A 71,406-nucleotide genomic window follows, 5' to 3' on the forward strand; every position below is an offset into this window, starting at 1 on the left:
ACATTCTGCTACAGGGGTCCTGAGATGCTGTCCGGGAAGACTCACGCCAGGCAGCACGACATTTACAGCAGGGGATGAACCACCACTCCGAATACGATCCAGGACCAGCCGCTCTGTCAAGTTTCTCGGCACACTACGGTCAGCTGAGGGCCACGAGACTCCTCTTGCTGTGCACCTCCACCCCTCACAGCCGGTTCTCCCACGACACTGAGGCAGGTGAGCACGTGGCAGGTCTCTCCACCTTTCGGAGGCAAAACGTCCCCACTCTCCATTCCGTTTGGCCCTCCTCGTGCCGTTACTTGCCAATTGGCTGCCTTCCTTGGGGAGAACCTCAGAAAACCGCCTTACAGCTTGCCCTGCCCTTGGTCCCTCTGGGCTCAGACTTCCAAGTTCAATCGCTGGCTGCCCCTGATTATGCCTCAAGGAGTCCCCAGGATGAGCACGGCTTTACTTGAGCACGGGGTTCTGGGCCAAACCTGCCCCAGACGGCAGCCTGGTACATCCCACCCAAGTGCCAAAGTTTGGCAGCCTACCGGGCCCTATTACAGACAGAGGCATTACTGGTTCCCAGCCCGAGCAAGAGGCACACAGTCCCCGTCCTGCCTTGGCCTAGCATAGCCACCGAGGCCTCGCTGTCGAACTGGAGTTTTTTGTTTTCAGATTACAGGAAGGTGTGGCTTCCCCCACACTCGGCCCCCTCCCCACTGACGTAGAGGCACAGATGGCCGCGCCCCCACTGCCGGCCCTCTAGCGGTTTGGGGGGCCCTCGGCATCAAGGGTACGGCGTGGAAAAGGAGCCAGTTCTTCGCCAATGGCGCTGTACGGAGCACAGCGCCCCCAGAAAGCCAGGGCATGTCCCCCAGCCTGTCCCTGATTGGGGCGGGCAGTCCCGGCAGAACGGCGACGGTATGCCCGGCTCTACAATAGGTCAGAAGAATGACACTCCTGAGGGGGCACCTGGGTGGCGCAGTCGGTTAAGCGTCCGACTTCAGCCAGGTCACGATCTCGCGGTCCAGGAGTTCGAGCCCCGCGTCGGGCTCTGGGCTGACGGCTCGGAGCCTGGAGCCTGTTTCCGATTCTGTGTCTCCCTCTCTCTCTGCCCCTCCCCCGTTCATGCTCTGTCTCTCTCTGTCCCAAAAATAAATAAAAAAAAAAAACGTTGAAAAAAAATTTAAAAAAAAAAAAAAGAAGAATGACACTCCTGAGGGGGCACCTGGGCGGCTCAGTCAGTTGACCGTCCAACTCTTGAGCTCAGCTCGGGTCTTGATCTCAGGGTCCTGAGTTCGCGTCCCACATTGGGTTCTGTGCGGTGCATGAAGCTTACTTAAACAACAAACAAACAACAACAAATAAAGAAAAGAGAAAAGAAAAAAAGAGAGACTCCCAAGACACACAGTGTTGACTCCTGGGTGGTACGCAATGGGTTAGCAGCCTGGTCTAGACAGTGGCCTCCCTGGGGCATCTCCATCTGGAAAACGATCGCCAGCTCATGCACGCTGACTGTGCCCATGCGTCTCTGCACACACACACCAACACATACCAGAAGCACCTTGTAGTAACCTTGCGGACTCCAGCTCCAAATGACATGCCTGTTCCAACGTGCCACTCGAGCCACCTCCACGCGTACCAGACACACCCGACACGACGAGTCCTCTAGACACGGCTGACCCACTAGCAGGTACGCTAGCGGAGTTGGCCCCTTACACCGGGTCCCAGGGCACGGCAGCCCCTCACCGCGGCTCCAGGCAAAGTGGTGGCACAGGATTGTCTCTTGCTGGTACATAACTGGCTCCCAGGAGAGGACCTGCGCCCCAGGGGAACAGACCCTATTCTTGAGCAGCCCCCACTAGAGACAGCAGGCACCCCACCACTATCTGGGTCACCTTCACTTTACTCTCGCTGGCCGTTCCTCTAGAAATGCTGCCGCCAACCTGTAACAACCTTCTTAAGCAGGTCTGGGCTCGTCTCTCTTGGCACACACACCAGACATCATGGATTGAGATCAAGGTGCCCGTTTCACTTACCAGGCTGTCCTGTCGTGAGTTCTAGAACGTGGCACCTTGTGGAATTTCTACCTTGCTCACCGGTCCCAAGCAGCCTGGCTTACGGAGAGGCAAAACGTTCTACTCAAAGACGTGCTTCTCGAGCTTTTAAACCAAGGGGGTCCCTCCGGTGGACAGAGAGTTTGCCCTAAGCTCTGGTCTTGCTCAAGTCCCAGCTCTCAGGGCTCCAAAACCCTCGCACCAGCTACCTGTCTCCTGCGATAGCTCCTTGTGAGTGTTCCAGGGATCTTCATCCTGCCAATAGCACAGAGGGCGTTATTCACATCTGTCACCAGGGGAGGCTCCCCTCGCCATTGAGATCTTCTGAGTTTTTTATTTCTATTTTCATTTTTTGAACTGGTGACCCAGTTGAGGGCTGATTGTGTAATATGACCCTCTTATAATAGAAAGCCAAGGGGACAACCCCACCAGATTCTTAGAGGTCATACAGATTTCAGTGGTCCCGGTTACGATGGCCCAGTACCAGCTGCAAAACTAAGGCCGATGATGCTGCCTCACATTTGTGTTATAATAGCTGATCAATTTAAACAAATTCATCAGGGGTGCCTGCGTGGCTCAGTCCGTTAAGCGTCTGACTTCGGCTCAGGTTACGATCTCGTGGTCTGTGAGTTCAAGCCCCGTGTTGGGCTCTGTGCTGACAGCTCAGAGCCTGGAGCCTGCTTCAGATCCTCTGTCTCCCTCTCTCTCTGCCCCTCTACTGATTGCGCTCTGTCTCTCTCTCCCTCTCTAGTGGGACTGTGTGGATCTCAGAGACAGGAAAAGAGGTCTTCTGCTTAGTGATGCCATTGGGAAGTGAAATCCACAAAGGAATCCTGGAATATAGCGGTTGTTATCATCGGCAGACGTGGGCCAAGCCTCCACCCTGCCCTAGGTGGAGGGGTGAATGACCTCGGGCTCCGAGGCAGCCACACTGCACCTGGGGTCAATATCCCCAAGAGGCCCCGCAAGCCCGTACATGCTCTCCTGGGTTGTGGCTCCTGCTCTCCCCTGCACAGCCCGGGTGGTAGGGTGGCAGGTGGGCCTCGGAGGGTAACGCGTCCCGGACTCTGGGCTGGAACAGAATCAGTGCCAGTGCTGCAGGCCCCGTCAGAAGGGCTTCAGCCAGTGGGCCGCCAGCCGTGGGTTCTGACCCTGAGCTCACCTCCCTCTCATTAACTGGGGCCGTGGAAACGGGTTGCTCCTCCTTATCCCCTGCCTCCGGTTATGCCCCGGGCAGAGGGCCCTCCCAGTGTAACCAAGTCAGCCCGTCTGGCTGGCAGGGGTGTGCTCTGACGATATGCCACAGTTTAATGGGGAAGTCTCCGGACTGTGAAGCCGCCATCCACAAACGTGGTGACAACTAGCCCATCAGTGTGTGCGGAATCCGTAAGCTCCGTGGATAGAGTCTCCACGAGACTCGGCCACAGACAAGGCGCACCCGCCACGAGCAGGTGGAACTGCCTACAATCCGCTCGCCGAGCGCCACCCTGAGCCCGGGCCCTCGCAGATGGACTCGGGACTTAACACCAGCCCGCTCCTGCCCCTCATGGGTCGCCCCCTGGGTGGGTCGCCCTCCGCCTGGCTGGCCCCTACCACCCCAAGTACGCCAGTGCCTCGGACAACGTCACCCCAGCCCGAGAGCATGATGGGGACGGTGCGCGGTGACCTCTCGGACACTGGGACTTTCCCCTCCCAGGTGTTCTCTGCACATGGGGTCGGGGGGAGGGCCAGTGCCCGTGGCACGGTAACCTGGAGGCCAAGTTGCACACATGCCTCCCCCTGACCGACCCTGACAACCGTGCAGAGTGTTATTTTTCTGGAATAGCTGGGCTTGCAGACCCTGCCTCTAGCAGAGGCCCGCAAACTGGGAGGAAGTCCCCTGCCCACTGGCTGGCACCCTGGGCAGCATTTCACCTTTGTGGCCAAACAGTGGACCGTAAACCACGGCAGCCACTCTGAGGGCACTTCCCGCATCACCCCGGCGTGACGGCCTGGGCCTCGTGAGGCAGGGGCCTCCTGTTGCCGCGTTCACTGCTCGGTGCACTGGGACACAGCTCCTGCTTTGCGCGCGACACGTCCGCGACAGGCCTTGCTCCCTGCTTCCCGCTACCACCGCCAGCACCCCAGGCACTGTCCGAAGGCTTCCAGCTCCACTCCACAAAGACCGGACCTCCCCCTGGGTACTCACTGTCCCCCGATGGCCACGCCTCGCTCACTCTAGAGTGGACCTGACTCGAGGCCCAGGAGCAAGTCCAGCAGACCGTGCCCACCCACAAGCCATCTGCAGGGATGGCCCCTGTTCCTGCAACTCTGTTACCTTGACTGTTCCAGCGCCCTTCGCCCTCTGGGCATCTCCCCCAAACATGTCCTGCTGGCTGACCAAAAGCCATTCTTATTCCCATCCTGTAAGGGACTGGCCAGCTCCACTGGCCCTGCAGGAACGGAGAACATCCTAGAGCAATTCCCAGCCGCTCTAATCAACCACACGCAGAGAGCACCAAGCTCCGAGTCTGAATCAGCAACAGCACCACCGGCTGGGCAAATGGTGATGGGGTCCACCTGGGCAGGTTCCCGGGGGCCGAGGGCACGGGGCCTCTCACAGGGACAGTGATAGGGTCCACCTGGACAGGTTCCCGGGGGCCTTGGGTGCGGGGCCTCGGGCGCCCCTCGCTTTGCTCAGAACAACTCACGACAGTACAGGCCAACCTCAAGGAGAGGCCTCCAGATATCAGGTCAGGTAGAATATAACTGAAATATCCAACAACCTCCGTCTCCCCGAGGTCCCTGATTTGTCGCAGGGCTCCCGCCATGCACCTGGGGGCAATGGCTGAGAACAGGACTGCAAACAGCAGCGAGCCTATGCACTCCAGGCTTCATCATGACGGCCTCGATTCAGCGTACGTTCTGGGGGCTGCAGAAAGCAGGACCTATGTCCTTTAACAGATCTGGTCCTTGCGGCACCTGGGCAGCTCAGTCCGTTGAGCGTCCGACTTCGGCTCAGGTCATGACCTCACAGTCCGTGAATTCGAGCCCAGTGTTGGGCTCTGTGCTGATCACACAGAGCCTGCTTCGGATCCTCTGTGTCCCCTCTCTCTGCCCCTCCCCCACTCTCTTTCTCAAAAATAAACAAACATTTAACAAACAAACGTATCTGCTCCTCCATCCCTCCATCGATGGCTACTGCTGAGGGCCGGGCATCCCAGGACAGACTGTCCAGAGTTCAGCTAAGCTGCTCTGTGGGATTCCCGCCTCTGCCCCTTCTCTCCATTCGGGCTCCGTAAAAAGGCAACATTGAGCGTTGGCAGGTGGATGGCTTGCCCAGGCTGGAGGTGGGGACAACACAGAGCCAGAGGGTCTCCAAGCTTCACCCAGGACTTTGTAAAGGTGCTTCAACGTTTGGCTACAACAGGGGAACACACTCTGCCCTGAAAACATTTGCTCTGTATCAGCCAAAGTCCTTACCCACAGGCAATCCCTCCTCTCTGACAGAATCAAACAGCTCCTTCCAGGTGGAGGCTGCGGGTAAACGAGACCCCCTTCCTCCTGGGAGGCTCAGCCCGGGCTTGGCATCTTCCCCGGAGGCCAGGCCGCCCCACACGTGGCGGTCCTGCTGGGCTGAGGCAGCGCCCCGCCCCCTCCCCTCTCCCCGCCCGAGATGAGTCTCGTCAACGCTCATCTGTCCCCGCAGGGACGTCCACCGGACTCCAAAATACAGGAGAGAAAGGACACGCCTATCCGTGGAGGCGGGATGATTGGAGGGCGAGTGAACCCTGGTCAGCTGCACTGGGGCCTGCCGCAGGAAGTGCCTCACAGATGTAGCTTGCTCACGTTGTTTGTAAATAAATGAGATACTATATATAGAAACACAAGGAAAATGCAGCGGGACAAAGTAAACGTTTCTCCTGGGGTTGCCATCGCAGGGGCGGGCGTCAGGGGCCATGGAGACCTGGAAGATGTTTTACTCTAATTTTATACCATTTTTAACAAATGCTTATTTTATTTCTGAGGGAGAGCATGAGCGGGGGAGGGACAGAGAAAGAGAGGGACAGAGGATCCAAGCAGGCTCTGCGCTGACAGCAGACAGCCCGATGCGGGGCTTGAGCCCACGAACCTTGAGATCATAATCTGAGCCTAAATCAGACGCTTAACCAAACTCAGCCACTCAGGCGCCCCAGTTTTATACCATTTCAAAAACTGGGATTATTGTTGGGTTTTAACTTCATTTGTATGACATATTTTCCTAATGGAACTAACAAAATTAGGATGTGGAGGAAGGGACTGTGTCTCTGTGTTGTTGTCTGTGTCCTGACCCCAGACCGCTGCCGTTTTCAGGTGACGGAAGCTTGATCATGACCAGCAGCACCCCACCCCCCAAAGTCTGGACTCTCAAGTTCAGGTTCCAATGTTGGCTCTGGGCTCTGCCAGTGGTGGGAGTGGTCCCCTTGGGGAAGTGATTTCCCAACCCCCCCTGGCCTTCAGCCTACCCCCCAGCCCCAGCCCCAGGGTAATTTATGGTAATTTTCTGACTCATAGTTATAACCTCCTAGGAATAGAAACTTGGAGAAAAGGCTCAGCCAACATTGGGACTAGTGTATCCCTCCTGCCTGGAGCCATGAAATCCTTGGGTGGTGCTCCAAGTGGGCCAGGGCCAGTCCGTTTGCATTTCAAAAGCTTTTAGAGTTTCACTGTTACAGACACCGAGGCTCAGACAGCAAAGTGTCCCATCAAGGCCACGCTCTGTCCTTAGGCAGGGCAGTTCGCTGGGCAAAGGCGAGGGGAGAGCCGGCCCTCTCTCCGCCAAGGGCACAGTCCTCAGTCTCCAAAATGCGTCTCCCTCTGGGAGCGCTACCTGTGCACCTGGGCAGCAATCAGCTCCGCAGGTGTCCTGGGCCCTCTCTTCCAGAGAGGTGGGGAAGGGGCAGAGGTCAAGGATCGTCAACTGTTTTGGGGGGTGATTTGGGGAGAAGATAGAGGACGTAAGCGTTTGTCTGTAAAGGCAGGAGGCCCGGCATCCCTCCGTGCGTTGCCGTGGAAACGCAGACAGGCAGCCGTCGCAGGGCCGGGGCCGGCTCCCCAGCTCTGCCCACACAGCGGCGAGGTCTGGCGGCAGCTTCAGCGTCCACTGTCCCGGGCTCCCTTCTGCGGCGACAGAACACAGGTGACACGGATTTTGGCGATACCTTTTAGTCTACCCAGTGCGTCAAACGTGTCGTTGCTTTGGCCCATGTTACGAATACAGACATCGCTGAGCTGCTCCACATTGTGTGTCTCGAGTGTTCGCAAAGCAGAGTGCGAACCCGCTCACGGCACATCCCAGCTTGGAGTCGCCACGTGTGGGTTGCCGGACAGAAACGCCCTCACGGCCTGCGGCAGGGGAGGGGCCTGGCCACAGGCCAGGGCTGCGTCTGTCGCGGGCCCGGGCCTGACCTCTGCTCTGGAAGAAACGGGGATGTGAGCGGAGGTGAGGACCGCTTGCTACGGGGCTTTGCCAGGGGGCCAGACCCCAGAGTCCCTCTGCGGAACAGCCCCCTCCGTCCCCGGATCCATCCTTTCCTACCACCAACTCCCGGAACACCCTTCTAGAACTTCTGCTCCTGTGCCAACCTGCTCGGGTCACGTATCCCGGCCCTTCTTACGCCTGCGCCTCGGGACCCCCTCTCTCTTCCACTCGCCCCTGCACGGGCGGCGGGGCTCCTCGGACTTCGGAGGTCTTCAACGGGACCGCGGGAGGCCAGAGAAGAAGGGAGAGCTTTCAAGGGCGGAAAGGCCGGCAGTGGCGCTGGGGGTCGTGTGGGGTGCTGGGGGGCCTCATAGGGTCTTTGTAGGGCTGCAGTGGCTTATGTGAAGCTTTGGGATCATTGTGGGGTGGTGTGTGGTGGCTTCAGGGCGGCATGGGGCAACACGGGGCTGCGTGGGGGGACCGAGGTAGCTTGTAGCTGGCGTGTCCGTCCCCCAGGGGAGGAGCGGAGACGTTAGTAGCTGTCGGGCGGCTCCGTCCCTCCCAGGCTGGCTCTCTGATGCCGAGCACACTCAGAGACCCTGCGCACGTCCTTCAAGGACACACAGCTTTGGGGATCGTTTCTGACCAGAACGGGGGTGCCTTTTACGACTGGAAGCACTCTGGACTCGTGGCCTGCTTCTTCCCTGTCGGGGGGCGGACAGCAGCTGGGCCCTCGAAGCAGGCCAGGAGGGCAGTGCTCCTGTGCCCCCGAGCTTCGCGGCCTGCAGCTCGAGGACCAGGCTTCCCGGGACTCTCTGGGGAGTCGAACGTGGCATTTCCAGTGGCTCTCAGCAGCCCCCAGGACAGTCCCACGCAGCTTCTCAGCTCCTCCATCTCCTCAGGGCTGCCCCCTCGGACACTTGACGTCTATCAGTTCAGCACAGACTTGGGTGAAAATAATTTCTTTCTCTTTCTTTGCTCGTCGGAGTCAACCTCACGAGGACGTCCCAGAACTTTTCACTTGCAAATTAATCCAGCCAGAAACAAAACAGAGCAAAACCCGACACAGTTTGAAAGGCAATACCTGACGTCCATTAAAACGTGGTTGCAAGTAACGCCCCGCCCTGCTAATCTCCAAAGTGAGATAAGCCTTCCACCGAAGACACTGCAGCCTCTGCGCTCCCCCGCCTCTCCTGGGACCTCAAGCGTGGGGACCGTCGCAACGGGGCCGTCCTGTTTACGTGGATTTACACACTACTAAATTACTAAAACCCTTGGGACTTGATCCGTCCGCCCAGGTTCAAGAGAAGGGGGCTCGGACGTACGGCACCCACCTAAATCCGAACCTTCTGGGGGCCGGGCAGGCACAGAGGCAGCTGCCTTACGAGAAGCTCGTTTCGTGGTCACACTTTGCCCGTTACGATTCGGAGGGTACAGATGAGGAAGCAGCAGTGGAGGGTTCCATGGCAGCTGAGCAAGGAGTGTGGGTCCCGGTCTGCTCTGGGCGCGGGTCTGGGCAGGGGGCGCGTATTTGTGCTGCACGGCAGGTGCTCACTGACGTTCTTTTTGCTTGATTCACTGGTGGCCGAGCCCCTCAAAACAGCACCCACTGGCAACGCACGTGGTCGGCAGAGCCTGCACTTGGCAGCCTGAAGTCCTGTCTTAAGCCGGACGCATGCGGGTGCGCTCGCCCTGCGCAGCCCTGCAGGGCCCAGAGCAGTTGAGGGATGGGTGGTCTGGCACCACTCTGGGATCATCGCTTCCCGAGAAGATAGTATTAAGGGAGGTGGGTCTTACAAAGTGCTAACCAGGAGCTTAACTGGGTGGGACCCTCAGCCTTTTCTATAAGACCTGGGGCGGGTGGGAGAGAGGGAGGCAGTTCTTACCGAGATCCCTCTGACCTGCTTCAGTCTCCAGCTTGGTCATGTCTTCAGACCGTGAGTCCTAGAGGGGGGGTCCTGGGGGTGGGGGTGGTGGCCGGAGAGGCCGGGCAGTGGGGTCCAGGCAGGTCTCAGGCGTTGCTCAGGCGTTGCTCACCGTGACGTCTGGTTTGGGGACCTGGGAGGAGAGACCAACACCCCGGACCAAACCCGGAAAGGCCCCCTCGAGGAGCACGGGCGACACCATTTTTCAGTCCACAAGTCCCCTCTGGTGGGGGCTGCTGGCTGGCACTGTGGGGCCTGAGGAGGACAGGAGGGAAGGGAGCCCGGCTTCCCCCGGGCCGTGTATTCTGCGGGCTTTTCTCCACAGCGGATTCTGTGTTGACCTAAATCCCGTCAGAGGGGAGCCCGCTCTGCCCGGCCCGGGGTTGGGGACCAGCAAGCTTCCCCAGGTCACAGGGGAAAAAAACCCGTGTTGACAGACAGAAATCCCCTGGGCTGGGCTTTTGCACAGAAAGTCTCCTTATCTTGTGGTTTTTGGCCTCTCTCCCCACTCGTGTGTCTTGGGCACAAGCAGAGGTAGTGGGCAGTCGGAGGCTGGGAGACCCAGTCGTGCCCATCCCGGAGCGGCCGAGCCCTCCGAGATGCCCCCGCAGCCCGCAGCCGGGGATGGGGGGGGGGGGGGGGGGGAGGTCAGCTCATGTGGGGAGAGCAGGTGCAGCCGTCGGTGCGGGAGCTCAGGGAGGGTCCCCAGCATGTCCGCCTGGGGCACCGGCCAGGGGCAGCAGCTCGGGACGACTGGGAGGCTTTTTCAGAGGCGCCGGAGTCCTGTGTCTGCAGGCAGACACCTCGTCTTGGGGAGGCTGCACGCTGACTTGGACGGGGAGCGAGTCTCAAAACGGACCTAAACGTGGGGTCAGACTAACACCTCCTCTTTCTGGGTGCGAATCTGTCCCAGCGCCCCAGGGAGGTCGGAGACGCAAAAGGACCAAGTTCAGCAAGACCCAGTACCAGGTGCTCATCGAGGCCTTCGAGAGGGACTCATACCCTGATATCACTGCCAGAGAAGAACTGGCTCGACGAACCCAGATCCCTGAGCCCAGAATCCAGGTGACTACAGACCGGTTGCTCCCTGACGGGAGGGCGAGGGGGGCAAGGAACCTTGTACTAAGCGCCTGTTCTAGCTCGGGCTTAACAACCCGCTTGGCGTTAAGCCTCTCGGTTCCCCTGTGAGTAGGCGTTAATTATGCCCTTTAGCTGGGCTGGGACAATGATGACGGAGGTTTGGTGACAGGTTACAGCTCTGGCAAGGGGTAGAGCCTGAACTGGTGATCTGAGAGTTGTATCTGCCAAACAGTTACCATGTTAGCAATGAAGAGAAATCTTCAAACATTTACTAATTAAAAAAAAAACATAATAAACCCATTACGTGTAAACCGAAACTTACTTTTCAAGATAAGCAACCATATTGTCACAGCCAGAAAATTTACTCAGATTGCCAGAGGAGGTGGGAAGAGCAGGGGTGGGGCTCCCCTCTGCCGAGGGCTCTGAGAAACCCTCGAGAAAGTGGGGTGTGAAGTAGGCAGAGGCGGATTACATCTGGGTGTTGTAAAGGAAAGCGTTGTGAGCTAACAGCGATCCCGAAAGGATGTCAGGGATCCTGGGGGGCCCGGGTCACGGGGTCGTCTGGGTCTCAGTGTTGGGGGCACCGGGCCCCGCCTCCAGGAAGGCTGCCGGGTGCAGCCTGGGTTTGAGGGCCGCTGTCCTGCATGAAACCCAAGTCGTCGAGAGTGGAGTGCAGATACGGAAGGTTGTTTGGGAAGCCCCCCCGGGTGATTCTGCTGTGTAGGCGCCTTTCAATCTGAGACCACCAGGGTCTCATCCCAGACTGTGATCAGGATCTCTGGGAGTGAACAGGTGTGCAGAAGTTTTTAAAACTGCCAGGTGACTCCAGCATGCCGACCCCTACCCTTTGACCCTTGCCCTCCCGTGTGCTGTGGGCCCAGCCCTCCCGGAGAGCCGACCATCTACTGAGTCTGGGTTCGAGTTGGGCCCTGGAGTTCCGAAATCGCCCCAGGTGGTTCGCGGGTGCAGCAGACTCAGGGTCACCCCACTGGCCTCCAGGGCCCACCACCCCCATTTCTTACCAGCCGCTTTCGAGGTCCTTGATGAGGGTGGTGGGACGGATCACAGGCTGCTGCATGAGAACGAACAATGCTTAAGGGTTTGCTATTTTTTTTCTAATGTTTGTTTATTTTGAAAGAGACAGAGCCTGACTGGGGGAGGGGCAGAGACAGAGAGACAGAATCCCAAGCAGGCTCCGCACTGACGCGGGCCTGATCCCACAGACCGTGACCTGAGCCGCAATCAAGAGTCGACACTCTACGACTGAGCCACCCAGGTGCCCCAAGGGTTTGCTAATTTTAAAAAATTTTGACCTAACCCCAGAGATAATTAAACCACAGCCCAGAGGGGAGAAGGGTTACCAAAAACACCCTACAGGGGCTGAGAGATAAGCCTTGGGGCTTCCTATTTCTAGAAGCGATAGATAGCCTGAGCCGTCAGTATCTGTCCTAGAAGCCCCCTGCTGGCCCAAACCTTACAAAGAGAACCAGGATACAGAAAAGCTTAGTGAAAGCCCCAAGCCTGTGACGTTAGATTTAGTGGCCTTTTATCGGCGGGCCTGGAAACCTCACTCAGGGAGGGGCAGACAGCCCTTCAGGACTAGATCACCTTCCCAGAACCCGTCAGCCCAAACAGCCCTCCATGCCAAGCACAACTTGACCTTCCCCAGGAGAAAGAATTGGCCACAGAAGTTCAGTGCTCGGGGTGAGGTGGGGGGGGTTCCAGGTTTCGGCTCAAGCGGCTCCCGGATCCGGAAGGAAAACCCTGGCGTTCTCGGTCCGGCTGGCGCCTGGGTGGCGAGTGAGTGAGTTCCCGGGGCCAAGAGTGCTGGGGCCAGGATTTGCAGAGGCTCTGGCTCCCATGGGCTGCACCAGCACCCTGCGGGCCGGCACCTGGGCCTGGCCCCGGGCCAGGGTGTGTGTGGGAGGGTGCCAGGTGGCAGTTCTGGGAACGGCCTGCTGGAGGATCGGGCTTTTGTCTTGCAGTTTGTGCGGAGGATTTTTTTTTTTTTTTTCTCCCCCTGGGGCAAGCAAATCCTGGGAGTTGTTTTGCCTATTTACGTCCCATCTTTCTGTGGGATCTTCAGGCCTCGCTTGGCGGCTGGGCCCCGAAAGAGGCCTCTGTTGTGTTTTCCAAGAGTGGAGGGGAGGCCTGGCTGACCGCTGCTGGGAGGGGCGTGGAACCACCTGACCCAGGTGACCCCCAGAGGAACCGGACACTGAACCTGGGCAGAAAGAGGCTTTACTCACGGGCGACCATCTTACTCCTTGTGTGGTGGAGAGGGGACCACCCAGACAGAGCAGGCGAAGGCTGCGGGGTGATCTTGGCGGGGTGCAGCCCCGTCGCGGGTTCAGCAGAGCCTCAGAGGCAGGCAGGGATGGGGAGCTGCCGGTGCAAGGTGTGGGTACTCGGACGCCAGCGCGGTCAGCCGGAGGGACACCTGTGTCCTGGTCTGGGGCCCAGGCTGGGCTGCTGGTCCCGAGCTGAAAGCGGGTCCTGGGTGGGCATGGTCGAAGCTGATGGCTGTAGGGGTTCTGTTGTGACCTGGTCGCAGGTGATCTGGCCCTTCACCGTTTTCCGATACATTAAAAGTTTTTTAGTGTTCATTTATTGTTGAGAGAGAGAGACAGGGTGAGTGGGGGAGGGGCAGAGAGAGAGGGAGACACAGAATCCGAAGCGGGCTCCAGGCTCCGAGCTGTCAGCACAGACAGCTGGGAGACCCAAGGCCAGCTGGGAGGCTCCAACCCACGATCTATGAGATCGTGACCTGAGCCAAAGTCGGACTCTTAACTGACTGAGCCACCCAGGCGCCCCTGTGATACAATATCATTAGCTATAGCCCCCCCGCTCTATGAGGCCTCCGGAACTCGTTCAGCTCAAGACTGCAAGCTCGTGCGCTCTGACCAGCACCCCCATGGTTATCGGATAATGGAGGATCGGGGAGAGGGCGCGGGAGCTAGAGTGTGAGTGTTGCCTGGTGGACCGTGGAGACCCCTGGACAACACCACACGCTCTGGTCTCGTCCCCATAAAGAATTCAAGGACAGACCAGACAGTGGTTGAACGGTGCTAGTAGGAAAGTTTGTTTAAGAGCAAACTCTGAGGGGCGCCTGGGTGGCGCAGTCGGCTAAGCGTCCGACTTCGGCTCAGATCGTGATATCGCGGTCCGTGAGTTCGAGCCCCGCGTCGGGCTCTGGGCTGACGGCTCGGAGCCTGGAGCCTGTTTCCGATTCTGTGTCTCCCTCTCTCTCTGCCCCTCCCCCGTTCATGCTCTGTCTCTCCCTGTCTCAAAAATAAATAAACGTTAAAAAAAAATTAAAAAAAAAGAGCGAACTCTGGAGATGTGAGCGAGCTCCAGGACCACGGAGTTTGGGGCTCTGTCTTATATTGATAGTTGTTAACCGGGGGTGGAATATTAATTACTAGGGGAGGGGACTAGGGTTTGGGGCCTTTTTTCCCTTATTTGGGCAGGGTCTCTGGCCTTTGTCGTGGGAGGGGCTGGTTTCTTCCAGCTTCCCTTGGCTTTGCCTTGGAATGCTCCCAGGACAGGTCTCTAACTGCCCCTCCACGGCGGGGACTCCCCTTTGCCAGCCTCCAGGCATCATGTTAAGGCCCAATAATAGCCGCCTACCCTAGCACGGGCAGGCGAGAGCCAGCGTTTCCCCGAGGCAGCCTCCCCGCAGCACTGGTGCGTCCATGAGTGTCCGTCAGTGTGCGCGTGTGCACGGGTACAAGGTGGGTGCTTTGGGGAGAGGTGCCTGGAAGCGAGGGAGGGCCACACAGGGAATGGTTTGATCAGCCGAGCCAAGGATTTTGCTTTCGTTCTAAACTCTGAAAGTTTCATTTGGTGGCCGGCTAACCTCGGCTACGCGGTGATGATGATTGTACTGGCTTTATTACAGTGTCTCCTCTTCGTCTCCCCTTCCTTGCCCATCCTTGCCCCTGCAGGTCTGGTTTCAGAACCGGAGGGCCCGAATCCCCAAGAGAAACCAGGGGAGGCCAGGCGTGGAGGCAGGTGCCCAGGCGCCGGGGTCCGGTCAGCACGGCGGGGGCGCCCCCCACTGCGCCTGCCAGCCAAGCTTTGTGGGGGCCCCGAGCGCCGCTGGCCACTTCTTGGCGTCGGAGGGCACTTCTGGCCAGGCCATCCCATCGGGGCACGCTGCTGTCGTGGACGAGAACGTGGCCTTGCATGACCTGGAGACTCCAGGCAGCGCACTGGGCGAGCCTTCCGGAGATTTCTCTCTCTCTCCCTTGGGCTTCAGCCCCGAAGCCGTGTGTCCGCTTCCTGCTTCCCTGCAGCCCCTCTCCCAGCCGGAAGAAACCGGAGCTCAGTGGGGGGACCTGGGACAGCTCCTGCCCTACGGGGACTGTGCCCTGCAGGGCTGGGAACAGCCTCCCGCCTCCAGTGAGCCGCAGCCGCAGCCGTGGTGGGGCTGGCGGCCTTCGCCCTCACTGGAGCCGGACGTGCTGCCCCCACAGCCCCAGCCCCCGGGGCCCTGGGAGCGGCCAGCATGGCCCCTGCCTCCCACGGAGCCCTGGCCCCAGCCCGCACCGGAGCAGGTGCCCATGGGCGTCGGGAGCAGTTTCCCCACCCCCCTGGGACACGGGATGCTTGAGGGAGGCCCCGGGGCCCCCACACACCCCGGCCCCCAATCCCGCAGCTGTGGGGCCATGCTGGGAGCTGCTGCTACAGCGAAACGTTGAAATGACTTCAGCTCCAATGGTAGGAGATAGTGAGTGAGCAGCGGTTCCCCTGCACGCTTAATGCTACGCGAAATTAAAAGGGAATGAAGGTTTGCGTCCTTTGCGAGGAGAGGTGTCCCGGACATACCTCTCGGGAGCGGGGTCTGTCATAAAGTGCAGAGGGACAGGCAAGCGGAGGATCCAGGGGGATGTTCTCAGATGGGAGGAAAGGGGGTTTTTTGTTTTTACCACCCATGCGACCTGCCTTCAAGTCATCGGTAGACCCAGAGCACTTACAATGTCCTGTAGACTCTTAGAGGGGGCTTGGGGACAGGGCGGGGCTGCCTTGTACAAGGGCCAATAAAGAACGAGGAGCACCTCGTCCCTCTTCGCATGCACTGCGTCTGCTTCCTTCCACCTGGCCTTGGCCTTCACGAGGGTCGCACACTCATTCCTCCCCCACCGCTCCCCCGTCCCCATGTCCAGCCAAGTGTGGCTTCCTCCTGGACACTGGACGTGTCCCTGGTGCTGGGCAAACAGACTTCTTGAGAACGAGCCCTATGGGTCTAGTGCAAAGTGCGGCATCAAGTGGCTGCATCTCAGCAGAGAGAAACAGGGAGGATGCCTGAGCTGCGTCCCTTCCCTCCGGTCCACAGTGTAGTCTGGGCCCCCCAACACCCACCCATCCGCACTGAGAAGGGGTGTGGGGAGGGTGCTCCCCCCGCCTGGACAGCCGGTGGTCCTGCCCTCAGGGATGGGGAAGTCATGAAGACCTCTCTTGGTCGCCGGAACCACACCTTCGAGGTTACACAGGAGGAAACACTAGTCGTGCCCAACTGACAAGCAGGGGCAGGTGTTAAGTCAGACGGATGCCAGAGATCGACCACCCTGCGGCCCTGAGAGAGCAGGAGCTGAGCCCCGCGGCCTGTCGGGCCCACACTTGATGTCCCTGAGGAAAGGCGGACACACAGATCTCCAGGGCTTCTGTGAGTGATGTTGCCGTGGCCTCTGTGTCACCACGTCCACCTGCTTGTCCTCCTTTGCCAGCTGAGGCCCGGGGGGCCTCCTGCTTCAGCCGAACACTCTAGAACCGGGTCTACGTCAGCACCCTGGGTCTCAAGCCAGGCCAACTCGGGTGTGTGGATACGTAGACATCTTTCTAGCCGGCAGTCCCGGTGTCCCCCATTACCCTTCCCCAGATGACAGTCCCAGCCGATGGGGCGTGACTCCGGCAGGCAGAGCCCCAGCTGCCTGGTACGATGTCGTCCCTGTCGGGGACCTGCCCTGCGTATCTGCTCGTGAAGAATGTTCTGGATTTCCCAGGGCTGGAGCCAGAAGGGACCAGAGCTGGGCTGCGTGGCAGGGGACCCAGCGGCCGTCCTGTTGGGATGGCGCGGATTGCTGACCTCAGGGTGGGTTCTCCCTCTGACGCCCTTTGTATCTAGAACAACCTGCAGCGTGCGAGTCCACACGGAATGATCCACAAATATTAGCTGGCCCTTTACCACGTGCCAGGCGTTGGTAGGGATGAGAGACAAGATGCCTGCCAACCGTTTCTTAAACACCCAGGGTGATGCCGGGCCCAGAAACTGCCCGTGCTGAGCAGCTCGGGGAGCGATGTTCCTTCTCTGAAGTGAGGCCTTGGCGATTCCTACCTTCCCGTAGCTGCGAAAGAGCCAAAGGAGTCAGCTGTCTCTTGCTTTCTCTCTGTCTTCTATTATTAGCAAGGAATCTGGCTTCACGGGAGGAAGGCCTTGAGAAGATTGGTATTTGTTAGGAAATGCTTGGGGGTATACGAGGGGAAGCCAGGCTCACGAGGCCCTAGGTCTCCTCGGATCACCGCTCAGCTGCCTGTCTCCCTCTCCACCCGGCCCAGGTGCATATCTGCCAGGCAGCTGGTCAGAGAGAGCCCGAGGAGCAGCGGGAGGAGTCTGAGGAAGGATCGGGGTTCGGTTCTGCCCCCACTCCTTCTAGGTGTAGAGTCTGGGCACTATTTCTTCTCTTACAACCTAGTCTCCTTAATCACAGGGGAGCATTTGAGAGCTCGTTTGGGCCAAGAGCGGTTCCAAGCATAAACATAAACGTGTAAGAGATGGGTCTGCCTTAGTTCAGGAGAGAGAGTCACCGCAGACGAGACTCAGAGGGCGAACGACAAACTGGGAGCAACGTGAGGATTTATTTATTTATTTTTTAAGGATTAAAAAAAAAATTTATTAGAAAAAAAATTTTTAATGTTTATTTTTGAGAGAGAAAGAGAGAGAGAGAGAAAAAAAACAAGCGGGGGAGGGCCAGATAGGGAGACACAGAATCCAAAGCAGGCTCCAGGCTCCGAGCCGTCAGCATAGAGCCGGATGCGGGGCTCAAACTCGTGAACTGCAAGGTCATGACCGGAGCTGAGGTCAGATGCTGAACCAACTGAGCCACCCAGGTGCCCCCAAACGAGCAATTATAATAGCAGAGAAACTAATAACACTAGATAAGGACGACTATCACCTCCCAAAATGAAAGTACCTATAGACGGGCAATGAACCTATTTTAAAAGTTATCATTCTAAAATTTAAAAAGTAATGCAACTTAAAATAGTGCCATGCTACTTTTTACACAGTATATTGGATTAAAAATGAAAATATTCGTCACACATAGTGCAATATTTGAGGAAATGCATAAGAGCTTGTAATAGTAAAAACTGAGGGGCACTGGGGTGGCTCAGTCGGTTGAGCGTCTGACTCTTGATTTCGGCTCAAATCATGATCCCAGGGTCATGGGATCAAGCCCTGTGACAAAGCTTCTCTTTCTTCCTCTCCCTCTGCCCCTCCCCCTCTTGTGCTATCCCTCTAAAAGAAAAAAAAGGAAAGAAAAAAGAAAGTTGGGAGAAATTTGCAAGGTTTAAGGACTGTAGAATGGATAATTACACAGATCTTCTAGAACATGAACTATTATGCACCCATTTCAAACAACGTCCTAAATGAATATTTAACAACATATAGTCTTGTTTTCAACATCTGGGCGAGAACCGTTCAGCTAATTAAATCCTCTACAGGAAAGAATCTGAGCAGATAATTAGCCAAATTCAACCTCCTTCCTTCTCTTTTTTATTAAATCTCTCCACCTAATTATAAATGCCTTTAAAGGCGCACCAGCACCATTCAGGTGAACCACTTGAAACTTCCGAAATGCTCCTGGTTCTGGTCCTGGCCCTGGTCTGGCCCACCACGTGCAGAATCATCCACCCCAGCTCGGCGTGTCCAGGGCCGAGAGGGGGGAAAAGACATTTGCTAAGCAATGCGGCCTTTGGGTTCAGTGGGCTGAGCATCAAGTCCTGGGGAGCCTCCCCCTCTCAGACCCCCAGGGAACGTGTCCCAGGCCCCAGGATGCATCCCCCCTCTGGGGTCTCCTTTACTCATTCGGCCTCGCAGCAGCCAGTGCCCCGGGCAGCCCCCCTTCCGGAAGGTGGGGGTGAGCAGAGGCAGGAGGTGGCAGGGGGCCTCACTCACGCCTGCGCACGGTCAGGTTCTGGAGGAGACTGGAGATGGGGCAGGGGACAGAAGCTGAGAACCGGCCCCAGGACACTGAGCGTGACTCCCGCGGGCGGTCCGGGGAGCACGGTGCCGGGAGGGGGCACCACCGCCCTGTGCTCCACCTGAAGCCTGCGTTTGCACGTCGGGTCTAACGGGTGCAGGTGCCCCCCTGCCACAGAGGAGAGTGTGGAAGGAGCAGGGGCCGTCGCTCTAGAAAGGCAGGGGGGACACCCGCGGTTTTGCCGGGGCTGAGAAGGCCGGTGCAGAACTGTCGGTGTGCGGACATCAGCAAACGGAAGGCGGCAGCGGGGCAGCCCCTGTGCCAGCGACAAACCGGGCTGACCCCAGCCCCCTCTACCTGCGCAACCCAGACTGCAAGTGTGAGTTGGCCTACCTCTCACCTGCCAGGGATCCAGGTTCCTCTGTGGCGTTGGGCTGTGGAGAAGCAGCTGGAGGGTCCTCCCTTGTCTTTTTAAATTTTTTTTAACGTTTATTTATTTTTGAGACAGAGAGAGACAGAGCATGAATGGGGGAGGGGCAGAGAGAGAGGGAGACACAGAATCGGAAGCAGGCTCCAGGCTCTGAGCTGTCAGCACAGAGCCCGACGCGGGGCTCGAACTCGCGGACCGTGAGATCATGACCCGAGCCAAAGTTGGACGCTCAACCGACTGAGCCACCCAGGCGCCCCATCTCCCTTCTTTTTAAATTCTTCTCTGCCTTTTCTCCTTTATTTATCTTCCAGAAAAGGGGGATTTTTCTTTCTCCCTTCTCTCCTAACCCGCGTGTCTTCTGAGTAAAGACAAACCCTCCCAGGATTCCAATCCCCATTGTCCCGCCTCGCCCACGGAGGTCTGGGGAGACAGGACCTGGGACGGGTGGTCAGAGTGGTGGATGGGTCGCTGCACTGTCCATCCTCCCCTGAGACCCGAGTCTCTGCCCGGCCTGTCCCAAAGGCCTTGGGATGCACGGGATGGGTGACAGGGCTCGCGTGCCGTCGCAGATTTTGAGGAGCTAAATCAATTTTGTGCCATTTTCACTGCAGGGGTCTCCGCGGAGGGGAGCACCCTGGGCAGGTGCCTGGGGACAACCCGCTGGCCCCATTTTACAAGGACTTAGAAAGTTTGGATAATATCACCAACAAAAAACAATTGTTGCTAATATAAACTCCACAACCATATCTTGCAAGTACTCGCATTACATTGTCCCTTCTTCTCGACACTTTGCTGCCCGTTCTCTCTGGAAATCCTCATCTTTGATATTGGGATTCCTGAAACTAATCTCCGATTTCCTTAACTTTTTCTTTCTGTGTAGCTTTACTCTCCTTTGTGACATTTCCTTGACTCTCTCTTCCAACCGTTCTATTGGCTTTTTTAATTACTCACATCCCGTTTTCTTTAGTTCTGAATGCTCCTTTTAAAGGCACCCATAGCCATATTCTTATTTCCTCTAGAGACACATGTATATGCATAATATCCTTGGAGATTATGTATTTGTGGATATAATGATAACTTTGAAGGTTTTTTTTCTATTTTATACATAGTTTTGTTCCTCCACGTTGATTGTTTTTGCTTGTTTTGGTCTTATTTTCCCTTTTAGAAGCGGGTCTGGTAATCCGTGGTTGTCTGCTCATGGTTAACGATATGGAATGGAAAAGCTTACTGGAAGCCCTATAAGTGGGTGTGGCTTGTTGACCTTGCCCTTCACTGTGAGATGATCTTGTCCTCATGCACCACTGCTGAAGTCAGTCCTCAGCCTAGAGCTCCTCTCCAGAGAACACATGGGGCTGTTGGCCGTCACGAAGCCCCGTGGGCTGGGGAAAGGGGCCTAGTGAGCCAGCTGCTTCTTAAACTTGGCTTGGTTCTCAGATGAAGTCACTTGGGGCTTAGAATTCAGCTTTCTGGGGTTGGCTAGGTCAATTATTGCTCTTGATTTTTCCAGCTTCCAAAGTTGGCTTCTGTCTTCTGGTTTGCTGTTGAGGACATGTTTTATTCTCCAAAGATGATGACCACAGTATCTCCAACCTCACGTGCTCTTCTCACCGTGATTTTGACACTTTGGTGGCTGAAAGTGTGTGGGTAGACTGATGGGTTCAGTCAGTCACAACTGCAACACCGAGACGATGTTTGAATTTGGGCGTCACTGGCCTCTGTGCTTTAGTTTTCTCATTTGAAATAGGAGGATAACGACAGGACTGTTGCTGTACAACATTCACAGAGCATCTTGAGTTACATCTGGTGCATGGTAAGCCCTCTGTTTTATTTTTTATTTTTATTAAAAAGGATTTTTTAAATGTTTTATTCATTTTAGAGAGAGAGAGAGCAAGCTGCAGAGGGGCACAGAGAGAGGGAGACACAGGATCTGAAGCAGGCTCCAGGCTCTGAGCTGTCAGCACAGAGCCCGACGTGGGGCTCGAACCCACAAACTGTGAGATCATGACCTGAGCTGAAGTTGGATGCTTAGCTGACTGAGCCACCCAGGTGCGCCAGCCCTCTGTTTTAACTATTGCTATGATGACGAAAGAATCTCGGTAACTTCATTCTTGCTTCCTTCTTGGCTCCTACTGTGGTAAGAGTGCAGTGTCTTACCTCCTACAGTATTTTACCTCTCCTCGTGAACAACTGTGCCAGAGGTCAGCTGGTTGATTTTACTTATCTCTTTGGTTCTCCCACAAAGAACCAATTTTAGGGGCACCTGGGTGGCTCGGTTAAGTGTCCGACTTCAGCTCAGGTCATGATCTCGCAGTCTGTGAGTTCGAGCCCCGCGTCCTGCTCTGTGCTGACAGCTCAGAGCCTGGAGCCTGCTTTGGATTCTGTGTCTCCCTCTCTATCTGTCCCTCCCCTACTTGCACTCTGTCTCTGTCTCTCAAAACTAAATAAAATGTTAAAAGAATCTATCTATATATAAAAGAACCAATTTTAGACTTTTTGGGGGCCCCTTTAGGTATATCTTATTTCCTTTTTAATCCACTTCTGCTATTATTTTTATTATGTTCTGCCTTCTGCTTTTTGGGGGAATATATTTTTTTTTGTTGGATATTTACACCTACATGGTGCTTTTAGTATGTAGCTCTAGCATACACTGAGATTCAAGGTCAGTATTTCCCAACTTCTATCATGATTTCTTCTTTAGTCCACGAGTTACTCAGAATTGTTGACTGGTTAATTTCTATGCAAATGGGCATTTTTCCCGCTTAATGCTATCTTCTTTTATTACTGTTTCCTATTTTATTTTATTTTTTTAATAAACATGTGTTCATTTTTGAGAGAGTGTGAGCATGGAAGGGGCAGAGAGAGAGGGGGACAGAGGATCCAAAGCAAGCTCTGCGCTGACAGCAGTGAGCCCGATGCGGGACTCGAACTCACGAACCATGAGATCATAACCTGAGCCGAAGTCGGGTGCTTGACCGACTCAGCCACCCAGGCACCCCGCTGGTTCCTATTTTAATTGAGTTATAGTCAAAGGATGCAGTCTAGGTGAACCAATTCTTTGAAATTTGTTGAAGCTAGCTTTATGGTCCAGGATATGGCCGATGTTTGTATGTTTTCCCTTAAATGTTTGGGAAATAATGTGTATTTTTTTTTTTAATGTTATTTTTGAGAGAGGGAGAGAGAGACTGAGTGTGAGCAGAGGGGAAGGGTCAGAGAGAGAGGGGAGGACACAGAATCTGAAGCAGGCTCCAGGCTCCAAACTGTCAACACAGAGCCCGATGCAGGGCTTGAACCCACAAGCCCTGAGACCATGACCTGAACCAAAGTCAGATGCTCAACTGACTGAGCCACCCAGGTGCCCCTTAATGTGCATTTTCTAATTTAAGGGTGCAGTGTTCTATATACATCTATACAGAGATCAGGTTTGTTGTTCAAATATTTACCAGTTTCTGTTACTCAATTCCTAAGTTGTTGAGAAATATCTTACCATGGTCATAGATTTTTCAGTTTCTCCTTGGATTTCTAGGAGTTTCTGCTTTATATTTTTTTGAGATTTTATGTGTTACTGGGCACAAACCTTCTAAAATTGTTATATTTTCCTGACAGTTTGAACTTTTAACTGCTATTGATATTTTTTGCCTTAAAATGATAGCACGTCTGATAGGAATGGTGGGGCCGGGTGTGTTGGGTGCGTCTGCCCATCTTCCACGTCTTCCCTTTGTGTGCCGCGGGCATATCTCTAAACAACACGTAACTGCACTTTGTGTCTTCAGGACATGTGGGGATATATCCGCGTTTATTTCTGCCATTCTATTTTGTGCTTCCTACTTACTCTGATGTTCCTCCTCCCTCCCTTTTGCTGCCTCCCTTTGTATTGTCCAACTTTTCCTCGAAATTCCATCCTCTCTCCCCACCAATTCAGAAGTTATACACACTGAGAATCCTTCTTACTTTCCACTAACCTTAAAAGCCGATTCGGACGATAGAAAGTGTTCTGCAGGCTCTACTTCGTTCCAATACGCAGAGGATTCGCCCTTCTGCCCCTCTTCTCAGATCTCTTCACAGGAAGGCAACGTTCGTCCGTTCAAAGCTTTGGCCTTAAACGGACATAAAATCACCAAAGGAAAACTACCGTTTGCTCAAACTCAGGTTCGATACTTAGGGCCCCTGACCTCAGAACCTGGGCTAGATTTGGACCCAGGCCGACTGCAGGGCACCCTGAACATCCCTAAACCTAAAACCAGCACCAGTTACGAGGTTTTTTGGCCTAGCTGACTGCGTCAAAACTGGACTCCAAACTCTCTTACAGCTCAACCTCCACACGCTTTCCTGAAAATCAACCAGCCTGACCCTGTTATTTGGAAAGATCAGGATGACACAGCTTTGGGGACTTTAGGGAAAAGCCTAATACGACCCCTGCCTTTGGACGTCCTTTCAATTCCCCTTTTCCCTCTTGGTATGTGAGAGGGAAGGGAATGCCCTTGGAGCGCTCACCCCAAAATCACGGGCACCACTGCTGTCCCGTAGGGCATTATAGCCAACAACTTGAACCTGTGGCTCAGGGATGCCCCCCCCCCCCCCCTTGCCTCCCAGCCATTCCTGCCACTGCCCTCTTGGTTGAGGCCACTGCGGAAATAGTCATGGGGTCCCCTCTAGCCATCCTTGTGCCCCATGCAGTGGAAGCCCTCCTGAACTCTCCCCACACTCAATACTCTTCAGCCAGTCGCCTCACTTACCACCCTCCTGCTAACTGCTCCTCATGTGACTCTTCCTTTTTGCAACAGCCTTCACCCCACTATTCCTCTCTCCTCCCTCATTGACAAGACCCTCACGACTGCTCGATGTTGACACATCACCTTTTGACGCCCTGTGACAAGTTACAGGAATTTCTCTGCAGATGAAATACAGACTTTTAATGGTTCACTGATGGTTCTTAGTTAAAGGATGAAAATGATAAATATCGTGCTGGGAGTGCTACTGGAACCCCTTCTGAAGTCACTAAGGGGGCACCTTTACCTCTGCCTACTTCAGCCAGACAGGCTGAGTTACATGCCGGACTCGAGCTGGATACCCTGGCCAAGGGTAAAACCACAGGCATTTATACCAAGAGCTGGTACCCCTTCCAGTAAGTAACTCAGGACTTTGAAATAGTATGGCAACAGCGAGGTTTACCTCCAATGGAGATAAAATTTTAAATGGCTGTATCTAAATATATCACGTGCCATATTTTTAAGGGCTGCTCTGGCCATTACCAAGGTTCCTGGGCATTCCAGACGTGAGTCCCTGGAGGCCAAAGGAAACCACCTCACTGACATTTCTGCCCCAAATGCTGTTCTCTCGGAGGCCAACAGCCAGACCTCTGCCCTGGTCCAAAGGGATGTTCTCTCAAATGATAATTTGGAAAAATTGACCAGAGACCCCAAAAATTGGCCCCAGAAAAGGAAAAACAGTATTAGAAATCTAGTCATTGTTGGTTTGATAGTAAGAGAGAACTCTGGTGTGGACCAAATAACAATCTGCCCACAGAAGTTCCAAAATCCCCACTGCTCACCACCGTACGTGCTTTCAACCACTGGTCTCCTGACACGGTGATGGCACTTGTGGACCAATACAGGTGCGGAAAAGATAACAGGGCCACAGAAAGTGCCTACTTCGCTCGTCCCACATCCAAGGTATAATCCAGGGAAAACCGCACTTCTCCCAGACTCTGAACCACCCAACGGACCATTAGAGGTTGGCAAATGGATCTCATACGGCTTCCCTACCTCAGGGAAAGAAATATGTTCTTGTCGTGGTCTGTATGTTTTGCCACCGGACCGAAGCTTCCTCTTGTAGACAGGCCAATGCTTCTTCTGTGGCTAAAATTCTGTTAAAGAAGATTACTCCTACCTGGGGGCCCCTCTCACACATCATGGTGGTCGGGAAACCCACTTCACCATTCAGGTGCTTTGTTAGTTAGGCGTGCACTGTTCGGCCGTGTGATGTTACCACACTTGCACTGTGCACACGCCACGCTCAGTCCTCAGAGTTGTCACACTCACTCGCGGCATCGTGAAGTCTCAGCTGGAAAAACTTGTGGAGACTGCCACTGGTCCTTCTAAATCTCAGATCCATTCTCCGGGGAACTCCCGGACCCTCACCCTTTGAGACAGTCACGGGACGTCCGGCCCGCTTGGCCCTGCCTCCTCGACCCACAGTCCGTAAAGGGAGGTTCCTTCCGTAGCATCAAGGCTCGCTGCTCCTATAAAAATAACCACGGTTTGGTAGAGCAAGCTTTGCGCGGCGTGCTCCCGGGACACGCCGTCCTGCATCACCCCTGGCAACCCAGAGACTTCGTCTGTCGGAAAAGATGCCTCCAGAAAGACTCTCTTCAACCTCGCCGGCAAGTGCGGCCACAGTCCAGGGAACGGACTCTCGGATCCACGGGACACGTGCAAAGACGACGCCTGACTGGCCCTGCCCGCCATCTGGTGTGGCCTGAAGGTACGGGCTTCCCGGAACTGAAGCTGACACTGACCAGCTTTCCCACAATGCTCCCGCCTTGCACTTTTCTTCCCCTTATTTGTGTTGGTCTCTGTCTTTTGTGTTACAGCCTTCTTCCCAACACTTGGCGATCCTCAAAAATTCATTCGAGTTTAAGACCGAGGCAGAGAACATCTGATTGGAAGCTTGGGTGGGGGCTGGTGTGAGGGGTTCTCCACTTCAGACACACACCTAAGCGTTGTTTCTCTTCTGCTGGGCACTTTCCTGGGAAGACCCTTCTGTGTCTCTGACTTCCCGAGAAAGGTTCAGTAGAGATGTGGGAGGCACACGGAGAGCTGCGGTCAGGTGTGGGGTGAGGGGACAGCCGCCTGGGGACAGGTAAGGGGCCGCCGTGGGTTGTGTGGTGGAGCTGCAGGGGAGAAAAGCTGTCATCCCCAAATGTGTCCTCTCTGGCATGTGTGTCTATTCCGGGCTGATTATTTTCATGAAACAGAAGGCTCAGGAAGAACCCTGACCTCCCCCAGGTGCCTGAAGAATGTAGGCAGAGAAGCCGCTTCGGGGGGCAGCTGTCGCCGTCAGTGACCCCAGTACCGCAGGAGGGGGACTGGGAGGCACCTGTCTGCCTGTTAACTCCTCCGTGTCCCACATCTGTCTACCAAACGTTTACTCTACCGTTTACCATCTTCCCTGTGAACCGTCTTCCTTCCTAACACCAGTTATTTCCAGGTCCCTTTGTATGGGAGAAGACACACACGTGGGGGGTAGGAAGGTCTAACTGGAACTGATTCACATCGGAAGGGAAAGAAAATTGTTAAGATTCTCCAGCTTTCCTACATTCGGTCTGGCCCCTGTTAGCTCGTGACAGAATCACACCGGTGTCAGTCGTCGAAGAAGTAACCTGCATCTCTTTCTCTGTCCCCAAAGCAGACCACACGTGTCCTGCAAGATGCTATGAAAACAGCAGCAGAGTGTGGGCACACACTGTGGGGTCTCTTACCGCATGGCCACAGCCCCCGAGTCCTGGCACCAGCACGCAGCATCTTGCAAGGACATCCAGTGTTCCCCAACCTGGTGTCCCCCTCTTCACGGCTAGTTGTCGAGACCGCGTCCTTCTGGAAATGGATTCCGAGTGAGGTTTGCCTGCAGGGGGCTTCTCGGGAGCCCTGGCAGGAGCCACATGTGGGAGGGAAGTGGGAGCCAGCGGAAAAGGCAGTGGCCATGGAGGCGTCATCTGATCCCCCGGGAGGTCTGAGGTTGAGGTGGCGCTGCAGAACTGCCCCTTTGTATCCCACGAGTGACAGTCACCAGGGTCAAAAGCTGGCGGGGGAGGGGGGGCAGTTCCGGGGGAGGGCTCTACTCCTCTCCGGGCCCTCGCAGGCAGCACAGCCGGCAGCTGGGGGGAGGAGAAGCCCAGTCCTGGGAGGGAGCTGGAGTGTGCCTGCGGAGGGCCAGGCCTCGGGCACCTGGCCAGCCCCCACTCCCGCAGGAAGCTGCTGTTCTGCCTTCAGAGTTCACGGTCACCTTGACAGTCTCGTATCCTTCATCTATTTAGTATGCAACCACACCTAATCGGTGGGGCCGGTTCTCTGCAGGCCGGTCCCCGCCCCCCGCGATCACGGGTCAGCGTCCGCGGGGCCAGTTCTCCTCCGGCTGGTGCACCCGTGATCACGTGTCAGCGACTGTGAGCCAGTTCTCCAGGGGCGTTCCCCCGGCGGTCACGGGTCAGCGTCCGGGGGAGACTCACTACCGCACAAGGACACGGCCGAATCACAGCTATTCGGAGTAGCGTATTGCGAGCTGCGCCGTACTTGCTGAAACCAGTGGCACCATCGGTCTGTGACATGAAGGAGGGGGCCCTTCTCTCTTGCCCGAACTCGAACTCCACCGTACGCACCTTTGGAACAGGGACGTGTGGAATGGAGAGACGGTCTTGCAGCAACCACTTGCTTGAAGCTGGTGTCCTCCCACCCCCAACAGACTGCATTCATCATCAGTTAATGCATAGATACTGTGGCCTCTCTCTATATCCAGGAGAGGTTAACGAACTCTCATTTAAACCACGATTTCATTTGTTGAGAGTTGCTCTTGACTGAATGCGTTATCTGCTCCAGCTGTCTGTGGCCAAGGACCACAGACACACCTAACAACAGGGATTGTCTCCCAGTCTGGAGTCTGGAAGCCTGAGATCCAGCACGGGCAGGGCTGGTTCCCCTGAAGCCTCTCCCCTGCCCTGGGAGATGGCCACTTCCTCCCTGTGTCCCTCTGTGCATGTCTGTGTCCTCACGTCTTCTTATGAGGACACGGTGTAGGACCCACACTCCCAAAGATCGGCTTTCAGACCTGTGTTCAGAGAGTTTTTTCTTTAAAAAGACCAGCATACTTTCCCTTATGGGTAGTTTGAATTTTGTGACTATATTTATACGTATTCGTTGTGCCCAGAGTTCGATTTTTGGCCCATGTTTAGCACATCAAGTGTCATCAGAATCGCCCAGAGGGCTTGTTAAAAACAGATCACTGAAGGGCGCCTGGGTGGCGCAGTCGGTTAAGCGTGCGACTTCAGCCAGGTCACGATCTCGCGGTCCGTGAGTTCGAGCCCCGCGTCGGGCTCTGGGCTGATGGCTCGGAGCCTGGAGCCTGGAGCCTGTTTCCGATTCTGTGTCTCCCTCTCTCTCTGCCCCTCCCCCGTTCATGCTCTGTCTCTCTCTGTCCCAAAAATAAATAAACGTTGAAAAAAAAATTAAAAAACAAAACAAAAAAAAAAAACAGATCACTGGGCTCCACCCCCGGAGTGTCTGACCCAGGGGGTCTGGTGGGGCCTGAGGATTTGCATTTCTGACATGCCCTCCCAACCCCCGCTGGGGTGCTCACCCATGTGTTCCAGACATGGTCCACCAGGTGGCGCAGTGGGAGCACCTCCAGACAGGCCATCACGGCCAGCGGGCCCTCCAGGTGGGCGGTTGGCCCCTGTGCACCAGGGACCCTCCGCACAGGCCACGGGTCCCCTCACCCCTGTAGGACTTTTACCCTAAATTGTTGCGACCCAGCTTCAGCTGTGGCATTTCAGACCTCAAAAGTAATAACGTTTTTTAAAAATTTTATTTATTTTTAATGTTTATTTTTGAGAGAGAAAGAGAGCACGAGCAGGAGAGGGGCAGAGAGACAGAGGGAGACACAGAATCCGAAGCAGGCTTCAGGCTCCGAGCGGTCAGCACAGAGCCTGAGGTAGGCCTCGAACCCACGAACCACGAGATCATGACCTGAGCTGAAGTCTGAGGCTTAACCGAATGAGCCACCCAGGTGCCCCAAGAGTAATAGCAATTTAAATGACACAAACTGGTAATGAATAAAGCAGTAAGGAGCTAGAAGTCTTTTTTAATACAGGACTTTTCATGCTGCACAATCAGCATATGCAAAATCGAGCTGAGGAGGATGAAGGGAAGGGTCTTCTGCTTTTACTGTCTTTTGTTCTTACATTTGGTTTGTCAGAGTCAATGGGATCCACTTACTTGTGAAGTTAATTTCCTAACCATCTGCTACCCTTCAGCCTAACTTGCAACGTGAGCTATTCCTGTTTAAACTGTGCGTGCAGTCAACAGCAAGGAAATCACAAGTGTTTGTATGACTCAGACAGTCAATCAAGGAAGTGATTAGTATTTGGGGTGAAGGGAAGCTAATTAAATATGTGCCTAATCATGTATATATGAGAGCAAAGTACTGTAATGAAATTGTCATTTTGAGTGGTATAAGTCAGCATGATGATTAAAAACAAAACTCATGAATAAATAAGATATTTATTAACTACAGGGAGACTGCAAGATCCAAGTCGTCAGAAAGTCGTACTCAGCCTGGTTATGTGCAGACTCTGACTTTGTGTTCAAGGGTCTTAAATGTTCAGTGCAAGCTATATCTAATTACACTATGAACTAGATCTATGATTTCTAGCAGTTTTCCAAATGATAGGAGAAAGTAATTATCAAGAATGCACCCTTGTGGAGGGGGAAAGAAAAAAACCCTGAATTCTATTAGAGGAAATAAAAGACATGGGAAGAATGTCAAGTTATTTTAGTACAAGCAGGTTTCTGAACACTTGATTAACAGAGGGTGTCAGAAATCTTTTTTCTTTTTCTGTATGCCTCCATTGTACTTCAAAGTAGCAAAGAATATTGCCTTTATCAAGGCCAAGATTTGCATGTTGCAAAGAGAAGAAAAGTAGTAAGTAGCTCATCTTTAATGATGATTCTTGACGCAGTTAGAGCCGGAAGAAGCAAGGGGTAAGTCAGTCTGCGCACACGAAGTGCCCCGGGCCCACCCCTCAGATGTGTGCACGTTTTAGGCCTCTGGTCGGGGGCGCCGAGGGATTGAAGGATAAGACAGTACAATCTGCTGGGAGGGGACTGTGAGATCCTCAGTCACAGGTCAGTTCAAGGTGAATTTCAGATGGAATCCTACAGTTTAATCGTCACATCTGGGGTGTGTTCTCCGTCCATTCTTCTTCCTTGTAAAGGAAAATCTGTGCTCACATGGTGTCTCAGTCAGCTTGGGCACTGGCACAAACACCACGGCCAGGCGGCCTAAACAGCAGACATTTCTTTCTCTCCATCCTGGAGGCTGGAAGGCTGAGATCAGCGCGTCAGCAGGCTCGATTCTTTCCGAGGCCTCTCTCCTGGCGCGTAGACACCATCCTCTCCCCACGTCTGCACGTGCTTGTCCCTCTCTGTGTGTCTGTGTCCTGATCTCCTCCGTTTATAAGGACACAAGTCACGTTGGATGATGGCTACCTTAATGACCTCATTTTACTCTAAAATATCAAGGCCGTCTGTGCATACACAGTCTCATTCTGGGGCACCGGGGATCAGAACTCTATCATGAATTTTGGGAGCCCTGAGCACAGAGTGTTACGGCGGCAGTTGGCTTCTGGACGGGAGACCCTAGAGAAGCCTTGTCAGAAGCGAGCCCATGGCTCAGCAACTCTACCGGGTGAGTCCCGCTCCAAAGGGTGCAGATTCCACCCGGTTCCTAACCACCGCGTGACGTGCCGTGGTTACTGAGGGCAATGGGGGTCTGGTGGTCAACTTCTACTTCCAACAAGCACGATGTCGATACATTTAAAATGAAATTTTAATTGCATAATTTCAGGCTGCAATTTAAAATGTTCAGCAGTAAGGGGCACCTGGGTGGCTCAGTCGGGTAAGCGTCCCACTCAATATGAGCTCAGGTCACGATCTTGCGGTCACGAGTTCGAGCCCCGAGCTGGGCTCACTGCTGAACGTGAAGCCTGTTTGGGATTCTCCGTCTTCCTCTCTCTCCTCTCTTTCTGCCCCTCCCCGGCGTATGCTCTCTTTCTCTCTCTCAAAATAAATAGATAAACTTAAAAAAAATTATAAAATGTTCAGCAATAACTAAATCACTCTGTGGACGAGGTACTAATGCCTCTCAGTCAAAAGCACAGTGTGTTTCCTGCAACATGAGAACGGCTGGCTTGTGGTAAACCCCGCGGAAGGCAGCGGGAGAGAACCATCGCCCGTGGTGCACGCGGAAACAGTGTCTCGCTGGCCACGACTCGGACAGTCACCCTGCCTGCCCCGTGCTTCTCTACTGAGCACTCCAAGCAGAGCAGGCGTGGATGCGCCGAGGCCCAGTGTAAGAAAACCGGCCTGCCTCTTGGTTCACGGGAGCGCCCAGCGCTCCTGCCTGAACACGGAGGGCCGCACACTTCCCGGGGAGGTGGGAGATGACGCACCAGAGGATGCACAGCCCATGTCCCCAGAGCGTCCCTCCTGTAGCTGGTGGCCAGAGACATGCACAGCCGTCCTCACACGGGGAGGGCTTTGGGGGCTGTGATTCTCCAAGTGTATCCTCAGACCAGCAGGGTCAGCATCCCCAGCGAGAGGGTTGGAAATGCAGATTCCTGGGCCCCACCCGGATCTGCTGAGCCACGACCTCCGAGTGTGTAGCCCAGAAACCAGTGTCTGAACTAGGTAAGGCTGCCAGGCACGGTGAATAAAATAAAGGCACACAGTTAAATTTGAATTTTAGAGAAACCCGATTTTTTCATGGGACATACTTATACTAAAATTGATTCATTGTTTCTCTGAAATACAGATTTCATTGGGCTTCTGCCTTTCCTCTGGCAGCTCAAACCCCAGGAGATTCCGATGCTAAAGTTTGGGAATCACTGGTATAGAGATTTGCCCTGATCTGGCACTTTCCATGATGAACTTCAACGGGTTTTCATCAGATTCCTCCTGACTTTTATCTTTCTCTGCTCCTTTTGTAACTAACGACTCCATGTTCTACAGACTTCTTTTCCTGAATCTGGGTCTAGCTTATCCAAGCCAAGCAGACACCCAGAATGTGGTCGTATTTTCGTTTTCACCACAAGGGACTTGGAATGTAGTCATTACTGGGGAGAAGGACGTGACCCCGGCAGCCGCGCCAGGCGGAACTGCCCTCGGCTCCTTCTCATCTCTGTCCTTACGCTTACAGGTCGCATTAAGATTTGTTCTGATATTTGCACGGTTACCTGACAGCCTTACCATTTGCTCCCACTGTAGATTCGAGGGCCTCCCCCGACCCCACCTCCTCCCCCCCAGGCTTCTCCAGAGACAGCAGGAACATCAGGTGCATAGTCCTCTCCCAGATCATTCTTGTCGAAACGCACCAGACAGTCCATGAAACAGCACGTTTCGGGAATACGGGAATGGCGGCCAAGCATCATACACTCACCCCCTTTATGTCCAAGTGACATTCGTCGTCACGGAGGTATGAAGCTCTTGGAGGAGCTGATGTGAACCTTGGAAGACATGAACCACACACAGGGCTGCGCTGATCCGTCCTGGCCCTCACGTGGGAGTGGGGTCAGAGGTCCGAGAACGGGGCCATGAGGCGTATTTGTAGAACTCTGGAAGGCAGACACATCACAGTTACTGACCACACAGCTTTGTTTCAGACAGCTGAAGAGCCTTCTGTCCCCACATCTGTCACCCTGGGTACCTGTCCCTCTTCCCTTCATGTCCGATTCTCTGTTCTCTCCCTCGTTTCCTCTGCCTTTTGCTCCTCAGTTGGGTCAGGGATGGTTTTTAAATGTCACCCTCCCCCCCGCCCAAACTGCACGGACCTACTACATGCTGTTGGTGGCTTGTGGCTAACCGGAAAGGGGTTAGACTGTGCACCCTCTGACCAGCACACCTGCCCGATCCACAAGTGCGTTCGTAAGACCCTCAGAAGTCATGTCCTTGTTCTGCATCTGGCTCGTGCCTCCACACGTGCATGTTACTAGGTCACAGCCATTAGATATAAAGGAAAAGAGAACCCCATGTTTTTTTTTCCTAAGTGTTTATTTATTTTTGAGAGCGGGTGAGCACACATGTGGGGGAGGGGCAGAGAGGAGAGAGTCCCAAGCAGGTTCCACGCCGTTAATGCAGAGCCCAACACGGGGCTTGAATCCATGAACTGTGAGATCGTGACCTGAGCCAAAGTTGGATGCTTAACCGACTGAGCCACCCAGGCGCCCCAAGAGAACACCATTCTTGAAAATCATTGTAGATGGAGCTCTGGTTTTGATTCTGGGTTGGACACCGAGCTGTATGGAGCTATTGATAGTTAAAAGGCAAATCCTTTAATACAGCACGTGCCGTTGTTTATGACAGACAGTAACTGACCAACCAGGGCTGGTGGAATGCAGGGTGTTTGTCGGCTGAGGGCCTAGGAAGGTCATATAATAATATTCGGCAAATGCGTTCAAGAAACGGAGGTCAATATGACACTCTTGGTGGTGACACATGTGATTACAGACAGAAAGTTGCAGCCCCAGCCCCCAGCGTTGATGGAAGCTTTTTAACATTGGGTTTTCTTTTCCTCGAGCAGATTTGCCCAACGAGTCAGTATAGCAAGAAAACAGTGCATTTTATACTTAGGAAGAGGGCATGTGGTAGTCGAGACACAGGCTGCTCACATGTTTCTATCAGGTGGGTTTGAACTGCGGCAGTGAGGTCGGGACAGCTTAGGCTGGTGACTGCCTGTGTGGCCTTAGTATCGACCGGAGTTGTAGTCACAAAAGATCATTCCAGGATCTGAACGACTGAGATTTCAGCCCTGTTGCCAAACAGGGGGCGATGTCCCTGTCATGACACGGACACTCGATGATCCCCGCTCTGGGGTCCTTCTCACATGGTCGACGCCATCGCTGTGCGCTGATTTCCACCACGTAGATTCAGCATCTGGACAAACAGGCGGACCTCTCCAGTGTGGCTGCAGATGGGGTGTGGGTGCGCAGAGCCAGGAGGCGCGGCCGGTGGGGTTGGCAAGGCAGGACAGACAGCACGGGCGGTGCTGCTGGGGCTTGATCCCAAGCAGTAACTCCAGTCGTTTACAAGGTTTTCATGTCATAGTTTTTAATGCACTGATGACTGATGGCAGGAGTTCTCAATTATTCACGAGACGGTTCCCGTAACTCCTGCTCAAGTTCCCCAAAACAGTCATGTGGGCATTAACTTCCAAATATTATTATGCTTTAAAATCGTATTACCTCAGAGTGGATGTGTGGTTGGAAAAAGAACATGTCACCCGCCTTCTGCCTGGCAGGCGTTCTGTGCTTGCCCTGGGGGCTGTAAACGCCCGTCTGGGCCCCCGCCTCCCGGAGCCCCCTGATCCTGCCCCAGCTCCGGCCCTGGGCCAGTCGGGAGCACGTGCACGCCGAGACCCGGGCCATGGAAACGTCCCAGGAGGACATCTGCAAAGACCTCTGTGTCGGCCACTGTGTTCAGATGAGTTGGCTGAGGAAAGCTGTGTTAGCTGAGGTTCTCCAGAGAAACAGAAGCAACACTGTGTGTATACGTAAAACGACAGGGAGTGAGGTGAGGAGGGAGAGAGAGAGTGGAAGAGATGTATTTGAGGAATTGGCTGGCAGGTCTAAGATCTGCGGGGCAGTGGCGGGCTGGAGACCCGGGGAAGACTGCTGCAATCTTGAGTCTGAAGGCAGAATTCCCTCTTCCTTGGGGAACTTTAGTCTTTAAGACTAAAACTGATCAGACGAGGCCCACCCACATTATGGAGGGCCATCTACTTTGAAGTCTGCTAGTTTTATTTATTTATTTATTTAATTTGTTATTATTTTATTTTAGAGAGAGAGAGTGTGAGCAGGGGAGAGGAAGGGAGAAGGGCAGAAGGAGAAAGAGAGAGAGAGAGAGAGAGAGAGAGAGAGAGAGAGAGAGAGAGAGAGAATTTCAAGCAGGCTCCATACTCAGCACACAGTCCTACTCAGGGCTCAATCCCACAACCTTGGGATCATGACCTGAACCAAAATCAAGAGTCAGACACTCGACTGAGCCACCTAGGCACCCCTGTACCAGAATTAATGCAAAATTTTCTAGGAACTTCTACAGTGTTTTCTTTGGACCCAACTTGTGAGCAGTTGCCAGTCAGTGCTTAGAATAGCGCACGAAACGACTGCTGTTTGGCTGTTTGCCACAAAAGGCACACGGCTTCGGGATGGGAGCCCAGGGGCGCCCGGGGGGCTCAGTCGGTTGAGCGTCCGCCTTCAGCTCAGGTCATGATCTCGCAGTCCGTGAGTTCGAGCCCCGCGTCAGGCTGCGTGCTGATGGCTCAGAGCCTGGAGCCTGTTTCGGATCCTGTGTCTCCCTCTCTCTCTGCCCCTCCCCTGCTTGCACTCGGTCTCTCTTTCTCTCAAAACTAAACATAGAAAAAAAAAAAAAAAAAGAATGGGAGCCCAAAGCCCAGGGTGTACTGGGAACCTCCTCAAGGATTACAAAGTGGCTGGTTCAGAGGCCCTGAAGAGAAATCTCCAGAAAGGGGGTGTGAACGAGGCCCACCTGCTGGTGTCTGTGGGGTCTGCAGTCACTTGGGGCCTCTCCTGTCAGGAGCCCAGCGGGTTTTCTCAGAGGCTTCTATTTCTAGCTCCCTTCACAAAGCGCATCTCGAGGCAGCACGATGAGCAGGAAGTGTAGCAAGTGGATGAGAGCTGCTGTGCGCTCCCCGCACCCTCCCCAACCGTGAGCCTGCTCCTTGAGCTCTCCCGGGGGGCTGGGGCCTCTCCTGGCCACGGGACGAGGTGGCCAGCTGGGGGCCAAGGGGACCAGACACCTTGCAAGAGCGCCTCCCCGGAGAGTAGGCTTCTCTGCAGTGACAGAGAAAACAAGAGGACACTAACCTGCTGTCTGTGACAGTTCCCGTGGCCTTCCCGCATCCCCCCCTGCCCCCGTCCCCCTCGCTGTGACTAGAGCCCCAGGTGAGGGCTTCCCTCAGCTCCTTAGTGGGTTCGAACCCCACATCAGGCTCTGTGCCGACAGCTCGGAGCCTGAAGCCTGTTTTGGATTCTGTGTCTCCCTCTCTCTGCCCCTTCTCTGCTCACACTCTGTCTCTGTCTATCAAAAAAATAAACATTGAAAAAAAGTTTTTAAAAAATCCATAAGGGGCCCCTGGGTGGCTCATTCGGTTTGAGCGTCCAATTTTGGCTCAGGTCATGATCTCATGGTCCGTGGGTTTGACCCCCACGTTGGACTCTGTGCTGACAGCTCAGAGCCTGGAACCTCTTTCAAAATCTGTGTCTCCCCCTCTCTCTGACCCTCCCCCCTTCATGCTCTTTCTCTCTCTCACAAAAATAAACATTAAAAAAATTAAAAAAAAGAAATGAATTTCTCTTATGAAGAAAATTTATTCAACCCACAGAAACTCCTGACTTCAGTTTCATCTTCTTCCATTAAATTCCAGAAAACTTAGTTTGACAACTTTACTTAAAAATTGCATGCATAATATTTTTTTAATGTTTATTTATTATGAGAGAGAGAGAGAAACAGAGAGAGAGAGAGTGCGAGCAGGGGAGGGGCAGAGAGAGAGGGAGACACAGAATCCGAAGCAGGCTCCAGGCTCCGAGCTGTCAGCACAGAGCCCGATGCAGGGCTCGAACTCACGAACCGTGAGATCACGACCTGAGCTGAAATCGGATGCTTAACCGACTGAGCCACCCAGGCGCCCCTACATGTATAATATAATGCCACGTTTGTAATTCTTTCCCCATCCTTTGGTTTACCTTTCGGCACATGTAGAAAGTTACTCTCTAGGTGCTGCCTAGTGTTGCTTTGAGCTGATTGGAGTCAGGATGATATTTATATTCTTTTTTTTTTTTTTTTCTGTATCACTTTTTTAAATAACAAGAATCAGTTACCATTTGGAAAAAATAATGTTTTAAAAAGCATATTCTCATGGGGCACCTGGGTGGCTCAGTCGGTTGAGCATTTGACTTCGGCTCAGGTCATGATCTCACGGTTCATGAATTCTAGCCCCACGTTGGTCTCTGTGCTGACAGCTGAGACTGGAACCTGCTTTGGATTGTGTGTCTCCCTCTCTCCCTGCCCCTCCCCTGCTCGTGCTCTGTCTCTCAAAAATAAACCTTGAAAAACAATTAAAAATAAATAAATAAATAAATAAAAAGCATACTCTCAACCATGTAACAATGTGCAAAAAAAAGGATCACAAAGCTGTGTATCATGACATTGTATAGGAGAAGGGCTGGGAAAGAGTACCTCAAAAGGTCCCTAGTGATTTGTGAGAATTGAGATTACAGAGGTTTTTTTCCATAGCTTTTTTTGGTATGTAAAATATTTAACATTAATATGTATTATTTCTCTGTATTACTCGGGGTTCTCCAGAGAAACAGGGTCAACAGGATATACAAATAGAGATTTATTATAAGGATTTGGCTCACGTGACTGTGGAGGCTGAGAAGTCCCCAGATCTGTGATTGGCACACTGGAGGCCCAGGAGCTGATGGTGCTGGTGCCCATCTGAGTCCACATCTGAAGGCAGAAGACCGTGTCCAGCTGGAGGACGGGCAGAGAGATGGAATTCTCCCTTCCTTGGCCCTGTGCTCTATTCGGGCCTCCGTCGACTGGATGCCCTCAGTGGGGAAGGCACTCTGCCTTATTAGTCTGTTGATTTAAACATTTATCTCACCCAGAAAAATGCCCAGAATCATGTTTAACCAAGTATGTGGACACTCCAGTGGAATTGACAGATAAAATTAACTATCACACTCCTTACAGTGAAAAAATAATAATAATTAAGGCCATTGAAGGCAGAGACGCAGGGTGATCTTTCAAAAGGAGCGTCCATTGGCTGCTTACTGGCTGGGTTCTGCACATGGTGCGGGCCTGTGGAGACCTTCCCCGGGACATCAGCAAATACTCTGAATGACCTCGCTCCTTTGTGCTGCACGGAGGGTATTGGGCATCAGAGGTGATGAGGGAGAGAGCTTTGGGCCCCCAGGAGCCACTGCTTTAATGACCGTAGCTCTGCTCACGGCGCGTCCTGTGAACCCAGTACTATGCCCGCATCTCATTCCTCCCCACCACGGCTGCAAGGAGGGTGGTCGTTCTTCTTTACAGACGGGGAAGGTGAAGGGCAGAGAGGCCATGTAACCCATCCAACACCACACAGCAGGCAAAGGACGGGGGATTTGAACCCAAGAGGCAAGTACGGATCGGCTGACCTCTTGCTCCCGGGTCAGCAGCTCCATTCCTCTGCTTCCCTGGGGTGCCAGGCAAGGGCAGGTGGACTTTTTTTTTTTTTTTTTTAAATCAGGGCATCTTTATTGCAACACGTATACAATCGCAATGCATTTTATATATACTTGAAGGGCTTGAAATCTTACTTCCCAGATCATTAACATAAAATTGACACTGAAGGCCCAGAAATTTGAGTTTAAGGTGTGACCCGTGGAGGAATGATTTACACATCCTGGGGCCACTGTCTTACGGAAGGGCTGTCTTTAAAGAGTATTCCAGGGGGGCGCCTGGGTGGCTCGGTTGGTTAAACGTCCAACTTTGGCTCAGGTCATGATCTCACAGTTCGTGAGTTCAAGCCCCACGTTGGGCTCTATGCTGATAGCTCAGAGCCTGGAGCCTGCTTTGGATTCTGTGTCTCCCTCTCTCTCTGCTCCTCTCCTGCTCGCATTCTGTCTCTCCCTCTCAAAAAAAAAATAAATAAATAAACATTAAAAAAAAACATAAAATAAAATAAAATAAAATAAAGAGTATTCCAGGGTGTCTCATCTTCTAGGACACTGCTGAGGAAGGCTATCTTAGGCACAATTCACATTTTTGGACGTTTCCTGAAACCAAATCATTTTATTAGATTTTGTAACACTACTGCTTTCTTTTATATGGGGACCCTTGGGGATTCCCCATGTTTGGAATTAAATTCAAGCCATCTATCTTTTCTCACCAGATGCCTTGCCATCGGGTCTGGTCTTGGTAATATTTCGAGGACCACAGACACCTGGGTTGAGTGGGACACATTTTATTTATTTATTTTTTTTTAATTTTTTTTTTTCAACGTTTATTTATTTTTGGGACAGAGAGAGACAGAGCATGAACGGGGGAGGGGCAGAGAGAGAGGGAGACACAGAATCGGAAACAGGCTCCAGGCTCTGAGCCATCAGCCCAGAGCCCGACGCGGGGCTCGAACTCACGGACCGCGAGATCATGACCTGGCTGAAGTCGGACGCTTAACCGACTGCGCCACCCAGGCGCCCCGGGACACATTTTAAAGAGTGCAGCAACATGGCTTTCGTTTTCCTGAGACTAGTACTTGTTATTCAGCCAATACAATTCCAGATTCCTAGACAGATGGAAAAGTCAATATTTTTTCTTGAACACATCCTAACTCCTAGACTTCTTCTTGAGTCTGTGTGTGAAGCTGGCCGTACACACACCTGCAGATGTAGTGGCTGTGCTGTACTTTTTTTTTTTTTTTTTAAAGTGCTGTACTTTTTACGACAACTTGCCTCCTGGAAAGGGCCCACTGTCCTGGTGGAAAACTTGCTTGTGACAAATGTTTTAGTTTTGAATTTTGGTGCTGAGAATTAATGGGTCACAATAAATATATGAGGGGATTCTTTGTGATTTTTTTCCTCAAGGCGAGTTTTCCTTTTGATATTATGAATTACTTAAAACATCAAGCACACACATGGACAAGTGTGTGCGCACACAGGGCAGTAAGAACAGGATGCGTCATCTTCTTCCTTTTTTTAGTGTTTATTTTTAAGAGAGAGAGAGAGAGAGAGAGAGCGCCAGCAGGGCAGGGGCAGAGAGCGAAGGAGACACAGAATCCGAAGCAGGCTCCAGGCTCTGAGCTGTCAGCACAGAGCCTGACACGGGGCTCGAACCCACGAACTGTGAGATCATGACCTGAGCTGAAGTCGGACGCTTCAGTGACTAAGCCACCCAGGCACCTCTGTGATATAGAATTTTCAGCATCTTTTCTGCCACAAAAGTACCAACTATTATTTAGTCCAGGAATTGTGGGAAATTTCCTAAAGGCAGAAATTTAAGCATTACTGTTTTTAGTTTCTCGGTGGTTACTTCTAAATTCCAAATTATATTGGGGAGCTGGGTGGCTCAGTGGTTAAGCGTCTGACTTAGGCTCAGGTCATAATCTCGCCCTTCATGAGTTCGAGCCTCGTGTCAGGCTCTGTGCTGACAGCTCAGAAGCTGGAACCTGCTTTGGATTCTGAATCTCCCTCTCTCTCTGCCCCTCCCCTGCTTGTGCTCTGTCTCTCTCTCTCTCTCTCAAAAATGAATAAACATTATGGGGCGCCTGGGTGGCGCAGTCAGTTAAGCGTCCGACTTCAGCCAGGTCACGATCTCGCGGTCCGTGAGTTCGAGCCCCGCGTCGGGCTCTGGGCTGATGGCTCAGAGCCTGGAGCCTGTTTCCGATTCTGTGTCTCCCTCTCTCTCTGCCCCTCCCCCGTTCATGCTCTGTCTCTCTCTGTCCCAAAAATAAATAAACATTCAAAAAAAATTAAAAAAAAATGAATAAACATTAAAAAAAATTTTTTAAGCAAAATTTCAAATTATAAAGTTTCTCCATTTTTCGACCTTGATTTGTTTTGTGATGACCTTCTGTTATGGAAGATGGAGGTTTAGCTAACATGTACTCCTCTCTCCTTCCTCTGGATTATTTTAGGTACATTATCACAGTCAGTGCTCTTATAGGTTCATATTTAGCTTTAAGTGGTTACTTGAACTTGAATTTCTTATTGGATCAACTTTAGATGGTAGGAATTGCTGAGACAAGCAGGTCTCCAAACCCTGCCTTTCCCTCCACCTTTCTCCCAGCCTTGTGTGTCCCACATTCTTCCAAATAGCATTTATTTTTTTAGTGATAGATTTTTTGCCCCATTTTTAACAGCTGGTATGGTTTACATACCATAAAACTCACCCACTTCCAGGGTACAACTCACTGATGTTTATAAATCTATAGCTGTGTAAGATCCACTAGCTCTGTTCCAGAACATTCTCAACATAAGTATGCACTTATTTTTATATTGTCAAAGTAAATGTCATTGAGTTTGGTCCCCTGGCCATATATGAATTTTCTGGGTTTCATCTAGAAGTCAGGTCAATACACCACATATAGCCATGATTACGACAGTATGGGGACGGGCCCGGTGCAGACTCATGACTGTTTACTTAATTCACTCAACAATAAATCATTACTGAGAATCCACTTGTGTCAGGTGCTGTTTTAAACACCAGCAACAAGATGGCGAGCACAGTGCACCTGGTGCCTGCCTGCCTGATGATTAAACTCTGGAAAAGCCATTGACACCATAAAGTACCGACCCACACATATGCATATCCATTAGCTTCCACCAGCGAATGGTGGCTTCAAACCACAACCACCTGATTACCATACATCTGATTACTGCGTCATCTGGACTGGCCATCCAGTCTGGGCCAGCTTGTTTGGTCCCTGTATGTGTGGTCAGTTAGAGGGTAGTGTGGAAGCCGGCTGAGGCAGGATGGCCTCCTGTCACACAGGGTCTCTTCCACCACATTCTGTTGGTCAAAGCAGCCATGAGCAAAGGGGGAACGTAGACCACCCCGCTGAAAGGGGGATCCTGGGTAGGAAGATTACCCGATCTGAAGCAGCCATGCTGGGAGAAAACTCAAGCCTCACAGAGAAGCCACGTGCAAGAGCTCCGCGCCTGGGTGAGCCTGCCTTTGGGTCATCCCAGGTTACGTGCCGGATAAGTTAGGAAAGAAGCCTCTGTCGTTTCGGTCCTCTTAGCTGGGGATTCCAGACTCCAGGGAGCAATCAAACCATCCTGTTGGGGTCTGGCTGAATTCCTGAGTGCAGAATCCAAGGGGCATAATAGAGAGGATGTTGTTTTATCACAGTAAGTTTTGCAGCAATCTAACTGGGTCAAGGAGGAAGATGGGGGAAGTACTGGGGTAACTCACGGAGAAGATGGTGCATGTTTGCAATGTTGTTCCTTTCAGTTAAAATTGTTTCCACGGGATGTCGAGAATGAATGTGAGAAATCAGGAGCCCATACTGTGCTTTGCATTAAGTGACACATGATTTGCATATTATCCGAAGTTGTGAATGGAGTGACTCTGCCCAGCTAGTGCTGAGTGGAAATGGTGGCCATGGAGCAAGCGTGGGGTACGCTGTCCCAGAGCAGTGGGTGTCCGAGGCCACTGGGCCTGGTCTGCCTCGGAGAGGACAATCACACTGGTTTCTAGATCAGAAAGCTCTGAGCTCAGGATAAAGAAAAGAGTCTTTTACGGGAAACTGTAGAACTTGATGTTTTTTTGTTTTTGTTTTTTTTTTCTGGAGTACTTATTCTTTGTTTGTTTTTCTAAATGAGTAAGGAAAAATTCTAAAGAATATTCATTGGATTTAATTTTGTTCTTTGGAAATCCAGGGATGAGCTTCTAGGGGAATGAAAGGCACATGCCTGAAAAGGCTTTTCTCTTGTTAAAAAATGTGATTAGAGGATTACCCAGAATGCTGTGTTTTGCATCTTCCCTGTGGCTTTCATTACAGCTGCTCCTTCCTCAGCAGGCTCCATAATTATACAAATGTCTTAGCCTTTCAAGTGTTCCATTATTCATTTGTGACTCACCGGGAGCACCTACGGCCTGTTCAGCTGCGGAGCCAGCTTGCTCAGTGCACCGGCTGTACATTCGTTTTTGACCTGGGAATTTGTGTTTCCGGGAAAGATGAAGTGGAAGATAGCATTTATGCCGTGGTTCTCCTCGCTTACACATGGGGGCCTTATTCTTTATCGCTCACATGCGTGAGCCTCCAGACTGCTCAATCCTTGGTTCCCTGGTTGCACTGGCTTGCAAATTGTAGACACTGTCACTGAAGCAATCTTGCCTACTTGAAATATCTCATTTACTGTCATTGCTTTGGGGGCAACCATTTCCCAGCCTCTGAGTCTCTTTGCCCACAGCACCACCTACGTCTTCTACTTATTGTATCCTACACGTTTCAGCAAAGCCATCTCAGAATCCTCATTTCCCACCATAAACGTTGCTTAGATAGAACTAAAATAGGTTAGACAGAACTTTTGGCTGTGTGCCCTTGGTGACATGTATAAGCGGGAATGAATAAAAATGATAGTCTTTTGACAAACAGCAGTTAATAACAACTTTTAAGTGGTGAATTAATCATTGGGTCATTTAATTGTCATGTAGAAGAGTTCAGAAATTGGAATGTCTATGAGGTAAGCAGACACATGTGTGTGGACGGGCTGGGGTGCACAAGACATCTACAGTTACACAGCATCTCATTAAAGTAAAGAAAACTCTACACATGCAGTTGTATGAAATAGTACAGAGACATCTTGAGCACCCATCACCCAATTTCCCCAGGGGGCAACATCATCCAAAAGTACAGGACAATGTTTTTTTTTTTTTTTTTTTTTTAATTTTTTTTTTCAACGTTTATTTATTTTTGGGACAGAGAGAGACAGAGCATGAACGGGGGAGGGGCAGAGAGAGAAGGAGACACAGAATCGGAAACAGGCTCCAGGCTCTGAGCCATCAGCCCAGAGCCCGACGCGGGGCTCGAACTCACGGACCGCGAGATCGTGACCTGGCTGAAGTCGGACGCTCAACCGACTGCGCCACCCAGGCGCCCCAGTACAGGACAATGTTAACCAGGACATTGACATTGATAGTCAGGACACAGCGTTTGCATCACCACAAGACCCTCTTGGGTCCTCCCCGTCCTCCCCACCCCATCCCTAACCTGGGCCATCACTCCTCTTCACCAGTCTTTTCTCTGTCTCTATAGTTTTGACATTTTAAGAATGATATATAAATGGAATCATAAGGTATTATTAAAAAGAGAAAACAGGCCCAAAATGGAATCACCAAACCAAGACTTAATACCTAACATAACAGGTTTCAGCCTCTCCCAGGGGTGTAATCTCGTGTCTGCTCGTGTCTTTTCCATTTTCTAATTACACCATGTTTCAACACATGAGACAGAGGAGTGCAGCACGTCCTAGATCCCAGAGAGCCTGCTACATAGATGACCATCTCACAGAAACTAAGAGCCATGGCAACTTTTCCTGTTGAAGCATTTCACAGTGTCCCAAGGCACTCACTTTAATAATCGCTGACATACAGCCAGTGAGAAAGTAGTTTTCTTTGTCAACAGAAGGTGGACTCTGAAATCTGGGGTCAGGATCCCTTGTAGCCAAGAAACAGAAGAAGCATCTGCCCTGGCCAAAATGTTCCCATGTCTCCCGTGCTGTAAATGGGCAGGGAAGCAGCTGGAAGGTGCAAGGGGCAGAGGGAGGAGGGAGGGGAGGGCAGCACCTAGAACCCCAGGTTTCTTCTCTTCCTTCTTGGCACTAAAATTTTCACTTCAATCCACAGTGGCTGCTCAAGCAAGATTTCGCTGGCTTCGGCCCCAAATCTGTAATTTCAGCAAGGGTCCAGGTCATTTGTCTCCTTCTATTTGGGAAACAGTGCCTTCTAGTGCTCCTGCGTGTCACTTACTCGTCTGTCACAGGGCGGATTCCCAGGGAGATGGGCTACCTGGTCTCTTGCCAGAGTGTGACTTGGTGCCATTTAGCACACGTGCTATGGTCCTCTGTGCCCACGGTTAGTGGCAGCCACCAAGTCCATCAGGCACCTCTTCTGAAGATGCTCTGTTGAACTATTGATGGGCATTCACAGAAGACGGGACCTGTGTGTGTTGTTAGTTGTACACGGCCCATCTGTCCCACAGCATCTAACTTTCTGCTTCCTACTTCCTTTCCAGTGTACACATATTTTATGAGCACAAATTCTCGGGGGGGGGGGGGAGGGACATAATGCAGGCTTTGTTTATTAATACTAGAAATTACAAGTTTCTAAAAAAGTAATTCTAAAATAATTCATGCAAGATATTCCCAAATATCCTAATCAGGAATCCTTCTGCCCTGCACCTTAGGAAAAGAGTCTCAAAAGAAAGAGGAATGGTTTCTCCAAATCCTAACTGGCCAAAAGCACCGATAAAACCCACTTCCCCTGGATTAATGCTATGCTGCGGTCCATTTCGATCAGTTGCAATCATGTCCACTTAGCAAAAATCTCAATAAAATTGTCTATGTCAATTACATGTTAAAACAACAACGTTTTGGTATATTGGGTTAAATAGAATACAGTATTAAATAAAAAAAATTTAAGTTTATGTATTTATTTTGAGAGAGAAAAAGTGAGTGGGGGAGGGGAGGAGAGAGGTGGGGGGAGAAAGAAAATCCCAAGCAGACTCCACGTTGTCAGTGCAGAACCCGATATGGGGCTCAATCCCGCGTGAAATCATGACCTGAGCCGAAATCAAGAGTTGGCTGCTTAACCCACTGAGCCCCCCCAGGTGTCTCTACGGTATTAAAACTAAGCCCACCTGTTTCTTTTTAGTTTCATAATGTAGTAACTAGAAAATCTAGAATTACGTCTGTGATTTGTTCCTCTTCTGCTCGATGTGGGGGCGCTCCTCACTTAGCTCTCTGCCAGAGGTCACCTCCGCCTGACTCCTGGGTTTTCCTACCTGCCAGATTTCCGTTCACAGCTCTGGCCTTATACGACTTCATGTTTGTCATTTTTTGTCTCTTCCCCTAAAGTTAAAGCGTGGGGAAGGCAAGGACTGAGACTGGCCTGTGGGCCCCCCACCCCCCAGACGCCCAATGAACATTCGTTGAGTGCATACAACTCTACCAGACAAAGCTGCAGTCAAGTTCATGATCCAAGGCTATATTTGTAAACAGCTGAACAGATAAGCTCTGGAATGCACATTTTTTTTTTCCTTCCTTTTTTCAAATCTCATGGCTTCACAGTCCTTCCAAGGCTTGTCGCTCTGACCCAGGCCCTCAGGGCTAATGATCTGCCTAAACCTATCTCCTTTTTTTCCCTTTATTTTTAAATGTTTATTTATTTTTAAGGGGGTGGGAGACAGAACTCGAGCTGGGGAGGGGCAGAGAGAGAGGGAGACACAGAATCCGAAGCGGGTTTCAGGCTCTGAGCTGTCAGCACAGAGCCCAGTGTGGCGCTCGAACCCATGAACCGCAAGATCATGATCTCAGCCCAAGTCTGAGGCTTAACCACCTGAGCTGAAGTCGGATGCTTAACTGACTGAGCCATCCAGGTACCCCTATTTATTTTTATTTTTTAATTTTTTAATGTTAATTGATTTTTGAAAGAGAGAGAGAGAGAGAGAGAGAGAGAGAGAGAGAGAGAGAGAATGAGAAGGGGAGGGACAGAGAGAGAGGGAGACACAGAATCCGAAGCAGGCTCCAGGTTCTGAGCTGTCAGCACAGAGCCAGATGCAGGGCTCGAACTCATGAACCACAAGATCATGACCTGAGCTGGAGTCAGACACTTAACTGACTGAGCCACCCAGGTGCCCCCAAACTTAATTTTCTAATAAACTTTCAACTTTACACATTTAGAGTTGAGACATCTGTAGTTTGTCAATTGGGCACATTTTAGGAGAGCTAAATGTATAATAAAATCATTTTGAAAGAACCATATCTGGAAGAACTGTTTTGTACCAATGTTGAGTATTAAAAATTCAGTGGGTGGAAATAAAAGCTTTTTAGACAAATACAAGGTGAGGAGAGTTCCAGAAACTATGGTCATTATTTAAAATAAGTTCCTTATTTCTGGTATTATTACTGATCCTGAAGCTTATCTTGATGAACTCATGAATCCATACTTTGTGTATACTCGCTCAGGCAGAATAGTTTGCAATATTGCTACTGGCGACTTGAAATGAATTAAACTATGATTTAGATAATTTACAATAAAATAAGTGACAGTTTTTTTCAAGGGGAATGAGGGCCTCTGTGTATTACTAAATCCTCCCTCCGGGATATCTAGTTCTGAAGGAGAGGCTTGTGCTGAGGGTGACCCAGAAAACAAAACGTGTAGGAACTTTCTTCCTTGGAGAAAACGGTTTCTGATGGAAAATGATATACAGGGAGGATCTTCGGGGTATTGACGGAGGGCTGATTCTGAATTTTCTGTCATTTTCATCAGTGTTAAAGTCTCGGCCCCTCTCTGATGCCAAAGAAGGTGAGTGCAGACAGTGTTCTCCTAGGAACTGGCTCCCTGGTAGGGCCTCTACTCCAGGATGGCATCTATAGTTAAACTCAAGTTAACCAAACTCTCAAGAGACTGATGTATAAACCAAAACACCAGTTTATTACTGTCCCAGTGAGTAAGGGACAGAAGTTCAGTTCTTCTCTTCAACACATGCTCCCTTCAGGACTGGAAGCCAGTTATTCTTAGGAGACTGTTTTGGGTAGCAGACAAATGCATGTAAGATGCTCGGATGGCATCTTGCCAGGTGGCAAGCAGCCTTAGGACGCAACTCTGAACCAGAAGCTGAGAGCCCTGCCCTGCGGAGGCGGATGCGTACGTCATTCCTGTGCCAGGCCCTCAAGTGCCTGCCGGCAGCGCGGCCTCGCTCCGTATGTGGTTGGCACTTGGGCAAGTTCTGACTTTGTTGGCCCTCCGTCCACAGTTCCGGTAGTTATTTCTCGTTGCCTAATCCTGGCTCTTCCGACAGGATGCAACATACATGTGATTTCAGCGTCCCTGAGTGACAGTCACCTTTGAGCCCAAGAAATCTGCTTCTCCTCGACGGGATTTATGCCGTTTGGACACACCTGGACATTCCCGAATGCCTACAGCTACGCGGTTACAGGTGATGGGTTAGGGTGGTTACAATGGCACTTTTAGAAGGAGACCTCATCTCTAAGTTGTGTGGACAATTTACCTTACGTAGCGATATCTTTACTTTTTGTATCACGGAAGCTAGCTGTCATCAGGGAATCTGCCAGTTTATTCTCGGTATACTGCTGATCTTTCTGCAGTTGTCTTTGGGGACATAATAGTATCAGTTTAAAAATCAATCCTCAGAGGGAATGTCTGTATTGAGCCGGGGCTAAATCAGGGAGGGGACAAGAGTGGGCACGGGGAGAAAGAGGAAGCCCATCACGGACGCACCTCACTGTGTGCACCTGGCCGTCGGCACACTTGGTAAAGTAGATCACACACCACGGGAAACGTTTCCCATCTGCGGAATGTCCGGGCCTGTTGCAAGTTAAGCTCATGCCCAGAGGCTGGGTCGGGCAGGGTGAAGCTTGCCGGCTTCCCGTGAGACCCGCACATCTCGGATTCCCACCAGCGTCCTTGGCCTGACACTAAACTCTACCTTGGCTTATGGGCTTATTCTGGGGGATCACCTCCGCACCAAGTCTGGGTCTCCTGTCATCGGGACGGTACAATAGGTACCATCATTATTCAGTGGCCTGTTCATGTCTCTGAGGCCGAAAGAATTCAGTATCATTTCAAGTATTCCATCCGTCTGCATCATCACGGATGCCCATTGTCTCTCAGGGACCCTTGTAAGAATACATCTTCCCTGGTGCTTTCCGTCAGCACCCGCAGGGCAAATTTCCTTTCTATTACACTTACAAATTTTTTGAAGTTTGTTTCTTTATTTGAGGGAGAGAGAGAGAGAGGGAGAGAGAGGGAGGGAGAGAGAGGGAGACAGAGGGAGACAGAGAGTGCGTGTGTGCGCATGAGCAGGGGAGAGGCAGAGAGAGGGACAGAAGGAGAGTCCCAAGCAGGCTCTGCACACTCAGCACAGAGACTGACGTGGGGCTCAAACTCACGAACTGTGAAATCATGTCCTGAGCTGAAATCAAGAGTGGGATGCTTAAGCGACTGAGCCATCCAGGTGCCCCTACACTTACAATTTTTTTTTAATGATTATTTTTTAAATTTACATCCAAGTTAGTTAACATATAGTGTAATAACAGTTTCAGGAACAGAATTTAGTGATTCATCACTTACATACAACACCCAGTGCTCATCCCAACAAGTGTCCTCCTTAGTGCCCATCCCCCCTCCCCCAGCATCCCCTCCAGCAACCCTCAGTTTGTTCTCTTACACTTACAATTTTTACCTCAAGTATGCCTCCTATAGGTGGCAAAATGCAGGATTTTTTTAAAATACTGCAATGGTTTGCCCTTTCTTCCCTTCTCTCCCTCCTTCCCTCCCTTCCTTCCTTTCTTTCCTCCTTCCTTCCCTCCTTCTTCCTTCCTTCTGCCCTCCCTCCCTCCTTCCCTCCCTTCCTTCCTTCCCTCCTTCTTCCTTCCTTCCTTCAGCCCTCCCTGCCTCCCTCCTTCTTTCACAGCAGAGTTCTGCTGATCTGGACTGGCTCACACAACAGCCTGTCTCCACTCACTGTGACTCTGTGCCACTGATACATGGCTTGCTTTCTGCCCTCCTGGCTTCTTTTGCAGAGTGTGAGCGGGTCACATGGCTCTCGCTGACCCACTGGTGACTTTCTTCAAGGGGTTCGGGGTAAAGAAATGCCGAACTCCCTGCCACATTCCTGGAGGAAGCCCACGCACTGTTGGAAACCCTTACTGTGACCCGCATCATCTACTTAGACTAGCGGAGGTCAGGAAAGTCTGGTCTGGAGAAGTGCCTGTCAGACCAGTGGTGACGATCGCCTCTGTCTCTAGTTCAGCAGGTGCCACTCTGAGAAGGGAGCACACTCCCCTCAGGGCCCTGGGGACACAGCTTTGCAAGGGTGTGAGGCTTGAAATAGAAGAAATACAAAATGCATCTTCTTCACCAAATCACTGCACTTTGACTCATTCCCTCAGCTTGCCTTTGGATCTCCAGTGGCACTACTTTGAAATGGATTCTAGAATGAGTGCGGCATGGAGGATGTCGTCAGGCGCAGATGGGGACCAGGTTGTCTCTGCATCCGTCCCTCACCCCACTCCCTGCCCGGGCCGCCCAGATGCACCCAGAATGCCTTACCTCCAAAATCAGCTCAGAAGGAGCGTATCTTTCTTCCAAATGTCAGCTGGAAGCTTGTGGACACAGCCTGGCTTGGACGAAGACCACTCACAGTGCGCGTGAGGGCAAGATTGCTCTTTGTTCCGAGCACCCTGGAAAGGGAAACGTGACTTGTCAAAATCAAGCCCCTTGAATTTAATGGCCATAAATTTCAAGTAATTAAGAACCTGACAAAAGCAGACAATTATGCTTCAAAATAATTAATTTTATAATTTTTGTTTCCAGGAAATTGACTGCTGTTTGGATATCTCGTGAATTTTGTCACCGTTGAACAAAAATAGCTTCCCTCTGTCAATGTCAGTTAATACCACCCTGTAAGAGAAAATCTCGCCACCATCACATGAGTGTTTATGACAAGACATTTTGATAGATTTGCATCACTCTTGAAAAAAATGAGGTGGCAGATGCCAAGCTGTTGTTGGGATTCCATAGAGAACAGAGTCCGAAGGGAGATTTGCCGGTGAGATCTTTTAAGGTGCCCTCTGGGGAGACACCTTTTAGGGGAGTGAGGGGAGAGTTGGCTGTGATGCTGGTGCAGCAGCAGCCTCAGTGAGCCCAGTTCTGAGCAGGGATGGCCTTTCTGAGACGACATGCCACGAGGTAAGGGATCTGCGGCTTGCACCTTCCAGGGAGGGGTGGTGGTGACCTCAGATGGGGAAGTGTCCTTTGCAGAGGGCAGTTCCTGAGGAGGGACCTGTCTGGGAGCCGTGGACAGCAGGGAGGTACTCTCAGCAGCTGGGGAGTGATGGCCAGATTGGGAGGGAGATTGGGCGGTACACCAGCGTCCACCAAAGCAGTTATTAAATTGCTTATTTTCTCTTCTTGAATATGGATAGTCATATGGAAAGGGAAGGTGGGAAACCCTGGGACAAGGAGGTCCACGCAGGGTTCTGGCAGAGCCCATCTTCCCGGTGAGGACTTCTGGGTGGCTCAGTGGGTTAAGCATCTGACTTCGGCTCAAGTCATGATCTCACTGTTCATGGGCTCGAATCCCATGTCAGGCTCTGTGCTGACAGCTCGGAACCTGGAGCCTGCTTTAGAGTCTGTGTCTCCCGCTTTCTCTGTTCCTCCCCCACTCACACTCTCAAAATGAATAAACGTTAAAAAAAATTTTTTTTACAGAGAAAAATGTTTATTCAGGTCCTTTGCTCATTTTTTAATTGGATTTTTTTCTACTGGGTTGTATGGTTCTTCATACATTTTGTATATTAAATCCTTGTATGATTTGCAACTATTTTCTCCCATTCAATAGGTTGCCTTTTCATTTTTTTGACAGTTTCCTTTGCTGTGCTGAAGATCTGTAGTTTGCTATAATCCCACTCTTTACAAAATTTTGCTTTTGTTACCTTTGTTTTTGGTGTCATGAAGGAAAAAATTTTAATTAAGAACAAAACAGACACAAACCATGAGAGACTCTTAAAGATAGAGAACAAACTGAGGGTTGATGGGAGGGAGGAGGGTGGGGGGGGGTGGGATGGATGGGGGGGGATAGGTACTAAGGAGGGCACTTGTTGAGATGAGCACTGGGTGTTGTATGTAGGTGATGAATCACTGAATTCTACTCCTGAAACCAGTTATCACACTGTATGCCAACTAAATGGAATTTAAATAAAAATTTGAAAAAAAAAAAAAAAGAACAGAACAGATTCATTTCAAAAAGTGAATCACTATTAACGTTTGTCTTTTCTCTTTAGGTCAACAGCAAAAATATATTGGTCTTTCAAACCCTTTAACGTGCTGAATAAATCCTGTAAAATAACATAATTTAATCAATGCCTCTAATTTTTTTTAATGGTCATCATTTATATTACTTTACACACAAGGAATAACTTTAATTATAAATTCTTATAATATTCAAGCCCATTGCTCAATGTACGAATATCTTATAAGAAACTGTATTTCTTACTTTTTCCTAACGCTTAGCTGAAGTGATGTCAGTAAATACTGTTTTCTCTAAACGCGCATGCCCCCCATTAAATTTATGGGAGAACTTTCTAGAAGCTGACATCTGTTACCCCAGACAACACGACCCCGAAGTTGTTGCGTCTCTTGTCCCAGGCCCCGCCTCTCTGTTGTCTTGTATCCCTGGCTGGGCTCGCCTCTGGGAGAAATTCCTCCAACACTGATCTTTTAAATTAAGAAAATAATAGGGAGCCAAAGGCTCTGTCTGTGAAGCTTGGGGACTCGTGGAAGAGTGGGTGGGAGCTCCACACTCAGGCAGCACAGTGGTCCAGGTTCACCAAAACTCGGGCGTTGCTCTGAGAACCAGGCCACCTCCTTTCTCTAAAGCAGGGTGGCCACGTGCCCGCCTCCTGCGACCTGGGTGGTGAGCCCGTGGACGGGCCTGGAAAGGCCTGGGTGGGTGCACAGAGAGCTCATGACCAACCCATCAGGTCATCATTTTTCGGCCCAGGCAGCTCCTGCCATGCCGGAGGGCCGGAGCTACAGATTTTCCTTCTGGAGAAGCCAGAATCCGGACGTTTTTAATGTGAACATCTCTCAAATTTTACACGTTAGAACTATTTACATTTTCTTTGAAAGCACGGTGTGGGCCAAAAAAAAAAGCCTGAGGCTACTTTTGGGCCTCAGGCTTCAACATACGCGCTCCTGGTAGCCTCTGGTTGGCAGCGTAATCGACACGGCACAGAAGGAAGGGCGCCCCGCCTGGGCGGCACCACCCACCCGCCAGACGCGGGACAGACGCGGGACAGGCGCGAACCCTGGTGGGCTGGAAAAATGACAGAGAGGGACACCAGCCGTGCTACTGGGCACACTCCTCACGGGATGGGCTTCTTCACGTGGCTTCAGAGAAACAGGTGGTTGAGGCAGAGGGGTGGTTCGTACAACCCCAACCTGTGCAAGTGTAAACCAGGGAAGGTCCGTGAGGCCCCTGCGTCGAACAACTGCTTCGCGGGCTTGCACAGGCCTCAGAGGTTCCTGTTGCGGGTTCCACGGGGACAGGAGAAAGCAGGCAAGCAGGCGGATGGCCTCCTGTTTACATGCGCGCAAAATATTTTCCCCATCGTTCCCGGGCTCGGGTGACGAAACTTTTACCAATAGAGACCCTCCCAGACGGGGACGCTCACGGACAGGGACCCTCGCAGAGGGGACCCCTCTCCCCACGCGGGCGTCTGGAGCCTCGAGGGCCCGCCCGGCAACCTCACTTCCGGTCCGGGGCCCGCGGGCGGCCAGGCGCGGGGAATGTCGGGAGGCGGCAAACAAGACTCGGTGAAGAGTGGACTCTCCTCCCCTGGCACCCCCAACACCTACCCTGTCTCAGCGCTTGCACCGATTGGAAACCTCCGAACTGCTCGAAGTGTGACCTGTTACCCTGACCGGCAAAACGTCGGGCTGGGGCCGGCGGCCTTTCGTCCTCCTCCTCCCGAGAAACGTGCCTGCCGGTCAAGCCCACGGCGGGCTTCCTCTCGCCCTGGAAGAGCCGCCCCGCATCGGCGCCGCGGAAGCTCCGATTGCCTGTCCGGGCAGCGCTGACGCCGGGCGACATTTCCCTGGGTGAGAGTCGCACGCTCGGCCCGTCGGGGAAACGAGCGCGTTCGTGCTTAATTGCCACCCAAGCGCCTGAGCTCTTTTGCTCCGGAAGGACAGCGCGAAGATCCTCCGATGAGACGAACGCTTGCACGCCGCCTTGCTGTGCAGACTTGTGTTACATGCACTTGGGGAGCCTCCCTTTACAAGGGCATTCGGCGTAACGGGGCACTCGCCACTGAAGCTGACGTACGAGCCCGGCTCTGGGACGCAGTCTGTCAGCTGGGTCGTCCCCCCGAAGGGCCAGAGCGAGGCAGGAACTCTCCCCTTCACATCACCGAGCAAACCGGTGGGCTGCGGTCCCCTGAGTCCTGTTGGGGAAATGCATTCGAAAGGACCAGTGAGTTTAAATAGCCAAGGAAGTAAAAACATTCTTATTTTCTTCATCTCTTTACAAGATTTCAGGTGCTACAATGACTGATTTGCGACTCGAGCCTGTGATTACATTTTTGTGCACCATAAGCTGATGGGGGCATTATGCAAAGGGCATTTTTGTTGCTGGGGCGGGTTTCAAAAGCCAGGCACGTAGACCGTACCAGAGTGTTTTAGCAGATACTTTTAATGAGGTTGCATCAACACTAAAACCATTTTCAAAGCCAAGAACAAATCAATGTATAATATGATCCAGATGGTTCTCAGATACAGGCTTCCAAGGACTCTGGGCCCCATACTCCTGTAATAAAAAGAATATAAATTCTACATTTATTTTTTAATGTTTATTTTATTTTATTTTATTTTTGACAGAGAGAGAGACAAAGCATGAGTGGGGGAGGGTCAGAGAGAGAGACACACACAGAATCTGAAACAGGCTCCAGGCTCTGAGCTGTCAGCACAGAGCCCGACGCCGGGCTCGAACTCACAGACTGTGAGATCATGACCTGAGCTGAAGTCGGACGCTCAACCGACTGAGCCACCCAGGCGCCCCTAAATTCTACACTTTTTATGGGAAGATTTGAACCTACAGATATAACAAGAGTGGATGATTTCAAGAACTGGTTTAAAAGATTACAGCCTTGGGGCATCTGGGTGGCTCAGTTGGTTGAGTGTCAGACTTCCCCTCAGGTCATGATCTTGGGGTTCATGGGTTCAAGCCCCGCATCCGGCTCTGTGCTGACAGCTCAGAGCCTGCTTCGGGTTCTGTGTCTCCCTCTCTCTCTCTCTGCCCCTCCCCGCTCAGACTCTGTCTCTCTTTCTCTCAAAAATAAGCATTAAAAAAAATTTAAAAACACACGGATGGCGTTTTTATTTTTATTTTATTTTATTTTTTTTAATTTTTTTTTTTTCAACGTTTATTTATTTTTGGGACAGAGAGAGACAGAGCATGAACGGGGGAGGGGCAGAGAGAGAGGGAGACACAGAATCGGAAACAGGCTCCAGGCTCTGAGCCATCAGCCCAGAGCCCGACGCGGGGCTCGAACTCACAGACCGCGAGATCGTGACCCGGCTGAAGTTGGACGCTTAACCGACTGCGCCACCCAGGCGCCCCGCGTTTTTAAAACGTATGTTGAATAACGTAGACAAATTCGAAAGTATCAAATCGAGCCGAGCAAAGAGGAGCAGGCAAACGCAGCAACCGTAAAGGCTGACCTAATTACTGGGGCTGAACTTAGTTTGTATCCTTCTGGTAAGCATTCAGGCCAGAAGTGTTATAAGCCACACTGTTCTCATTACCAAATGACAAAAAACACGTAATTTGCCTCAGAAGAGATGAAGTTGTCGCCATCACTAAATTCTAAAAGTTACGTGAAGAGACAACCGGTCAACTGAACAAATAAATTTTAAAAATTCAACCTGCTGGCCTAGAAATTGGTTGGCTTTTAGACTAAAGTAACCCAAGTGTCATATCGGGGAGCTTACCTTGGCGTCCATGTGTCTGATGGGGACACAGACTCTGGGCTCGGAGGCTCAGAACACAAGGGGTCTGGGGGCACTCAGGCCTCTGTGCGCTGGGGCATATGTGGGACCAGTAACACGTGGTGTAAATTTCCCAGTGAAAACCTCGTTCTGAAGTGCTACAGCATACGGCAGGATTTCCTGATTTTTCAAGGCCGAACAACGCTGTGCTGCACGAAGATCCCACATCATCTCCATCCTCTTACCTGTCCGTGGACACGAGGTGACTTCCCATCCGGCTCTTGGCTCTCGGGGCTGAGCCCTCTCTTCTCTGCCTTCTGTGGACAGGGCTGCAGCTCAGGCGGGTGTCACTGCTTCTGCACGTCACCGTCACCGTCACCGTCACCGTAGCAACAGGTCAGTGAGTGTGCAGAGGAGCTCCGGATCTCAGCGTTCCTGAGCCGCCTCCAGCTCCTTCTAGGCCTTTCAGAGCCAGGGCGGCCGGGGCTCAGACATGTCCCAGACGCGCCACACCGGCCGTGGCACTGGAAACTCTGCTCCGACGCGGGCCACGCTTCTCGCTTTGGCGTCTCCAGCATAGGCCCAAACGTGCACATCGGGACTTTCCAGATTGGGAAACCTGATGGCTTTGCCGCTTCAGCAAAAAGGGAATGTAAATATTTTCTCTTGCATCCTGGGAGGATGAGAAAATAAAGTCTTTGCCACCACCCAGAAGAATGGAAGTGGATTTCATAGGTCACAGAAAGGCTTTTACAATTAGGGAGAATTCGAGTTTCAGTTGGTGCGGTAGAAGGCCCGGAGGGAACCAAGAAGGAAGGAAACATGTTCCGGAAACAGAGGCTTCGCGAAGGCATGGCGGCCTCAGCCATCCCGGCCTCGCAAATGTCCCAGGACACCCACAAACCCGAGGGAAGGGAGCTGAGGCTCCGGAGACGCAGTGAGGGGACCGTGTGGAAGCCCACGCTTCCCGCCCCACCCAGAATCAAGCGGGGCCTCCCTGTGGGCAGCACAGTGCTCTTGGGGGGGCCCGGCCTTCCCCGAGACTCCTTCACCCAGGCCTCACTCACTCACTATCCTGTGCCTCTGCCTCAGGACCCTCTCATATGCTGTTCCCTCTGATCTGTTCGACATCAACGGGGGCCAGTGCCGACACCAGCTTCAGAAACACACTAGCAGAGAGAGGCCCTTGGTGACCAGCTGGGCCCTTAGTCGCTATCACTTTTTTCTGCTCTATTTTTCTTTGCTATCATCCCTGACATTATTTATTATAGATTGTTAAAAGAGAATACAGGGCCAAAAAATCCTTTTCTGTTTAACTTTGCGATTTCCGCAGTGCCTGAAGGGTGCCTGATGTAGAGTAGATCTCGCTTCATACCTGCTTTACCGAGACAAGGCCTTTACCCTTCCCTCCCCCCTCCCCCATCGCCGCCAGATGTGGGCCCGGCAAATACAAGGGGGCGCAGTGCTTGGAGGCGGCAGCAGAGGGCGCTGTGTGAACCCAAAACTGCTCTAAAAAATAGTTTATTAATTACGGAACAAAACAGAAAGGAGGATGACCACATGCCGGACACAACTGAGAGTCTGGACGGACTGCGGGTTCGTGAAAAGCAAGGGGTGCCTGCTGTTGGGCCACGCTCAGCCTCTGTCTCCGGGCGCAGACCCGCAGGAAATCCTCGCGGAAGGTGGGGTGCCGGTGCCCAGGGCGGCCGAGAAGCAGGTGCCAGCCTCGGGGAGACGGGGGACGCTCCGGGCATCACCCACCTCCTGGCCCGGGTGCTCTGTCAGGAGAGATCCAGCACGTTCGAGGCGGCTGCCTTGGGCACCTTGCAAGGCCTGTGTGGGGCCGTGGGCGCAGGGAGCGGGCGGCGCAGGCTTCCGCACAGCTTAGCGTCTTAGAGTCATTTCCTAACGTCTTATTCGGTTTTTATTTATTTTATTAATTTAAAAAAATTTTTTAACGTTTATTAATTTTTGAGACAGAGAGAGAGAGAGCATGAATGGGGGAGGGTCAGAGAGAGAGAGGGCACACCGAATCTGAAACAGGCTTGAGCTGTCAGCACAGAGCCCGACGCGGGGCTCCAACTCACAGACCGCGAGATCATGACCTGAGCTGAAGTCGGATGCTTAACCGACTGAGCCACCCAGGTGCCCCTCCATTCGGTTTTTAAAACTTCTCTTTTTATGGCTGCCTCTCTCGGGGGTAAAGTGAAGGCATGTGTGTTTGGGACGAGGTTTTTGCAAAAGCTTCGCTTTCGAGGATCTCAGGACGACTTTGTGTGTTTTTTTTCCAAACGAGAGTGATGGGGTATTAGGGTTCTCAGAGAAACAGAACCAACAGGATGTGTGTGCGGAGAGTTATTATAAGGACATGGCTCGGGCGATTATGGAGTCTGGCAAGTCTCCATCTGCACTGGGGGCCGGCAGGCTGGACTCCCAGGAGAGCTGGTGGTGCCAGTGACGTGGAAGGCCATCTACTAGAAAATTCCCTCTTACTCGGGGGAGGCTGGTCTTTTTGTTCTATTCAGGCCTTCAACTGATTAGATAAGGCCCACCCATGTTAAGGAGGCTTTCTTCACCTATAAATTTAAATGTTAATCTCATCCAAAAACACCCTCACAGAAATACCCAGGGTAATGTTTGCCCCAATATCTAGGCACCCTTTGGCCCAGCCAAGTTGACACACAAAATTAGCCATCACACTCCTTCCCTCCCTCATTCCCCCCTCCCTCCCTCCCTTCCCACCTTCCCGCTTTCTTTCTTTTTTTTTTAAACTTAAAAAAAAATGTTCATTCATTTACTTTGGGAGAGAGAGCGAGCAGGGGAGGGGTAGAGAGAGAGAGGGAGGCAGAGAAGCTCAAGCAGGCTCTGCACTGTCTGTGCAGAGAGTGATGTGGGGGTCAAATTCACAAACTGTGAGGTCATGACCTAAGCCGAAATCAAGAGTTGGATGCTTAACGTAGCCACCCAGGTGCCCCTTCCCTCCTTCTTTCATGCAACCCTCCCTTCTTCCTTCTTTGTTGTCTCCACACATTTCTTCAGTGCTTTTAAATCATAGTCTACTTTTCTCTACTAAGTTGTATCCTGAATTTTATTCAATTTAAACTCACATAACATAACAGGATGTAGATCAGTACTTGGATATATTTTCTTAATAAATAATTTGAGGCCAGGAAGGCATATATATATTTAACTTGTTTCCTTCACCAATTGCACGGTACTGAAAAAAAGTTTTCCTTATCTTCAGCCTGGATGCTGCTTTAATGTGAAATCCATTTCTTTTCCATTTGATTTTGGTCCATCTATTGATCAAAGTTAAATAAACACTTTTAGTATCTGCGATGTAGCTTCTTTTATTAAAAATTTTTTAGGGGTGCCTGGGTGGCTCAGTCGGTTAAGCGTCCGACTTCAGCTCAGGTCACGATCTCACGGTCCGTGAGTTGAAGCCCCACGTCAGGCTCTGGGCTGATGGCTCAGAGCCTGGAGCCTGCTTCCGATTCTGTGTCTCCCTCTCTCTCTGCCCCTCCCCCGTTCATGCTCTGTTTCTCTCTGTCTCAAAAATACATAAACGTTAAAAAAATTTTTTTAATGTTTATTTTTGAGAACAGAGAGAGAGCACAAGTGGGGGAGGGACAGAGAGAGAGGGAGACACAGAATCGGAAGCAGGCTCCAGGCTCTGAGCCGTCAGCACAGAGCCCGACGAGGGGCTTGAACCCACGAACTGCGAGATCATGACCCGAGGTAAAGTCGGATGCTTAACCGACTGATGTGATACAGTTTTCAATCTATGTGACTGTATGATATTTCCCACATACTAAACTGTCCCAACCCATCTAATTTAGGTACATTTTAGAATTTTCCATATAAAGTGTCACACTTGAATTTCATTTATGATTATGAAATATTATAATATTTAACCACACAATCTAGAGGGTAAGGACTGGGCTATAAAGCTATGCTTATAAAAGTACACAGATTCAGAGTCATTTTTAGAAGATATTTTGCATGGAAAACAAAACAATAAACCCCAGCCAAAGCACACGTGTGCTCGCACACACTTCTGCTTCCGTTCTCTGTCCCCGGGAGCTGGCTGAGGCAGGACAGGTCATGTCCACTCAGATGCCTGTGGCGTCCAGGCGGGTAACCCAACTAGACCAAGTGTTAGCCGGCAGTTACGGGCGCCGTGTGAGCTGTGGGGTGCGCGCTGCACCTAAAACCTTAGCAGTTGTATCTTTCCTTCTGCCACGGGAAGAGGCCCCAGCATGAACAGCTCAGGGACACACAGCGTGTACAAAATGGAGCGACTTTGGGAGTTGAGAGGGAATTCTGAGAAGCGTGAAGATTTTAAAAACGAACACTATCACCGTTACACAAAACCAGAAGGGCCCTTCACTTTATAACTTTTTTGTTTTAATGTTTATTATTTATTTTTGAGACAGAGAGAGACAGAACACGAGCAGGGGAGGGGCAGAGAGAGAGGGAGACACAGAATCTGGAGCAGGTTCCAGGCTCCGAGCTGTCAGCACAGAGCCCGACGCGGGGCTCGAGCTCGTGAACTGTGTGATCATGACCTGAGCCGAAGTCAGATGCCTAACCGACCGAGCCACCCAGGCGCCCGAGAAGGCCGCTTCACTTTAAGAGGCATCTGGCAGTCCCAGAAGATTTAGAGGTTATGTAGTCTAATCAACGATGAGTAGCAAATGAATTGAAAATATAGCTGCATTAAGTCCTTCGCTACGAGGTACAGCTAGGGTGAACTGATTATCTCCAGCAGTGTGGAAAGAAATCAAGTTTGCACGTCTGTGTCGCTCAGGCTTTTTGCTCTAATCGAAGGTCAGCGTCTTCTCCCACCCTGCGGACCCTCTCCCCCAGCCACACTGGGTCCTCTCTCCCAGAGCACCAGCCCACAGATTTAGTGTCTGTCATTCTGGCTTCCATTTAATTTGTTTCTAGAAAAGTCCAGATACAATTGTATTTGCAAACTGCGGAGGAGGGGGAAAGCATCATATGTCTTGTATTGTTCACAGAAACTAGACAGGTTTTATTTCAGGCCATAAGTCATTGGAGAACACAAAGAGAACTTTGACCTTAAGCCGTTTGGTCTGGTTTTAAGGGGAGGAGCTCTTGTGCTTTCTTTGAAGGGGTTTTTAAACTTTGGGCTTGTTTTGTTCCAGAGGAAAACTCATTTTGGATGGCAAAATATTTACTTTATTTGGTATTGAGAATAAGACATCTCCGGGCTTGAATCTCCATTTGAACACTTACTACCTCTATCACCTTGAGCTCGCGACTTCTCACCAAGCTTCTGTGTCTCCACCTAGAAAATAAGCGTGTTGATATCTGGTTTGGCTTCCTTAGCTCTGCCTACATTTCCACAAGTAGACTTGTCATTACTGTACCCATGCTCAGCCTTCACTGGCCATTGGAATCGCCTGGAAAGCCTGGCCCCTCCCCCAAGCACGGGAATGTGAACGCTCCCTGGTGACTCTAATAGACGGCCATGGTCAAGAGCCACTGTGTTCAAGTCTTTAGATTTGAACCATCAGATGTAAATTCTATTTTCTGCTGGGATCCTGGATGTAGACATTAATATTTTTAATTCCTCAATTCATTCCCACTAAACCTTCATTGAGTGCTTACCATTAGCAGGCTCTGTGGTAGGCTGTAGGGATACATAAATTCTAAGAAATTCTGTTTTTAAGAATTTTAACTAATGTGTAGAAGATGCATTTAGAACTTATATTCAAACAGCATAGATCTTGCCATAAAGGATTCACATTGTTAGCTATAATCCTATCTGTTGTTATATAATGGTCTGAAAATATCTCATAGACAATAAGACAAAAAAAAAAAGGCGGGGGAAGGTATACAGATCGGAAGGAAGAAATACAACTGTGTCTGTTCACGATGACATGGTTGTCTATGTAGAAAATTCTAAAGAATTGACCAAGAAAAACGACAAACTTCTGGAGCTGTTGGGTGATTAAACAAGGCTGCAAGATTGCAGGATACAAGGATGCTGTATAAGATTCAATGCTCTCCCATATGCCAACAACGAACCATTGGAATTTGAAGTTAAAAACACAAAACCGGGACGCCTGGGTGGCTCAGTCGGTTGAGCGTCCGACTTCAGCTCAGGTCATGATCTCGCAGCCGGTGAGTTCAGGTCCCGCATCGGGCTCTGTGCTGACAGCTCAGAGCCTGGGGCCTGCTTCGGATTCTGGGCTTCCCTCTCTCTCTGCTCCTCCCCCACTCACACTCTCTCTTTCTCTCTCTCTCTGTCTCTCAAAGATGAATAAATGTTAAATTTTTTTTTAAAAACCCCACAAAACCATTTTTAGAAAAGAAAATGGTAATTATGCGAGTGATGGGTATATTATTTAGCTTGTGATGATTACTTCATAATGTAAACATGTCAGAACATCAAGTTGTTTACCTTAAATATATAGTTTTTTTCAATTATACCTCACCAAAGCTGGGAGGAGGTGAACCACAACACCATTAACATCAGCACTGAAAAAAGTGAAATACTTAGATACAAATCTAACAAAATCTGTACAAGGTCTATGCAAGAAAAACTACAAATCTCCAGTGGAAGAAACCAAAGGAAATTTAAATAAATGGAAAGATAATCCATGTTGGTGAACAAGAACATTCAATATCGGAAAGATGTCAGTTCTTCCCAAGTTGATCTACGGATGCAATGCATTCTCAATAAAAATTCCAGCAAGCTACCTTGTAGTCATCCACAAACTGGTCCTAACGTTTATTTTATTTTATTTTTTTATTTTAGAGAAAGAGTGCTCGAGCTGGGGAGAGGGGCAGAGGGAGGGAGGGAGAGAGAATCTTAAGCAGGCTCCATGCTCCGCATGGCACTGGATGTGGGGTTTGATGCAGGCTCAGTGCAGGGCTTCACGTGGGACTTGACCTGGGGTCATGACCTGAGCCCAAATCGAGAGTCCGAGGCTCCACCGACTGAGCCACCCAACCGACTGAGCTCCTGATTCTAAAGTTTATATGAAGAGACAAAAAGACCCGGAATAGCCAAAACAGTATTAAAGAAGAAAAACAAAGTCAGAAGGCTGAAATCACCCCAATTTCAAGTGTTACCATAAGGCTGCAGGAATGAAGACAGTGTGGTCTTTGTGAGACACATAGATCAGTGGAACAGAAAAAGAGACCAGAAATAGACCCTCACAGACAGAGTCATTTGACCTGGGACAAGGGAGCAAAGGCAATTCAGTGGAGAAGAGGAAAAAAGAGTCTTTTTAACAAATGGTACTCAAACAACTGGAGAACCACATTAAAAAAAAAAAAAAGAACCTAGGGGCACCTGGGTGGCTCACTCGGTTAAACAGCCAACTTCAGCTCAGGTTATGATCTCACGGTTCGCGGGTTCAAGCCCTGCATCAGGCTCCGTGCTTGCTGACAGCTCGGAGCCTGGAGCCTGCTTCCGATTCTGTGTCTCCCTTTCTCTCTGCCCCTCCCACACTCATGCTCTGTTTCTCCTCTCTCTCAAAAATAAACATTAAAACAAAATTTAAACCCTTAAAAAAATTGAACCTAGACACAGACATTATAACAAACGGTACGGGAACAACTGGACGTCCAGACGCAAAACAAATGTAGACACAGATCTTACCCCCTTCACAAAACTAACTCAAGGTGGATTGCAGACCTAAATGTAACACACAGAACTGTAAGACTTGGAAAAGAAACCATACGAGAAAATCTTGGGGACCCATGGATTTGGTGATGAGTTTTAAGACATTAAAAGCACGATCCATGAAGGAAAAATTTGGTAAGAAGGACTTAAGAAAACAAACCTTCCAAAGAGCCCAAATGTCCATCAAAAGATGAATGGATAAAGAAGATGTGGTTTAGGGGTGCCTGGGTGGCTCAGTCGGTTGAGTGTCCGACTTTGGCTCAGGTCATGATCTCACGGCTCGTGAGTTTGAGCCCCATGTTGGGCTCTGTGCTGACAGCTCAGAGCCTGGAGCCTGCTTCCGTTTCTGTGTCTCCCTCTCTTTCCACCCCTAACCCACTCGCATTCTGTCTCTGTCTCTCTCAAAAATAAATAAACATTAAAAAAATTAAAAAAAAATTTTTAATGTTTATTTATTTTTGAGACAGAGAGAGACAGAGCATGAACGGGGGAGGGGCAGAGAGAGAGGGAGACACAGAATCGGAAGCAGGCTCCAGGCTCTGAGCCATCAGCCCAGAGCCCGACGTGGGGATTGAACTCACAGACCGCGAGATCATGACCTGAGCTGAAGTCGGACGCTTAACTGACTGAGCCACCCAGGCACCCCTTTTTAAAAAAATTTTTTTTTAACTTTTATTTTTTTTTTGAGACAGAGAGAGACAGAGCTAAAAAAATTTTTTTAAAGAAGATGTGGTTTATATATCCAATGGAGTATTACTCGGCAATCAAAAAGAAAGAAATCTTGCCATTTGCAACTACGTGGATGGAACTGGAGGGTATGATGCTAAGTGAAATTAGCCAGAGAAAGACAAATATCATATGAATTCACTTATATGAGGACCTCAAGATAAAAAACAGATGAACATAAGGGAAGGGAATATATAAAAACAGGGAGGGAGACAAAACATAAAAGACTCTTAAATATAGAGAACAGGGTCGCTGGAGGGGTTGTGGGAAGGGGATAGGCTAAATGGGTAAGGGGCATTAAGGAATCTACTCCTGAAATTGTTGCACCATATGCTAAGTAACTTGGATGTAAATTAAAAAATAAATAAATAATTTTAAAAAACCCTTCTGATCTGTGAAAGACACAGTTAAGAGGACATGGAGGAACCTTAAATGCATATTACTAAGTGAAAGAAACCACTCTTTTTAAAAAATGTTTATTTTTGAGAGAGAGAGAGAGAGAGAGAGGGAGACAGAATGTGAGTAGGGGAGGGGCAGAGAGAGAGGGAGACAGAATCCGAAGCAGACTCCAGGCTCTGAGCTGTCAGCACTGAACCCAACCTGGGGCTCAAACTCGTGAATGGTGAGATCATGACCTGAGTCGAAGTCAGACGCTTAACTGACTGAGCCACCCAGGCGCCCCAAAAGAAACCACTCTTAAAAGGTGACATACTGTAGAATTCCAAGTCTATGACACTCTGGAAAAGGCAAAACTCTGGAGACAGTAAAAGGATCAGTGGTCGCCAGGGATTTGGGGGTGGGCATGAGTAGGTATTGTGCGGAGGACTTTTAGGGCAGTGATGCCATGCTGTGATATGTAATGGTGACATTATACATTTGGCAGGACCCAGAGAAATGTCCCATACAAAGAGCAAACCCTAATGTAAACTGCAGATTTTAATAATAATGTGCCAATATTAGCTCATCAGTTGTAACAAATGTACCATGCCAGAGCAAGATGCTAACTATACGGACAGAGGGCAGGGAATAAAGGGAATATATAGGAACTCTCTGTACTCTCTGCTCAATTTTTTTGGTAAACTTACAACTGCCTTTAAAAATAGTGCCCACTGGGGCGCCTGGGTGGCGCAGTCGGTTAAGCGTCCGACTTCAGCCAGGTCACGATCTTGCGGTCCGTGAGTTCGAGCCCCGCGTCAGGCTCTGGGCTGATGGCTCAGAGCCTGGAGCCTGTTTCCCATTCTGTGTCTCCCTCTCTCTCTGCCCCTCCCCCGTTCATGCTCTGTCTCTCTCTGTCCCAAAAATAAATAAACGTTGAAAAAAAAATTAAAAAAAAAAAAAAAAAAAAAGAAAGAGAACTTAAATACGTATAGGAGACAAAGGGTCTTGGACTTGGAGTTCTCACTCAATAAGGGAATTTCAAATTTCTCAACCGATCCTAACTGGCAGTAGCTGCAAACGTGTCCTGTAGGAGGTTAAGTAGGAGGTGCTGCAGACTGTGTGGCCACACCTGTTCACTGCCGTTCAGCCTCTGTAGCAGCAAGCAGCCGCACTGCCCGGCCACGCATCGAGGACAGAGCGTGAGCTGGACGGTCACTGGTCAGCAGGAAATGGACAATGGTCTGGAATTACCCTTGGAGCACCTGGGTAGCTCAGTTGGTTAAGCCTCCAACTTCAGCTCAGGTCATGATCTCATGGTTCATGAGTCCAAGTCCTGCATCGGGCTCTGTGCTGATGGCTCAGAGCCCGGAGCCTGCTTTGGATTCCGTGTCTCTCTCTCTCTCTTTCTGCCCCTCCCCTGCTCACTCTGTCTCAAAAAAATGAATAAACGTTAGAAAAACCATTTTTTTAAATAAGTAAACGTTTGGAATTACCCTTAACCAGGGTCCCAGACTTCTTGTGTCTGTGGCCTGACATGTAAACTAGCTCAAACCCTTTCTTTAGATGTCAGTGGAAGTTTATCAGTTGTGTTTGTTAGAATATCACAGGAAGGTGGTGCCTTAGAAAATTGGTTTGAGCCGTGCAAGTAAAATGAAGCAGTAGCCCACACTCAGTTGGCTGAGGTTAAGAGGAACATCTCCCCTCACTGAGTGAGCCCGATGGGTGGTCTCCTATGTGGGAGCAGATGTCTTAGGTAATTGCTGGCCGCCCCCCTCTCCCCCCGACACACTCCCTTCTGGCTTTGACTTAGTGTTTTTAGCTTAAGTCTCCCTCTGAGGAGAACAATGTGGCATTAGGGACATTAACACAAAATGCTAAATGCTTGGGACTTGTTGAGACCCGTTCTCATCCAACTTGCCCAGGAAGCGTCGGGCGGGGACAGAAATTCTAGCATCTTTTTGGCACGTGCGCTTGTGCCCTGTGTCCAAAGAAAGCTGTGCCGACCATGAGATGGTTCGCGGTTCTCCTTGCATCCCCGGCCTCCTCCCGAGGGAGATGCAGTGATGCTAGAACAGACAAAAGGGGAAAGACACTTGGCTCCCTGCCCGAACAGAGAAACTAACACTCAGAGGAAGAGAATCCGAAAGCAGGCTGAGATACATACACACCCACCACACCATCTTTGAGCCAAATACGGAAATACAGCGACGTGGTGAGAACATTATGGTAACATTAACACATAATGAGAAAATTATGGAAAAGATGCTCCTCTCCTTGGAATACGGAACCGAGAAAAACCAAGGGGAGATCGAGGATTGTATACGCATCTGGGCAGACGAGTGAGTCATGACAGATGGTTCTCAGTCCTGCAGTTAATTGCTGTACACAAGCGTGAGGGCTTTGTCCTTTAAAATTTTAAATTCTGTCTTGTAACCTCCATATGGTCGCCTGTCATTTGCACAGTTTTCTGTTAAGTCCTGCCTTATTTATTACACTCCAAACAATATTTGCAGAGCGTGTAACGAATTGGTACCAGGGAACATACTCATTAGAATCTTGTTTCTGAAAGCGATTGCTGAGTGTCCCAGAGCATCACCCCGCATTCCTGAAACCCCGATACTCACAAAATACAGAGTTGCCACAGAGCAGATTCGCTCTCATTTTCCAACATCACACGATGATGATGACGCTCTGCGCTCGTTCAGGCACACCTCGTTTTACTGCTTCGCCTTATTGTGCTTGGCAGAGCACGTGCTTGTTACAAATTGCAGGTTTGTGGCAACCCTGAGTCCAGCAAGTCTGTTGGCACCACTTGTTTCCAAAAGCATCTGCTCACTTCGTGTGTCTGGGTCGCATCGTGGTAATTCTCACGATATCCCAAAGGTTCTCGCTATCGCTATATTTGGCGTAAGGATCTGTGATCAGTAATCTTCGATGTTATCACTGCAGGTGTTTTGGGGGCATCACAAAGTATGCACGTGTGACAGCAAAGCGGGTGGATAAATGCGTGTGTGTTCTGACGGCAGACGTGTGGCAACAGGAGAACCGGAAGCCGAAGGGGGGCCTGAAGACGGCAGGGAGCTGGGCCACCCCAGGATACAACTCCAACGGATGGGGACTTGCTTCCCGTGGATGAACAAAGAAAGTGGTTTCCTGAGACGGAGTGTGCTCCCGGTGACGATGCTGTGGAGAGTGTCAAAATGACAACACAGAATTGAGAATATCACACGAACTTAGCTGACAGAGCAGCGGACGGGGTGTGACAGGATAGACTCCGGGTTTGAAGGAAGTTCTGTGTGTAAAATGCTACCAAACAGCATCACGTGCTACAGAGAAATCGTTCTTGAGAGAAGAGTCAGTCAACGTGGCAAACGTCACAGTTGTCTTATTTCCAGAGATGGCCACAGCCGCCACCTCCCTGCGGGGTCAGCCGCCACTGCCCTGAGGGGTCAGCAGCCTTCAACACTGAGGGAAGACCCTCCACCAGCAAAAAGATCGTGGCTCGCTGAAAACCCAGACAGATGATGGCTAGTGCTTCTTAACAGTAGAGTATTTATTTATTTTTGTTTTTTTAAGTGTATTTATTTATTTTTGAGAGAGAGAGAGAAAGAGAGAGAGAGGCAGAGAGAGAATTCCAAGCAGGCTCTGCCCTGTCAGCACAGAGCCCAAATTGGCGCTCAATCCCACAACTGTGAGATCATGACCTGAGACGAAATCAAGAGTCAGACGCTCAACCACCTGAGCCACCCAGGCGGCCTAACAATAGAGTATTTTAAATGTTTAAAAAAAATTTTTTTTAAATGTTTATTTATTTTTGAGAGAGACAAAGACAGAATGCAAGTGGGTTAGGGGCAGAGAGAGAGGGAGATGCAGAATCCGAAGCAGGTTCCAGGCTCCGAGCTGGCAGCACAGAGCCCGACGCGGGGCTTGAACCCAGGAACCATGAGATCATGACCTGAGCCGAAGTTGGACGCTCAACCGACTGAGCCACCCAGGCGCCCGTTTTTTTTTTTTTTTTTTTTTTAGTAGGCTTCACGCCCAGCGTGGGGCCTTACACAGGGCCCAACATGGGGTTGAACTCACAATCCCGGGATCAAGACCTGAGCCGAGATCAAGAGTTGGACACTTAACCAACTGAGCCACCCAGGCACCCCAACAATGGATTATTTTTATTTTTTATTTTTAAATTTATTTTTACTTGTTTTTTATTTTTTGGAATATTTTTAAATTAAGCTACAAACACTGTGTCGTTAGACATAATGCTATTGCCCATTTCACAGACTACAGTACGGTGTAAACATAACTTTATGTGCACCAGGAAAGCAAAAAGTTCACTTGACTCTCTTTATTTCAATATTCACTTTATCCCAATGGACTGGAACCAGATCCACAACATTTCCAATGTGTGCCCATCATTTTTCCCAATTTTGCACACATTGTAAAAAAGCTTAGCAACATCATTATAACTTACGTCATCTCACCAACAGCAGCCCCGCACACAAGTTCCTATTGGCGAATCTTTGCTTGTGGTTCTGCTGGTTGCCTCGGCCACACAGAGGGCAGCGTGGCTCCAGAGAAACTGCCTTCTTCTGTTACCACAGCATGGCGCCCACAGCTTTGTTCTTGTTTCCTGTTGCTTCTTTGGACTGGTAGTTTGTGAGAATCAGGGTCCTCCCTGATAAGACCCACAGCAAGGCTGTGCCTCTCCCATGAGTCACTGCACTGCAATTTAAAACAAAAACAAAATGTTTTTTATTTAACTTTATTTTTTATTTTTAAAAATTTACATCCAAATTAGTTAGTATATAATGAAGCAATGATATCAGGAGTAGATTCCTTAATGCCCCTTACCCATTTAGCCCATTCCCCACCCCCACAACCCCTCCAGCAACCCTCAGTTTGTTCTCCATATTTATGAGTCTCTTCTGTTTTGTCCCCCTCCCTGTTTTTATATTATTTTTGTTTCCCTTCCTTTATGTTCATCTGTTTTGTCTCTTAAAGTCCTCATATGAGTGAAGTCATATGGTTTTTGTCTTTCTCTGACTAATTTCACTTAGCATAATACCCTCTAGTTCCATCCACGTAGTTGCAAATGGCAAGATTTCATTCTTTTTGATTCCCGAGTTATACTCCGTTGTATAGATATGCCACATCTTCTTTATCCATTCATCCATCGATGGACATTTGGGCTCTTTCCATACTTTGGCTATTGTTGATAGTGCTGCTATAAACATGGGGGTGCATGTGTCCCTTCGAAACAGCACACCTGTATCCCTTGGATAAATGCTGAGTAATGCAGTTGCTGGGTCGTAGGTAGTTCTATTTTTAGTTTTTTGAGAAACCTCCATACTGTTTTCCAGAGTGGCTGCACCAGCTTGCATTCCCACCAACAATGCAAAAGAGATCCTCTTTCTCTGCATCCTCGCCAACATCTGTTGTTGCCTGAGTTGCTAATGTTAGCCATTCTGACAAGTGTAAGGTAATATCTCATTGTGGTTTTGACTTGTACTTCCCTGATGATGAGTGATGTTGAGCATTTTTTCATGTGTCGGTTGGCCATCTGGATGTCTTCTTTGGAGAAGTGTCTATTCATGTCTTTTGCCCATTTCTTCACTGGATTATTTGTTTTTTGAGTGTTGAGTTTGATAAGTTCTTTGTAGATTTTGGATACTAACCTTTCATCTGATATGTCATTTGAAAATATCTCCTCCCATTCTGTCGGTTGCCTTTTAGTTTTACTGATTGTTTCCTTTGCTGTGCAGAAGCTTTTTATTTTGATGAGGTCCCAGTAGTTCATTTTTGCTTTTGTTTCCCTTGCCTCTGGAGACGTGTTGAGTAAGAAATTGCTGCAGGCAAAATCAAAGAGGTTTTTGCCTGCTTTCTCCTCGAGGATTTTGATGGCTTCCTGTCTTACATTGAGGTCTTTCATCCACTTTGAGTTTATTTTTGTGTCTGGTGTAAGAAAGTGGTCCAGGTTCATTCTTCTGCATGTCGCTGTCTAGTTTTCCCAGCACCATTTGCTAAAGAGACTGTCTTTATTCCATTGGATATTCTTTCCTGCTTTGTCAAAGATTAGTTGCCCATACGTTTGTGGGTCCATTTCTGGGTTCTCTATTTTATTATTCCATTGATCTGAGTGTCTGTTCTTGTGTCAGTACCATACTGTCTTGATGATTACAGCTTTGTAGTATAGCTTGAAGTCTGGGATTGTGATGCCTCCTGCTTTGATTTTCTTTTTCAAGATTGCTTTGGCTATTCGGGGTCTTTTCAGGTTCCATACAAATTTTGGGATTATTTGTTCTAGCTCTGTGAAGAATGCTGGTGTTACTTTGATAGGGATTGTGCTGAATATGTAGATTGCTTTGGGTAGTATTGACATTTTAACAATATCTGTTCTTCCTATCCAAAAACAAATTTTTTTTTAATGTTTATTATTTACTTTTTTTTTTTTTTTTTTTTTTTTTTTTTTTCAACGTTTATTTTTGGGACAGAGAGAGACAGAGCATGAACGGGGGAGGGGCAGAGAGAGAGGGAGACACAGAATCGGAAACAGGCTCCAGGCTCTGAGCCATCAGCCCAGAGCCTGACGCGGGGCTCGAACTCACGGACCGCGAGATCGTGACCTGGCTGAAGTCGGACGCTTAACCGACTGCGCCACCCAGGCGCCCCTATTATTTACTTTTTGAGAGAGAGAGTGTGAGTAGGGGAGGGGCAGAGAGAGAGGGAGACACAGAATCCCAAGCAGGCTCCAGGCTCTGAGCTGTTGGCACAGAGCCCGACACGGGGCTCGAACTCACAAACCGTGAGATCGTGACCTGAGCCCAAGTCAGACGCTTAACCGACTGAGCCACCCAGGAGCCCCAATGATATTTAAAGTGAGCTCAGAGTTACCTGACCCCAATTTGATAGCAAGATGCAGAGAAATCTACTTAGAAATGTGACCCAGGTAATTCCTGGTGTGGCTCACTTTCCTCCCAGGGGTCTTACCGAGCAGGGCTCCCTCCCTCTGCGGCAGTGCTGACTCACTTTGCCTACAGTCTCCTTCTGCATAATTTTCCTTTGAGGAGGGGTGAGGAAGGCGGGAGAGCGGGAGAAGAGGGGAAGGAGAGGAAGTCACACCATGTTGCTTCTCTCTCATGTTGGGCATGAGGATGGTCCTGCCCAGGACATGACTTATTTTACGTCTTGGGTGTGGGTGCTACACTGAGCCTCCTCCGTGAGCTGGAATGTCACCATGGCACTTCTGGAAAAGAGATTCGATGTCACCTCTGATGGCAAGTAAGCGAGAAACACAAGGGCAAAAATGATCATCAGGCAGACGATGAGGACAAAGGACACTGGAAGCCATCATTTCTGAAGTGACGGTCAGAGAAAGAAATAAGGTTCTAACCTCAGAACACCCCCAAACAAGGGGGGAGGGTTGGTGAACAAGTCCCTCTTCCCATCACGTGCTGTT

General features: G+C 50.6%; 1 long non-coding RNA gene across 1 annotated transcript; it reads right to left on the minus strand.

The window, feature by feature from the left end:
* Window positions 1–31,253: 31,253 nt before the first annotated feature.
* Window positions 31,254–53,247, minus strand: LOC115500081. Its single transcript, XR_003964375.1, has 3 exons — window positions 53,054–53,247; window positions 49,745–49,875; window positions 31,254–32,499 (listed from the first exon to the last, which is right to left on the minus strand). It is a non-coding gene; the product is annotated as an uncharacterized LOC115500081 (long non-coding RNA).
* Window positions 53,248–71,406: the final 18,159 nt, after the last annotated feature.

Source organism: Lynx canadensis, chromosome D4 (assembly GCF_007474595.2).
Source record: "Lynx canadensis isolate LIC74 chromosome D4, mLynCan4.pri.v2, whole genome shotgun sequence".
NCBI classification, from domain to species: Eukaryota; Metazoa; Chordata; class Mammalia; order Carnivora; family Felidae; genus Lynx; species Lynx canadensis.